Source organism: Puntigrus tetrazona, unplaced genomic scaffold (assembly GCF_018831695.1).
Source record: "Puntigrus tetrazona isolate hp1 unplaced genomic scaffold, ASM1883169v1 S000000904, whole genome shotgun sequence".
Lineage (NCBI taxonomy): Eukaryota > Metazoa > Chordata > Actinopteri > Cypriniformes > Cyprinidae > Puntigrus > Puntigrus tetrazona.
In genome coordinates, this window is record NW_025048504.1 from 257,519 (window position 1) to 329,607 (window position 72,089).

The 72,089-nt window shown below is 38.9% G+C and overlaps 2 protein-coding genes and 1 pseudogene across 4 annotated transcripts; all 3 read left to right on the plus strand.

Moving 5' to 3' along the window:
- The first annotated feature begins 257 nt into the window (after positions 1–257).
- Positions 258–18,081, plus strand: mxi1 (max interactor 1, dimerization protein). 3 transcript variants are annotated; one of them, XM_043233638.1, is made up of 6 exons: positions 258–567; positions 2,786–2,888; positions 5,850–5,879; positions 14,061–14,175; positions 15,109–15,298; positions 15,521–18,081. In XM_043233638.1, exons 1-6 carry the CDS (start codon positions 348–350, stop codon positions 15,679–15,681), a joined length of 819 nt encoding a protein of 272 aa, XP_043089573.1. In that variant the 5' UTR covers positions 258–347; the 3' UTR covers positions 15,682–18,081. The 3 variants fall into 3 exon arrangements, with proteins under 3 accessions (XP_043089573.1, XP_043089572.1, XP_043089575.1); XM_043233637.1 differs by having other exon boundaries at positions 262–567; positions 15,518–18,081; XM_043233640.1 differs by lacking the exon at positions 258–567 and adding an exon at positions 2,221–2,644 and having other exon boundaries at positions 15,518–18,081.
- A 565-nt stretch (positions 18,082–18,646) lies between these two features.
- On the plus strand, positions 18,647–49,887 carry LOC122335825 (annotated as a pseudogene).
- Positions 49,888–50,571: 684 nt separating this feature from the next.
- Positions 50,572–56,121, plus strand: LOC122335823 (zinc finger protein 239-like). Its single transcript, XM_043233636.1, has 3 exons — positions 50,572–53,734; positions 55,051–55,389; positions 55,674–56,121. Exons 1-2 carry the CDS (start codon positions 52,705–52,707, stop codon positions 55,095–55,097), a joined length of 1,077 nt encoding a protein of 358 aa, XP_043089571.1. The 5' UTR covers positions 50,572–52,704; the 3' UTR covers positions 55,098–55,389; positions 55,674–56,121.
- Positions 56,122–72,089: the final 15,968 nt, after the last annotated feature.

Here is a 72,089-nt window from a genome sequence, read left to right on the forward strand (position 1 = left end):
TGTAAATAAACTTTGGAAGGTTAATTGGTTATATGGGTTACATTTTATTAGATTGAGAGAAAGTTAACTGTGAATGTTTCTCTCAGTGTTCATTTTCATAGTACAGACAAATCATGTTTACGAAGTCTCGCAGACTGGTGGCGTCATAGCTTTTTTGGGGGGGGGGGGCACACTGTAGACGTGACAGGGGAGCGCCCGGCGGGCGCTAGGACCCGGCAAAACCGGAGTTTTTTATCTCCTCATCCATTACATTCCCCTCATTTATTCAGTAGATCCAGAGAGGGAAGCGCAGCACAATAACTCACATACACTTCCAATTCCGACAATATTCATAGCACGGGAACAAAATGGTGAGGACTGAGAGGCAACGAGGAGAGGTGAAGGCCGAAGACTTGTTTCTGGAGTCCGAAACATCTTTGGATCAGCAAGATTTTGAGATGTCTACTTGTCCTTTCAATGACGTCTTCAACTCCAGAGACTCTTCCATGATAAACACTTTCCTGAAAAATGTACAGGTTTTATTGGAGGCTGCGCGTTATATTGAGAGCTCCGAGAGGAAAGATGGAAGTAAGTGATATTATAGTGCACTTAAGGGTCATTTCGAGTCATTTGCGTAATGCAGACAAACTGTTTCATTGTCAATAGACTCAGACAACAAAGGATCGAGTTCAACGAACAATCAGCCAAGTAGACGAGGAACATGTGCAATGTGCCCCGATATGCGATGCACAGACACGATGCTTTTAAAGGATCAAGTTTCCAATTGTTCCAAGGAGACATTTTTATATTTTAGCAGTTTTATAATACACATAATGCAGAAACTTAAATTGCTTTAGGGCTATTCTTCACTTGCACAAAGTCGTATAACGCCAAATTTCACATATCTGTATTTTATTGCATGGATCAGAGACACAAAAACAGGCGAATAATTTCTCCTGCAGCGCACTTGATGTCCCAAATCGCAGGCTGGCTGTCCCAACCTGGCATGCACTGTCATATGGGGCAGCCAATTCTGGCATTGTTCGGAAAAGAGACATGCCAGGCTGTTTGCCATCTCTTTCTCTCGAGGAACATAAACAAGTATATAAATAAATAAACAACATTTGCTGGCACGATACACACACTGACGTCACCCCTTACTGTGCTAGATTGTCATTTGCACCCCATAACTCTCCATTACGCAGGTAGTATAAGAGTGTATGTATGATTAAACATTCATTAAACATTTAACGTATAAATAAAGGCATTTGATCAAACGAAGTTGTTTTTGTTTGAGGGTTATAGTGTGCTTTGTACTGATAAAAACGGTAGGAAAATATATTTGGCGCCTATGTTTTTTAATTTATGATAGTGTTTAAGGTTGAATGCGTCTAAAGGGCAACTATTAAAAAGAAAGAAGCATTTTAGAAACGGCACATTTTGATCACGTTTTCACCATTCGCTCTTATTCGAGTTATTTCATTAGTATTCATTTGCGATTTAAAGCCAACCGACGTTTCAGATAAATCTGAAAATTTTATATGCGGACTGCATATTTCTACTTCAAAAGAGTTCTCCAATTCGCCTTCCTGTTTCCTAGGAGGTGTGTTCACATGACATCCACATGGCGCACTTTTCACTGCTCTGATTGGCCAGAGTGTGTTGCGTTGGCGGACGCTTACTAGGGCCTCTGACCAATAACGGAGCTGCTGTGCTGTGATGTCATATGTTGCCGGGCCTGTCTTAAACGGTGCTCTAATTGTGGGATTCTGGGAGTTGAAGTGCGCATTATCAAATGGCAAAAACGGCATTTTTTTAATGATTAAATGTAACACCTGTTATGCAAATTGCATGGCTTGGTGCAAATTAAATTATAAATAAATGGATGACTAAGTTGAAATTTGTATTAGTAAGAAACCAGTGTATGTTACAGCATTTCCCTCTACAATGGTTGTTTTCAATAAAAATGTCAAATATAAATATAGTAGGTTGAATATTAATGAATATAAAATGCATATTTGTTTATATTATTTTTGTTTTAATCTCATTCGCTAAAATTGCTAGATATTCTTAAGGGAGACTTTGTGTATAAATGTATTTATCATTAAATAAGTGCTAATAAACTAATACTAAACATAGATTTACCTTTTCGCGTTAAAGGGCCATTTGGGTAACGGACTACATTTCCCATAATCCTTCGCACGGAGGTCTCTATCCTCTCAGCTGTTAAAACAGTAGGTAAACAAACTAGGGGAGGAGAAAACAGCGCAAGCACCAGGGACTTCGCAGGCTGGGCTCTCGGGGACTCTTTTGTACCTGTTTCTATTAATTTTTTACACTTTATATTCGACTGTTTTCCTAAAGCACTTTTACTACTTTGATATTTAGGCGTCGGATGTTTTATTTGTGTTTGATTTCCTGTAACTAGCTTGGTAACAGTGTAAGGAAATACCTCGAGTCGACGGTTCAGCAAATAGAAACAAAAACACAAAACAGGTGAATCGTCGGATGATTTTCAATGCTACGCTTTGCGACGCGATAGCTGTCATCGTGATCACATATCAGAAAAAACGACACACATCTAGATTTATTCAAACGATGACTGCTGTGCTGAATATCCAGAGGTTACTGGAAGCAGCCGAATATATAGAAAGGAGAGAAAGAGGTACATGTTATTGATTATTTATAGCATGCAAACTGTCCTGTCAAATAAGCCAACCTATGAATTAACTGTAATTTGAGGTATTTAAAGGGACTTGGCTCGTATCTGGTTAGATGTGACACGTTTCTGCGGTGTCTTTTTCAGAGAGTGAACACGGATATGCCTCGACCTTTCCGTCTATTCAGCACTCCAACTACCAGAGACAAAGGAAATTCCGAAATAAAAAGTGCAGCAACAACCACAACAGGTAAGCACATGATCTGACTAGACTTCCACGAGAGGGGGAAAAACACTGCTGGAGAAAAGCCAGAGAGAGACGTGTGCATAGATCACACTGCTATGACATCTGTCACGACTAGTCACTGCTTATAATACTGTCTTGAATATTTGCTGCTGTAATTTATAAATCATTATCTTTAATTCATAGTTTTTTTTTATGTTAAATAAAACTATAGACTTTTAAATGCCTTTTATAACTATAGCAAAGCATATCAGTTACATATTTTTATTATTATCAGTTATATATTAGTATTATTTTTTCTTCATTTGTTTTGGGGGAGGGGAGCTCTCATCAGCTGATTGTCAAACGGGACTGCTGCAGCGTTGAGGTTAGGGACCGTGCGAAAACTCACGTCCTGTTTTCGCCTCTTTGCGCTATTGGGTTTCGTTTTGTTTGAACCAAAAGTCTGCATTGTCGACATCTTCGGTTTATTTTGACGCATTTGCGGTAATTTCTGCTAAAGAGTCAGGAGGGAAAAACAAATAGTATTGTATTATTGGTTCTCACGAGAAGAGTACTTTAATTTAGCTCCGGAGCCTTCAACGCACGGCTCTTATTTACAGCAACTGTTGTTTTCAGGCTGCCAAGGTGAACAGCCTGAGGCTTCTTATTAAATACATTTTCCACATTATTCTTCTAAAACATGCTTTGGAAATTTGTTACGGGTCTTTTTCCATTAAATGTTGATTTGATAAAAGAAACTAAACGAAAACATAATAACAGGCGTTTTAATCCGTCTATTGAAAGGCACTTTGTTAAATCACATAAATGATGCGGCGACTGTGATGCCAATAAATGTTACGTTGGTAGACAGTCAGCTCACTAGGTTTTGTGATGGCCAGGAAAATTAACCGTTGGTTTACTACAAATTACACCAGAAAATATGGTTATTATAGTTAAACCATGGTAGCCACTAACCATAGTTTAACCATGGTATTTTAAGTAAAATTGTGGTTATACAATGTCATTTATCTGCCAAAAGCCATGGTGTACTACACATTTACTATAATAAATGTTTAATATTTTTCTGTGTAGGTTTATTCATGTTTAATATTCAATGTCATCTGTGTAGATAGTTCACTAGGTTTTGAGATGACCAGAATGTCTTTCATAAGTAGGCAACTTACCAAGTTTTGTGTTGCTCAAAAAAAATTATGTCCATCTACGGTGCGTCAACTAAAAATCTATAGATTTCAAACTGACCAAAATGCTATTTAGCTACAGGTTTTGAGTTGACCAAAAATACAGTCTAGGTACAAGATTTGAGTTGATCAAAAATAACACCTCTGTTGATAAGTTTCAGTTTGACAGATTTCAAGTTGGAAAAAAATCCATTTAGTTACAGGTTTTGAGTTGAGAAAAGTGGCATCTCTCATCTATAAGTTTAGAGTTAACCAAAATGCAGTCTAGCTGCAGGTTTTGAATTTATCAGAATACTATCTAGCTACAGGTTTTGCATTGACCAAAAGGGCATTTAGTTGAGGGGTTCACAGGGGTTATTTTTCCCCCTCTCGTGTTTAGTGTTGTCAATTCCATCTGTTTTGTTTCACTGAATTTCAAAGTAACAGACATCTTGATAAGTGATCTCAGGTCTGTGTTACTGTACACAAAGCGAGCACTGATGGAGGAAATGTAAAAGAAACGCTATCGGATCATCTGGCATGCCTGTGTGTGTCTCCTGAGAAGAGGTCATTCAGGCTGCTTTAGTTGAAATGAAGATGGTGGAAAGATTGTAAGCAAAAATACTTTTCCACTTTTAAAAAAAATGTGTGGGGCATCCTCTTTTTTTGTATGCTTTTAGCAACAAATTTTTGAGCATTAAAATACAAGACAACACACTTCTGTTGCCAATAGTAAATACAGAATACACCAATGTTAAACTCTTAAGAAAAAGAAGCAAATTAAAATTTACTGGTAAATTTTCTTACCAAGACATTGTCAGTTAAATTTAGGAACACCTAAATACAACACATTGCAAAGCATATTTCAAAACAGGTAAAAACCCATGAAAATGAACACTGTGCTATTTTTATAGTCTTTACCTAGAGTGTATGTCTCTTGACACTACACATCCTATCACACAAAAATAAGAGCTGTGAAAACACAACCGTACTGTTCTGTTTTTCCTCCCTCGCTCTATTCCTCCTCCCCCATGAGCTTGCAAGCATCCTCCTGTGCAAAAGGAGCAATACCATAAGGTCAGCTACAGGATGCCTGAAAACATGATCTTGGTATTAATAGTCACCAATAAAGGGAAGTGGTCACATGACCCATGGAAAAGTAGGCCCTCGCTGCAACCATCTCTTGCTGGCCCGGCTGGTTCGGCTGACCATTTAGAGCTTTGGAAAAGCTTTCATCATGTTGCCACACAAAGAGCCTCTTAGGAGGATGGCTGATTCACTTTACATTATTAACATAACACTGACTCGTGCTCTCAGAGAGGGCGAGAGAGAGAGCGCGTCCATTGGCACTCACTCATTGTACAGAGAGGAGAGCTCTCTCACGTGCTCCCATATAGGCTGAGCATTGTGCTTGCTTTCTCTGTTCTGCACACTTCATTTCTCTGTCTTTACGCTCCAAACAAAGAGTTGCAGTGACATGTGGGTCATTTAGAGAAGCCTTTATAATTCCCTCTGGTGCCACTGGATTGGTTGTGCCTGGTTTAACCCCCCAATAAAGATTAATTAGTAAATCCATTGGAACCTTAAATGACGCATAGTCTTGTTCCTTATGAGTGGCTGGGATTTTTCATGCATACATGTTCTCTGATCTCATGATGAGAGCTGACGATTAATTCTGGAGATAAGCTCATTTCTTGAGCACTTATGCTTATGATGGGGGTTATGTTAAAAACCTTGTACTTAATTCCTCATTGACTCACAAGCAAGTTGATGTTTGCTTATTCATTGCTTCCGTTTTGTTTTACAGGTCCACACACAATGAGCTAGAGAAAAATCGGTAAGTACGATTTAAAAGTTGTTGATGTTATTATTGTTATTATTATTATGTATTTTTTAAATGAGAACACTGGCAATGATAGAAAATATCACAAGCCACTTAAACTTGACTTAACTTTCATGGGCACCACAACTTGAACATGCCATTGATTAAAATAGGTACTACAATTTTAGAGAATAAAATGGGGGAATGGAGGGCACCAATATGAAACCAATGCTTTAGCTTATGGTTGGAAAAACAGTGATGCATTGCAGTCTTTTACTCATAACCAAAATTGGAAATTGGAGCTTTGTGATTTGGTTGCTATATTTTCTGCTTTGCTTTATATGACATTGGCATGTAAGTGGTTCTTGAGTAAATTGATAAAGTAGCCTGAAGAATTGTAGTGCTTTAGGAAAAAAAAAAAAAAAAAAATTATATATGTATATATATATATATATATATATATATATATATATATATATATATATATATATACACGAACAATTAAAATGTCAATACTTAGGGCGAACATGAAGTTTAAAACGTTGTATTGTCCTACAGTTGTCCTCAGCCTGTCCCTGTAGCAACAGGTACCTTAAAGTGAAAGTAAGAGGTGACCCAATTCTGTTAATCTAAGGGCATTCCCTCTCCTCATGGCTCACCCGCCCCTCTGTCCTGTACAAGTACTGCAGCCTCGGTTTCAGATTACTGACCAGAGTCTAGGGAGATGACAGAAACCAGAGAGGCACTCCATGTCCATTCTATGTCCATTCTTTCACAATGTCATTTGCATAATAGGAAGTTCACAAAAGGAAACCAGTTATTACTGTAGGTGTACAGTATTAGGAGAATACAAGTGTGATTTCTTTGAAATGTTCTAACCATATGGGTGGTGTTTTTCTTTGAATTTGGCACCCATGTACACAGTGAGCATAATGCGTGAGTGCTTACAGATGATGGACTGTATGTTCTGGTCTCATGAGTGCTTATCTGATCATTAGACACCGACAGTGCAGGGCCTGCTGTTTAGGCTCTTCGCACGCGAATACTGGAGGCTCCACTTCAAAGACCGAAAATAACTCTAGTCTAGACAAACAGGAACTCCTTTGTGACCCTCTATATGAAGACCTGGAGCTCTATGAAGTTTTCTTAAGTACAGCTTAGTCACAGAGTGTTGTATTTATTTGCTTGCCAGTCATTTTGGAAGGAACATGGATGAGAATGGAAACTTGGACAAAGGTTTTGCTCCCGAATAATTGGTGGACCAACGCAAGTTTTACTTGAGTAATTTAAAATGCACCATATGTATGTGTGCATACAAGTAGACTCATCTCCTCCCATACCAGCTGGGTTTCTTAGATAATGTCTATGCACGTGAAGGGTTGTTAGTGCGCTGGTGTGAGGTTGTATGGGTTTGGTATAGAGGATAGAGCTTGTCGAACAGCCTTTACTGTCAGCACATACAAATATTACACAACACTTTATAATGAAGATCCAGTTGGGCCACTCAGGGCACTCAAGGCTGCTGACTGTAAATTCAAGGGGACAGTTTCTTACTTTTCAATGCCTTACTGCAGTTTGAGGTGGCAAGCAGTGATCATTTTTCATCAGGCATCACATGCACAAGTTTTTGTTTGATGAAGATGTAAGATAACTCAGTGTTTTTGCATGCAAGAAAGGAAGAGGAAGATGAAAGCCTTGTGACCGCATTCCGGCCTCTCGCAGACCACCACACAGATACAGATAACACGTGTGTGTTCATGCGAGCATGCCTTTGTTTGATCTTATGATGCTTTTGAACGTATGCGGTGAGCCTCAACTTCCTAAACTTGGTTTTGGGTGCACAGTTCAGATGTCAGCTGAGGAATATGTAGAATAGAACTGAAATCACTGATTTCATTTCCAATTATGGATATGTAGTTGTTAATTATTGGGTAAATCAAAGCGAGGGTGTTTGGTTGTGTGTTAAGCACTCTGTCGTGGATGTGTGGGCCATGGTGTGTTTGACAGTCAGAATGCAAAGGCTCAGGAATAAAGCTGCCAAGCTGGCTTACTGAAAATAGACCAGCGGCCCTAAGAAAAGATCTTTTCAGAATGTAGAGGCACTCGGGCTGATTGGCTACAAAACACTTCCGCCCACAAAGAGAATCATGTGGAAAGAAGTGTGTTCAGAAGATACAACGCCATTTATAGTTAAAATGTACTCCTCAAGAACTTGCTGCCAATGACCTTACATGTTGTCCTCCCTGTTGTCTATGGCAGAACAGAGGAAGCTGGAACATTCTGCTTCCCCTGGGAATTCTGGAAACCCCTGCAAAGGAAGGTGAGAACTGGCTGTTCTCTCTGACCTGATGCCTTGTAAGCTTTTCCTGGCCTGCAAAAGCAGCTTAGGAAGCGTGATCTTTGGTCAAGTAGGCAATGCAGACTCACACACGTGCCGGGGCATGTTCACAGTGCACACGTAGATGCATGCTCGTGCTATGGAAGTTTGACAAAGCTCTGGGTGTTTTGGGTGAGTCAGGAAGGACACACGCCCCTGTGGCAGTTTTTGGTTTTTGTTGGAGGAGTATAGCAGAGGACATTTGAGATTCTAAGGCAACTAGTGCTCTACCTTGGCCCACATTTATCGTGTTCTGTAAAAGAACTTGGTGTTTCATTGCACATCTCGTGTCAAATGCAGCATGCATGGTCACTAGTGGGTAAGGTTACAGAAACAACACACAAACAGATGCCACCATAAACCTTGCTATACATACACACCCAACATTTTTAGACTCCTCCTTAGTATTACAGACTGAACTCAAGGAAGCAAGTAACATTCCTGAATGACACAGTCAGTTGAATGTCACCTGCAACACCCTTAAAACCTGTTAATGAAATTTGTATGTTTTTTTGTTTCTACATTGAGTCAAAATTTGACAGGTCTGGCAGGGATGTAACAAAACGTTCAAAAAATTGTAGTTTCTTAACAATTGGCCATTTAAAAAAAAATATTGGGCAACTAGTAATCGAAATATTGAGGTGACATGCCCTCTTCAATGTTTGTGGTGGTTACAGCCCTGAAGCCTACCACAGAGTGTCATATATTTGAGTTGTCAAATATTGAGTATGTTGAGCTCGGCCTAAGGAATCATCATGGTGCAACAAAGCTATATTATTAGCATCCAATCAGTGCACCTTTTGAAGGTTGTCCAATCATAATGAACCACATTGATCTGCACCCACGGTCCTTTGCTTTGTGTATCCATGGCCTTTGATCTGATTATGGAAGAGTCCTATGGCTGTTTGCCCTTCCACCACCACTGTGTGTGTATTTTTTGTGTTCGGATTAGGCGTCCTTCCGGGGAAGTAAAATGGATTGAGTTGAATATTCTGAGAGAGAGTGTTGTGATCAAACATCTGGTGACTTTTCTGTTTTCTGATTTCATCACTTTGTTTTTGGGATCACCTCACGTTTATTAGATTATCCAAGGTGTCCACAACTTCTGGCCAAATGAAACCTTCGTAATAGAGAGCAGTACAATAGCGAATCTGTTTTCCATGCACGCAGCCATCTGCAGGAGCTTTAGGGATGGGGGCAGCAATCACATGACCACACACACATATACTCTGTGGGCATGTGAGTGGGGTCTGCTGGTCTGGGCTGTACGGAGCAGATTACAGCTCAGCACGTGTGAACTAATCCATGTGTTACTGATGGGCCAGAGCGGGCCTGGCTCCACCACAGCTGTTAATGTCTGAGTTTGTACGTGCTCCTTTATTTCCCTGTGGATTGAAGCTACCGTGTTATTGTATTTGTGCTTAATCAGGAGTTCAGCAAAGGTATATCCTCGGCCCAATTTAGATCTCGTTCTGTCTAGGGATTTGTTTCAATGTTTGACTAGTTGCACAACAGCTAAAATGACTGGAAGTGAGACTAGTGCATCCACATTTTTTTGTTTGTTTGTAGTTTCCAATATTTTTTTGTGCTGCTTGTTTTATTACATATTTTTTTTTAGCATCCTACCATGAAAATGTGGATGAAGTTATAAAGAGTCTTCTTTAAATCCTTGCTATTACATTACTTCATGCTCTGTTGATGTTGAATGACAACTTGTCCGTCGACTAACTATATGTAGGCAACCGACTCACTATTCGATTTTGAAAATGTGTATTTTTGCACCCCCTTTGTGTGTTGTACAGTAAGCTGTCATTGTCATTGTGCTTTGATGCAACCTGTGTTGTTAAAAGCGCTATATAAATAAAAATGATTGATTGATTGGTTCACCCCATGCATGGCTCAAAGGCTTACATATATTGCTGTCATAGTGTGTCTCTACTCTCTTTCCATTGGTATTTATCTCTTCCTCCTACCTCTTTTATTTATCTCCCTTTCATTCTCTCTATCATGACTACCCCCACCTTCTAACTTTACATCTACAATCTCCCTCGTTGTCTACCCACATTTGAAGGTTTCTTTTATTTTCAGCATTGAGTGTAAATTGCTTTTAGGTTGGTGCATCTCTCTAATGTCATGCTTACATTGCTTTTTGTCCAGTTTTTGGACAGATTACATGAGAATGGAGGACTAGCACCAGAAATGGCCTCCCATCTGTGTGTATTTATGTGGTGGGGGAGGATAACACTCTTGTTTAATCTGAGAGCTGTTTGAGAGCCTGGGACTTCTATTGATATGATGGGTAAACATCTACTTGCTCACCCTTTGTGACATCATAATGCACATGGCCAAACCTTTAAATAAAACAAGGCTGGTAACCCAGATCAAGCTGTCAGTCCTGCTATATTGATCAGATCCAAACTAGGGCTTGAGAACCCAGAGCCTGTTCTCGTTTTGTAATCTGTGCAGTGGTGTGCAATAACCCAGCCATGTGACAGTATTTCAAAGGCATCATGTGAGGAAGTGGAGAAAAATATACTACGGGAGAATCCGTAGGAAAAAAAACCCAACGTTTTTTAGTCGGGACGCACTGCTGTACAGTGATTCAATGCCATCACTATGGCTTGGGGTTTCATCTATATTACATGCACATGATTCTATAAATAGATGGATGGTTGTGAGAGAAGATGCAGTTTGTATTCTCACTTAAAGAAAAATGCTAATATTCAGGAAAAATCTAAATCAAAATTTTATGTGTTTCTGTCAGTAGAGAGCTGTGTATATTTTTGTAAGCAGTAAAACAACAGGAAGATTTCCTTCTGTTGAAGCAAGCTATGATTATACATGTGTATGTATGGTTAGTTGGCAAATAGCCAAGCCAATATGTAATCTGCAAACCTTTTCCACACTCTTGTTTGGGGAAAAATGTGTTCAATTAAAATGTGAATAAATACAAAATATTTAAGAGTCTATTTAAATGGTGTCAACCTCCTCCTGACCTTGACATTACTTATTACCATGCCAGACCATAGCATTATGCCAACTCTATTTATTATTTACCAATAAACAAAGCAGAATCTAGAGCAAGCATATGTTTTCAATTTATAATAAATGTCCCACTAGAGGACAGAAAGGATGGATCTATCTAAAGATAAATAAACTTAACGTAAATGCACTTTATATATTGCTTTCGTTTGATAATAAATGCAATCAAGTGTTTCATGATCGTGACCTCCCTGACTATGAGCATGTGTTTATTTTTATGAGTCATTTAAAGGAAATGTGAAGATGTTTTTTCATAATAAAATTCTTGCTTGGGGTGTAAGAGAGAGCAGGCCTGAACACGCTCAAACGTAAGAGGCACGTTTGATTTGAGTTATTATTAAACCAAGTTGTAGAGTTCTATATATGACTAATGCAGAGGAGTATAAAATTTGGCATCTTCTACCAGTGCCGGATCTTGACCAGAAGAATAGACTTGCAGCTTTGAAGCACAGATTCTACACTCCCATGATTATCAAGGGTCACTATACGACCAAAGAACTACAGAGGCAGAATTTTAAGGCAATATAGCTAACTTGTTTTTAGTCAAATTTGCCTTTTGTGGAGAAGGCAATACCAGAATGCAGTGCAAAAAAGTATCACTAAAAAAGGTAATTTTATGTTTCTGTGTGTGGAATTGTGCTGTTAGCTTAATGGCATGATAATGTTATTGGACTCCACTGGAGTCATTTGTAAGTAGAGTTACCATTGCAGAGGGCTGTATTCTTTTATCTATAAATGTAAAAGGGTTTGAAGGCTGTTCACTATTAAAAATAAAGGTTGTGTTAGTGCCAATACAGCGCTGTTGTGCTACGGTTGTCTTCAGTTCAAATCCTGACTCTTTCCCACTTTGCTTCCTTCAGTTATGAAAAAAAAAATCTTAATAAAAAAATATGGTAGTGCTGTCAAATAATCATGATTAATTGTATCCAAAATAAATGTTTTCGTTTACATACTATATGTATGTGTACTGTTTAATAAGTGAATATACACACACAACATATATTTTTAAAACATTGATAGATTTATACTGTTACATTTTATATTATAAAAATATATTTAATATATAAACATGGCATATTTTCTTATTTTTCTATTGTCTTATGTATACGTGTGTGTGTGTGTGTGTGTGTGTGTATTTATATACATAGTAAGTATACTCAGTACACACTATTATATTATGTAAACAAAAACTTATTTTGAATGCAATTGATCGTTTGACAGCACTAAAGTAAATAAAAAAAATAAAGGTTGCCAAGAAATTTTCTTAATGTGTAGAACATTAGAATTTAATGCTTATAAAGAACCATTTTCCATTTATAAAGAACCCTTGATTTTAAAACTGTTACATAACTTTACTGTGAATGCATTGTTGTTCGCAATGTAAGTTATTCATAGCGACTGAAACACACCTACCTTTACCTAGACCACATTACGTCTAGCCTTTGTGTGTGTGTTTTTGTGTTTGTTTCTGTTATGCAACAATCTTTTAAGGTACCACAGAAACTGGTGTTTAATGCATGACGTAATAATTAGGTATTTTTAAAGATGTTGTTTTTCACTTAGCCTGTGAGACGACAGACTTAGTGATTGTTGTTTGGCATGGTCTCTGTCTGCCGACTAGACCGAAGTTATTTATCATGCCACACACAGACGAAAGCAAACACGTGCACATATTTATGGCCTTCCTGACAAGCGCTGTTTGAGTGTGTGACGAGATACTGTCATGTCTGGAGACAGATGATATGTAGATAGCATGAGAAATACTTTAAAAGACATTTGGGTTACATCTGGTTGCCATGGTAAAGGAGTTGTTGGGCGAAATGAGTGTAGATGAAATAGAGGCCTGGTGCAGACATTTGTGTAAGCTACAAGTAAATCTAAAATACCAGTCTGCTCCCTTCAGCCATTAATGCACCAGGTTGATCAGTCAATGTTCACACACACTAAGACAGTGGAGCATCTGCGATGGGTGGGGGTGTGTGTGTGTGATGGGTGTCCTGATAACAGTTCCCTCTTGGTGGTGCTCAGACAGAGTGATAAGGCTTGTGATAAATCTCCCACCATTGTCACAGGCCAGACAGACAGTGTGTGTATGTGAGAGACAGAGAGAGAAAGAAAGAAAGAGAGCAGCCATCTTCATTGCCGATAAGGTGAAATGCAAACAGAATTATAGTTGAAAAGCCTCAATAACACAATTTGAGACTTGTGTGCTGATAGTGATCTCCTGTACACAGGCACACGCATGCTCACGTATGCTTGTAAAATGTAGACAGAGAGAGTGCTTGTTTAAAGGTGTTTTCGCCCTCAGTCTTTTTATTTATTTATTTGATTTATCCATCTTCTATCTGTCAGTCAATCTCTTGATTGTTCTATCATTCTGTTTATAGTTTTATTATAACTACCATTCTTTGGTTTCATCTGTTGTTCTTTATTGTTCTATCATTCTCGATATTTTCCTTTTATTTCAAGTCTTTAAAAATGCTTATTTTTAGTTTAAGACATTAATTACACAGATCACTTTTGCATCAGAAAGGAAATGGTCTCAACCTCAACTTTTCTAGAATGCAATCTTCAGGTAATCAGTGGCATGTATGTGTGGGTGGCTGTGTGTGCATACCTCGTGTTTAAGCCAGGGAATGAGGTGTTGTCTCGTAAAAGCGTTTGGTCAGATCACACAGGTACAGCAAGGTCATTGCGTTTTTTTGTTTTTTTTTCAGGGTGCATGCGTGCGCACGTGTGTGTGTTTGAGGCTGACGTTTCTGTTTGTCATGTTTCAGGAGAGCCCACCTTCGCTTGTGTCTGGAGCGATTGAAGACTCTCATCCCGCTTGGACCAGACTGCAGCCGCCACACCACTTTGGGACTACTCAACAAGGCCAAAACACACATAAAGGTAAACACACTTCAGATGAGCTCCTAAATGGCGCTAGTGATGTTGGAGCTTTGGCCCAGTGGTTTGTGCACTTGCTCTTGACACATTATTTTTTTTTATTTTTTTTGAATTTTTAAAAATTTTATTTGTTTTAATTTTAGTACATCAACTAGCACTTATTTGTGTGTGTGTGTGTATATATATATATATATATATATATATATATATATATATATATATATATATAATATATATATATAAAAAAACATACAAAAAAACCCCACAGCTTCCTGTAAGTATTGTATTTGTCCCTTAATATGACAAATCAGTTTTCGTGCCTTAAGAATTTTTTTTTAAACACGTCAAGCAATACAGACAGATACTTTGTATTGTTGAAAATATGTATCTGATAACAACCCTGTATTTTCAGTTTGGCTTTCATTCTGATGTCCTACTGGTTTTCCCCTAACAACAGGTTAAGCTCTCCTAACCAGTTATGCATGTGTGTGTGAGTGCATTATTGGTTGTAGCTGGAGGTCATGCTGCATTGTTCTAGTGTGATGTATTATAAGGTCACAAGGGTCATGTGTGGAGGGATTATTGATCCAAACTGGATTCAGAACTTTAGTAAACGAATCCATTAGTCACAAGAGCGGAACAGACACCTCTTTAAATCTCCCGTCCTGCTATTTCATGTCATGATGTTAATGAGGTCGTTAAAAATTTTGGTTAGTTATCTTGCAAATCAAAGCAGGTTTGAATCTGGTTCGCAACACTTCCCAGTTCTGAAATTATAAAAAAAAGGAACATAATATAAAGGTCTTGTAGTTCTGAACCTGTCTTTACTCATGCATTAGCTGTAATAACAATTGATTACAGCTTGAATTCTTTTGTGTGTGCCGTTAGTGATTTTCTGTAATTATGCATGAGTCACTGTTCTTTGTCTTCCCACAGAAACTGGAGGAAGCGGAGCGTAAGTCTCAGCATCAGTTGGAGAGTTTGGAGCGAGAGCAGCGGCACCTCCGAAGGCGACTGGACCTGCTGCGGGGCGGCGGGGGTGTGTTGGAGGCCGAGAGGATACGCACTGACAGTGTAGGCTCCACTCTCTGCTCCGAGAGATCCGACCGCTCCGACTCAGACCAAGGTTCGTATATATCTCATATATATATATATATATCTCATTCTGTTTTTCTATAGTCTTTAATGTCAAGCTAGATATAGTTCTCTCCTTTCTATCTTCTATCATTCTGTCTCTAATGCCAAGCTAGATATCCTCCACCACTTCATGTGACATACCTGATGTGATTCACAATGTTATGAACATATTGTCTGATTTTATTTCTCTTTCTCTGTTTAAACACAGAAGAGATGGAGGTGGATGTGGAGAGCACAGAGTTCTCTCACGGAGAGCTGGACAGCGTCAGCACAGCCAGCACCAGCGATCTGGATGACCACAGCAGTCTACAGAGCACTGCCAGCGATGAGGGCTACTCCTCCTGCAGCATCAAACTGGCCTTCAGCTCATAAAACGAGCTCCCTTTTACAAACACACACACACACACACACACACACATTATCCCAGCCCACAAAGTGAGTCCTGCCTCCTAGCCACCTTTCCCTCCTCGACCAATCAGATACTCTTATTGAAGTCAGGCGACCAGAACACCACCGCCCTATAGAATGCCTGATGTTATTTTGAGTTTGTGAATGTATCTGAGCGAATATGAACGAAATGGAAACAATCTGTGATTGTGATTTTAATTGGGTTATTAGATGGTTATATTACTGAATAAGAGACTTTTCTGATAATTGTCATTATCTGAATCCCCTTTTTCCGAAAAGGAAAGCTAAGTTGTATAAAATAGATGTTTAATTTTTAATTCTTAATTCAAGCCCCTGATTGTTAATTCTCTACATGAATGGGTCGTGAACTGGTCACTAGTGAAATATTCAACTAAACCCACCCAAACTGGATTATACATACATAACTCCATATCAACACAAGAAACCCTAAACCTGTTGATTTCCTTCTCATCTGGTCTAATGGTTCTAACGTCACTGCTCAACGGTGGCGAAGACTGTCATTGGTGCTACATGACAAAACCAGTAAAGCAGAAAGAGATCTACTGCATTCATCAAAGACGACGAAAAACCTATGATCCCATGGCTGTGGGATTTTTTGGTGCATTAATCCGTGGAGCTACTTTTCACGCAGCAGCTAAAACCCAGCGATCTTGCACTCGACCGCGTAGAGCCCTCCGTAGAACTGGCGCCAAGTCAGAGAAATATCCACCCACGTGTTTAACTAGATGTCTCTCCTGGCAGAAATAAGCAATAAACTCTTGTAGTCAGATCAACACATTAGCACTCCTACTCCTGAGACACAACGCTTGTGTCCGTCCAAAAGAGCAACGCCAACTTGCTCGTTTTTGTACATAAATACGATAGTTTAATAAATTAAAGTTAAAATAAAAAGTTGAGGAAAAAAAGGTAGTTACCCATGGGTAGAAATTGCCTCTGTTGCTGTACGTCTTGTGTTTTGTGCATTTTAAATTATATTTTTGCAAAGATTGACTATCTTTCTCTTGAGAGTCTTTTGTGGTGGCATGGACAGTATTATTTGTTCATTATGCTGGATGAAACGTAAGTAGTTTCAATTCTGTGGCTGCCCGAGGAATTTTACGACTTTCTTTTTAAAATTAAACAACCAACACTGAAATACTTAAAATCGGACACACAAGAACGAGTGACCGCAGGCAGTGGTCGGTGGGATGCCAAAGTGTGGACCTCTGTTATAGGCATGCTAACTCACTAAGTGGCGCTCTTTATTTAATCGATGTTCAGAACTGTATTCGTTCTCAAGCTGAAAGGCATTCCAATACTAGCGTGCTGTGGGCGTGCTACGAACTTTTGCCTCACGTAAAACTAATTAATTGATTTTGTTTTAAAAGAAGCAGAATTGATTAACTTTTCTCAAGGCGTATTTATTTTCTGCCCTTGATCCGAAATCGGAGGAAAGGGTTAACTTATTTCATTAGTAAAAATCTTTTGATGACATTCCCCTCCCTTTAGTTCCCTAATTCCTTTCTAAAACCGTAAACTCACTCCGTCTGTGATATTTATTATTTAATATTTTCCCCAAATGCAGAGCTGCTTTTTTAGTGCGTTTTAAAGCCGAGTGTAATTTGTAAACGTTCTGCCTGCAATCGAGCAGTGCGGACATCTGTTACGTTAGGTGTCCCGATCCAGCATCAACCAAATGCTTTTGGCTGCTGAACGTCCCGTGTGTGTGGGGTAGCTGTACTCGACCCTGTTATAAGAGTTTTAGACTGTTCTAGTAGGGTGTACATTCATTGTGTTTAGAACAAACTGAGGTGAACGCCACGGAGGCGTTTTCACGTGTGTTGGTGCTTTATCAACACCTGGCCAAACCACAGACAAGAACCTCTGTTGTCGTCCTCACAAGAGGACCTATGTTGCTTTTGTCTTTCCTTTTCAATTAATATTGTTATTTTTCAATCTGCACTATTTAAAGCCAGGGCCCATATTGATATGCCAGTGCTTTTTTTTGTTTTATTTTATTTAACTTTTTTTTACGAGAATGGACCCTGTCCTGATGAGGCCACCGTATATCGATCCAGGCCCGAATTCAACGACACTTCCCAGAGAAGTACTGCTGGTCTGGGATCAGCTCTCCCATGTTTCTGACCGCTCCGGTGGAAAGGAAAATGCTAAACTGATCCTGAAAATCCGTCTGGGTTTTGTCAAGAGACTCGGGGAAAAGGGTCTGTTAAGGGCGATGCTTTTCCACCCGCAAGGAACAGATGCCCTGATGAACTTGTGGCCATTCTTTGTAAACATGCACTCTGATTCTAGCTGTGAGTTAAAATGCAATACTTACAATAAACACCAAGATTGTCAAAAAGATCAGGAAATGCTTAGCGGTTTTCTTCTCTTTTTTAATAAAATTTTTACTTCTTGTGTTTTTAATATTGACACACTCACAATTATTTTGCCTACACATAATAATTAATAATTATATCAATATCCATTATGTCAATAGTGGTATGGTGCCACTTGGAAAGACGTGATATCAGAATTCAAATCAATCACTTTACATTTGGCGCCACCTAGAGGCCATTTTAGCATATTAATATTATTCGCATTCGCTTTAAACTGACGGCGCATGATGACACGAAAACATGGGATAGATTTTAAAATTCCTGAATGGTTTATATTTATTTATTTATTTATTTATTTATTTATTTATTTATGTATTTATACAATTATTTGTGAATTTATTTCTGCATTTGTCTATTTATTTATTTATACTTTATACTATGCCATTTCTTGTCCTATATTGGCACTCCAGTTCAGTTGGTGGCGGTAATGCACCAAAATTGGCTTGCCCACTATCACCAATAAATGTTACAAGAAGAAGGCGGCTAATCCTGAGAAGAGAAGAGCAGTTCATGGTATTTTTCATGTTTACACAACCATCAACCATTTGATGGGCAATGTATATTTGTGTATTGACTGCATTGGGTTCAGCACAGTTTGTGTTTGTCGACTTAAACACTCAGCACAACAGGCAACAATTCAGTTCATGAAGGCTTGAGCACTTTTGTGTTTACGTGTGTTTGATTGTGTCCATGTTTATACTGATAATGTTGCTGTTACTGAGTGCCTCGTGGAGTTAATGCGAACCGATAGGAAGTGTTGCTGCGATATGTTTTATAACTATATCTTTGACATGTATCAAATGTTTTTACTATAAGCGGTTAAAATTAATAACAGTACGAAATCCTTCATAATGAGCCGGTGGGACATTTTAAATCTATACATAATGTAAATGATAAAACACGAAAGGAAACATTAAAATGTTATTTTGTTTTACTCTTTCTGTTTAATGAATATTGTATGATCAGTGACTGCACGTATTAAACTATAATATATTAATATTTGAAGTACTTCATTGCTACGAATGTAGTTATTAAAATAATAAAGACGTAGTGCCGTTAAAATTACAAAAATATTACTGTTATATGCGAGAGTTTATATTTTTCTTTATTTGTATGCAGATACAACAATCGCACAGTCAGTGATTTCACCAATAAATACTGGAATTTTCCCATCGGTTTACAAATGCAGACGAGCATCAAAACAATAAGGAAAAAAATGAATTCTGCAGTGACCAAGGTTATTAAAGTGGAAAGTGAGAGCATGACTGATCCAGAACCCTGCAGAATGAAACACAATGAAGAACAGAGAGGTTGGTGTTTATTCTTTGGTCTTGATTCATGATGCTGAAAAATGTTAATGTTATAAAGCTTTAAGCTGTTTTTCAGATTTATATTAAAAAATGAAGCTATGAAATGGGTATTTTCTAAATAGTATTGTATTTACGTAATTGTAACAATTTTAACAAAATATTGGACACTTTTTAAAATAGTTTAAAATGTGTGATATTATTTTGCTTTTGTTTTTTAGCAATAAACAGTAAACATCAGAATATATCAAGTAAATTAACTTTCTGGAATGGCTGACATATTTTATGGAAAAGCTTATTTATAGTTACTGATAAAGTTGTATTTGTAGTTATTCACAGTTATAGATATTATTTTTCTTACAGTGACTTTGGTAATAGTGTTGTCAACACTGCACATTTTGTGTAAAAATGATTGAGATTACTTTCTTGGCCTCCTATCATGCTGTAGAAAAGAACCTAAAATAATTTTACAAATTTAGGAAATCTGCTGAAAAAATCTTTGAGTAAAATATATAGGACACAGACAATGATAAAAATTCTTAATTTAAAACCAATTTAAGCCACTGTCAATCGCTGCTTTGACCGTGTGAAATTTCAACAGCCATAGAAACACTTCTGGCATCTTTGAAGTGCACTAGTCGATGTTTGGGCTTAATGTCACATGGTTTTACAATGTTTACAATTACCATATAGATTACTTTCTAACATTATTAATCATTAACAAACTATACATAATTTGAAAGGTCTAAAGGGGTTAGAGTCAATACATGTTCTAGAGCAATGAATCTTTGGGTAGACAGTGAATCAATTTGATTCACAATTTATATGTTTTCAACTGGATTCAAAAATGATTTTGGCAAATTTAGAACGATTCGATTCACAGTGAAATTAAATTTGATTCAATTATAATTATTCGATTCTCTATATTTAGGCAGCTGCATCTGAGCAAATTTTGGGTAATTCATGATCATTCAGTTCAATACATTTGTAGCAACTTGATCCAGATCTTTAGTTCAGTAGTTTAACTTTGTCTTAATGAATTATAAGCAATAAAAATAACACTACTACTATATATTCAATGCACAATAGGTTTTATTTTTGTAAATATTGCATACTTGAACATTTAGGAAATACACACTGGTGGCAGGAATGCAAAGATAACTTCTTGCCAGATTTGAAATGATTGGTATTTCTGTCTCATGGGACCAGTCCAGTCGAGTGGATTTCCAGTTAGTGGCGTAGGAGCGATGAATCTGTATTTGAGTACCTCTTTTCTGCTGATTTTTTTTGAAAGACGCATCTCATCTGAAAAAGAAAATTAATTAGACGGATGGAAATGATGATAAAGTTTACATTTGTTTACGTGTCATTACTGGCCATACATTTTGAAATACATAAATTCATCCCAAATCTTTCTACTACAGAATACCTACGCTTTAAACAGATTACGCTTTAAATCAGATCCACCTTACCAGCACACAGCAGAACTTCATTTAGGACCATCATCATATTATAATCCTATAATCCTTAATAAAATACAGTTAATTAGTCAGCATAAAAATACGGGGTGCAAAGCTGCAAACATACATTTTTTAAGCCAAAGCACATGCTAGGGGGGAAAAAAAGGGAAAATTCTTAGTTATTACCAAGTAAACATGAAACTTTGAACAATGTTGTGCTTTTAAAAAATAAATAATAACAAAGAATTTAAAGATTTTGCTATTGTGCATTTGCTATTGACAATTAGAGAGATGGCTTACCTTTCTAGAGAGAACATTGTGGGGGTTTGTGTATCGACATGAAGTCATTTCTCAATTTATGTCTGTATCATCCTAGCAAGGCTCAAGATGTTTCAGTAGTTTAGCCTGGAGAGGCTAAACTGACAATGTGGGTTGTTCTTCACACATCATAGTAGAATCAATCTTAATGGGTGTCATCACTTTCAGAATGTCCTCAGCATTACTGATGTCCATTTCAGAAAGTGCGTGGACTTCCATTCTGCTGATTGTGGTTTGTTGTTCTAAGAAACACTCAAACATTTCCACAAAACTATTCAATCTAGAACAAAAAAAACTGTATTTAGTTACCAATTGTAGCACACTTGAAACCATCTTTCAAACAATAGTATACTCAAGTGTAATACAAGTGGTAAATGCAAAGGTAGTATGCATTTTAGTTCATATTCATGATCTAAAAATAGCAGAGTTGAGTACATTTTAGTTGATCTTAAGAAGTACTAAAGAATCATTTTTATTATATCAAGTATGAAATTAGTGTGCGAAAATAGAGTAAAATAAAATTTTGTTGGAAAAATTTGGATAATCAAGGACAATTTCTCCTTGCCTAACATGGCCTTTTGAGACACCAAGTTAAGCACGTACACAAAGCATGTTATATCCAGGGTAAATCCATCAGCCTTACCTGCAGCAATCATATTGTGGGCGTTGTCTGTAACGAGCAGAACTCTTGTTTGCAATTGTTCACTAAGAGCAGGCATCACACAGCAATTCTCCAATGTTTTTGCCTGAGTGGGCATCTTTTACAATCCTTGTTTGAATCAATCAATCAATCAGTCATTTTTATTTATATAGCGCTTTTAACAACACAGGTTGCATCAAAGCACTGTACAGTATAATGTAGAAGAGTACAATGACAGGGATGTATAATGACAAGAGTGACCAATTTCTTATTAAATGCAGAGACGGTCTCTGTAATCAATTCGACGTTAAATCACTAGAAGTTAAGTGTCCCCAACCAAGCAAGCCAGAGGCGACAGCGGCAAGGAAACAAAACCCCATGCATACAGAATGGAGAAAAAAAAACCTTGGGAGAAACCAGACTCAGTTGGGGTCAGTTCTCCTCTGACCGGACGCCCAGCACTTAAATTCCAGTTCAATTTTAAACACAGCTGTGTCAGATAGTGTAAATGACTTAGTGTGTGCGTGTGTGTGTGTGTGTGTGTGTGTGTGTGTGCAAAACGGTCTGGTGATCTGTCCACGGTGCGCATCTAGGTGTTCTGGTCTCTGATGAAAAGATCATTGGCGTCTCTCTGCCCTCTATTACGGACATGTACACCACACGCTGCATCCGCAAAGCCCACAATATAGTACAGGACCCCACACACCCCTCACACACATTATTCACCCTCCTTCCATCTGGAAAAAGGTACCGGAGCAGTCGGGCCCTCACAACCAGACTGCTGAACAGTTTCTTCCCACAAGCCATCAGACTCCTCAATAACCACACCTGAATGGCCTTCCTGTCCCATAAGCATTCTTGCACGTCATATTTATTGTTGTGAACCTCATATTTATTGTTGTTTGTATTTTGTGTTCTTGCACTAATTATGTCTTTGCCTTGCACTAATTTTGTCTTTGCACTGTTTGCACTAGTTTGCACACTGGGTTTGCACTCTACTCCCTTGCTGTTTGCACTAGTCCGCACACTTTGCACTTTATGTGTCTAAGACACTGTCTTAGCTCAATATGTGAGTTCTTTTGTATTGTGTTGTATGTGTGACTCCATGTAGCACCAGGTCCTGGAGAAACGTTGTCTCATTTCACTATGTACTGCACAGCTATATGTAGTTGAAATGACAATAAAAGCCACTTGACTTGACACTTGACTTGAACATAATCTCTGTGTGCTGATCCACCATCTAGTCTGGATATAAACTGTGAAAACAGAATGAGAAAGAGGCAGGACTAATATTAGAGTAGATGCCATTCTTTTTAAGATGTCACAAGTACATCGTATTTTAGGAGTAGTGTTCCCGGTTCCAGCAAATCTAAGTAATGCAGCCTAAACATCCTTTAACGGATTTGAATAATAAAAATTGTGGTGGTGTGTTATGTGTAGGCTAAGTTAAAAAGATGTGTCTTTAATCTAGATTTAAACTGGCAGAGTGTGTCTGCTTCCCGAACAGAGTTAGGGAGAATGTTTCAGAGTTTAGGTGCTAGATAGGAAAAGGATCTGCCGCCCGCAGTTGATTTTGATATTCTAGGTATTATCAAATGGCCAGAGTTTTGAGAACGCAGCGGACGTGCAGGACTATAATGTGATAAGAGCTCGCTCAAGTATTGAGGAGCTAAACCATTCAGGGCTTTATAGGTAATTAATAAGATTTTAAAATCTATCCGATGTTTGATAGGGAGCCAGTGCAGTGTTGACACAACTGGGCTAATGTGATCATACTTCCTAGTTCTAGTAAAGATTCTGGCTTCTGCGTTTTGGACTAGCTGAAGTTTGTTTATCAAGCGTGCAGAACAACCACCCAATAAAGCATTACAATAATCTAACCTCAAGGTCATAAACGCTTGAATTAATATTTCTGCATTAGAGTTTGAAAGCATAGGTCGTAATTTAGATATATTTTTAAGATGGAAAAACGCAGTTTTACAGATGCTAGAAACATGATTTTCGAAGGAACGATTGCTGTCAAACAGCACACCTAGGTTCCTAACTGATGATGAAGAATTAACAGAGCAGCCATCAAGTGATAGACTGTGTTCTAGATTATTATATGTGGGGTTTTTAGGTCCAATTATTAGCACCTCTGTTTTTTCAGAATTTAGCATTATCACCATGACTCCTGATAATATCTCCCAGAGGTAACATGTACAGGTTGAAAAGTAATGGTCCTAGCACTGAGCCTTGAGGAACTCCATATTTCACTTTTGAGCGATATGATGCCTCCTCATTTAATGCTACAAACTGATAGCGGTCAGATAGATATGATTTAAACCATGCTAAGGCGCTTCCTCTAATGCCAACATAGTTTTCTAGTCTATCCATGAGAATGTTGTGATCGATAGTATCGAATGCTGCGCTAAGATCTAATAGCACTAATAACGAGATAAAACCACGATCCGATGATAAAAGCAGGTCATTAGTAACTCTAATGAGAGCAGTCTCAGTACTATGAGGAAATCCTCACAGACACCATTTTTTTCTAAAAAGGAATACAGTTGTGAGGATACTACCTTTTCTAGTATCTTTGACAGAAAAGGGAGATTAGAGATTGGTCTGTAATTTAAGTCTTTGGGATCAAGATGTGGTTTCTTAATAAGAGGCTTAACTACAGCCAGTTTGAAGGTTTTGGGAACATATCCTAATGACAATGATGAATTAATAATGTTCAAAAGAGGATCTATGACATCTGGAAGCAAATCTTTTAATAGTTTAGATGGAATAGGGTCTAACATACATGTTGCTGGTTTAGATGATTTAGCAAGTTTGTACAAGTCTTCTTCTCCTATAGTGGAGAAAGTGTAATTTTTCCTCAGGGGATCTAAAGCTCACTATCTGATGTGAAACTGTAGTTGACGGCTGCATAGTTACATTTTTATCTCTGATGGTATCAATCTTAGAAGTAAAGAAATTCATGAACTCATTGCAGCTATACTCTTGGGGAATATTAGCACCTGTTGACGTTTTATGTTTTGTTAATTTAGTTACTGTACTGAATAAATACCGGGGGTTGTGTTTGTTTTCTTCTAAAAGGGATGAAAAATAATCAGATCTTGCAATTTTTAATGCTTTTCTGTATGACAGGATACTCTCCCGCCAGGCAATATGAAATACTTCTAATTTAGTTTTTCTCCACCTGCGCTCCATTTTCCGGGCTGGAACTTCCAACGGAGTTCAGAATGTCTAAGAAAGCTGATCCTAATGAGTCTTTTTCATTATCAACATGAATATTAAAATCGCCAACAATTAAGACTTTATCTGCGGCCAGTACTAACTCAGTTAGAAAATCAGCAAATTCTTTAATGAAATCTGTGCTGTGCCCTGGTGGCCTGTATACAGTAGCCAGTACAAACATGACAGAAGATTTATCACTAGCACATGATTCTGTAGATAATGTTATATGTAGCACCAAAACTTCAAATGAGTTATACTTAAAGCCTGCCCTCTGAGAAGTACTAAGAATATTGTTATAAATTGTAGCAACACCTCCCCCTTTACCTTTTAAACGTGGCTCATTTTTATAGCAGTAATTTTGGGGGGTAGATTCATTTAGAGTAATATATTCATCTGGTTTTAGCCAGGTTTCTGTCAAAGCAAATCTAGCTTCTGATCTTTGATCAAATCATATATATAAAGTGCTTTTGTGGAAAGTGATCTAATATTTAGCGAGCCAAGTTTTATTGTTTGCTTATTAGAATTATAGGTAGTTTTAATTTGTTGGACATTAATTAAATTATTGCTTTTGATTTGGTTTCGACGTTCTCTGCATATTCTAATTCGGGGAACAGACACAGTCTCTATAGTGTGATATCTAGGTGAAAGAGTCTCTATGTGCTGAGAATTAACTGCCTTCTGTGACGTGAGGCAGCTAGCAGACGGTCGGTTTAGCCGGTCTGTCTGCTTCCTGACCTGGGCACTAGTTGGTCATGTTGGAGCTATAAGACTATATGCCATATTTCTAGATAGAAGAGCAGCACCACCCCAGGAGGGATGAAGCCCATCTCTTTTTAACAGGTCAGGTCTGCCCCAGAAACTCATCCAGTTGTCTATAAAGCCTATGTTGCTCTGCGGGCACCACTTAGACATCCAGCCATTGAGACCCAGCAGTCTGCTGTAAATCTCATCACCCCGGTAAGCAGGGAGGGGACCAGAGCATATTACATTGTCCAACATCGTGCTTGCAAATTCACACACCTCTTTAATATTATTTATAGGGATCTCCAACTGGCGAAGGCGAACATCATTAACGCCGACATGAATAACAATCTTACGAATTTTATGTTTAGCATTAGTCAGCACTTTTAAATTTGACAAGATGTCAGACGCTCTGGCTCCCGGTAAGCATTGGACTACGGTGGCTGGTGTCTCTATTTTCACGTTCCGTACAATAGAATAGCCAATTACTAGGGCACTTTCTCTAGGGCAGGTTTCTCAGTGGGTGCGTCACTGAGTGGGGAGAACCTGTTTGATGTTCTGATCGGAACGGATGAGCGGTGTTTTGACCCGCGACTAGCCCGCCTCACGGTCACCCAGCTGCCCTGCTGCAGGGGCTCTGAAGCTGGAATCGAACAATGTAAATGATTCACTGTACTAGTCACATCCAAAGCAGTATCTACAGCCCTCGCATTCTTACTGTCCTCAATTAAAGTTTGGATGCGTGTCTCTAATTCTAAAACCTTCTCTGTCAGCCTAGCTATTTCCCTGCATTTATCACACGTGAATCCCTGATCGCTAACAGAGAAGGATAAGCTATACATGTGACTGACGGTGCAAGTGACGATGCAGGGAGAAGCCATTTACTCACCGTAAGGATTCACTTACCACTCTTGTTTTGATGAGCTTGTGAAAACGGGCTTAACGAGCGTGAGGAACAAATGAACAGGAGCGGAAAAAAGCCCACAATAGGCGCGAAAACGCGGGTGGGAGCGAAAGTGAATCGGCTAACGAGTACTAACTCACCGCCGAGTTTTAGATTAAAGCGAACAAACTAACAGCAGTCTAATTAGTTTGATTAATTTGATAGTATCAACTGTATGTAGACAGTTAAATTATATTTGATCGCTAGAGAAGAGGTGATAAATTGAAAAGCGAAGCTACACGCAGCTACAAACAAACCAACCTCTCAGCAGACAGGAGCAATCGACAAGCCGATTGAAGAATGAAGCTCTGCATTTGCCAGTTCATAGAAATAAGATGTGTGGTGATTATTATGTAGGATTCTCTCAAACAGGACGTCAAAATCATCAGCAGTGAGGGCGACGAAGCTCCTTTTTTTTGGACTGATATAATTTCGGAAAATAATTTTCACTGAAAAACTGACGGCTGAGTATTTTGTATCTTGGTTTTAGAGTGATCATCATTTCTCTGAAACCAGCGTTTTCCACTCCGCTATAAGGGCGCATATAAATAAATAAATCTTGCAATAGATGAAGTTATGGCTTTAGCATGAAGGGAGTTCACAGAAAGACTCTAACCAAATAGGTTAAGAGTTTTCAAACCTAACACTGAGATACCAGCTGCAGCTGCAGGTGTTTGTACCCTTAATAGCATGGCGTCTGTGGAGATGCTTGCTATTTTTTGTTGTGTTTCCACAGTACTTAAATAGCACTCAAAGTCAGTATATAGACACATCAAAATAACTTAATGTACAAGCTTCATATGATATGATATTTGGTCATGAGAAATGCAATTACCAGTAACTAATTACTAATTACTGTTTTAAATATTGGGATATTTACAATGATTTTGAACATTATGTTGCAAATGTCTCTCTTTCAAAAAGTTTAGGAGAAATAAACGAAAACTAAACTAACAAAAGTTATGAACTGAAATAAAATAATAATTATCAAAAATAAACTATTGTTTTTTTTTAATCATTACGTTCTTACCCCTTGTCAGAAAAATATGTGCAATGTGTGGTGCTTTGGAGAAATGCCTGTAAATGGCATATCACACACATGAGTGTTTAAAGCCTGCAGTCCTGCATGGGTATTGTTTGGTAAATGTGTTTTATCTAACACTTAGGGATGCACCAAATATTTATGATTTTCGCATGAAAGACTTTTATCACCAAAACAAGATGGCCGAAATGTTGTGATGATGCAAACCGAAACCATGATCTGTGATTTACAAAACATGCTGAAATACCAAGAGGTGGTGCATCTGCAAATACTTTCTCCATGTCAGGTTTAGTTTATCACCTGAAATCCAAACATTCCGATCGCTATGCTGAATATTAGAGGAACACGACACAGTAAATGATCAATGCTGATTTCAAGCTTCAAAAGATTCTGCTCCATTCACAAAAGTTTTGAGGGTCACATACAGCAGCAGCCATTTCTGATGCATTCGCCAATATGTTTGACACCTGGCATATCGACCAATCTAAAGTGCATGTCATTGTCAGTGACAATGCGAAATATGACAAAAGCAATAGAAGACAGCCAGCTGAAGGGAAAACGGTGCATGGCCTACACACTGCATCTGGCTGTGGATGAGGGAGTGTTGTCTCAACGCATCGTAAAAGACGTACTGGCTATAGGCAGAAGAATTATTGGCCACTTTAAACATTCTCAGCTGGCCTATTCCTGCTTGCAGTCTATGCAAGAACAACTTGGAACACCAATAAAACAGTTCCAGCAAGATGCAAGTATGCAGTGGAAAAGCACTTTTTAAATGTTGCAAAGCCTCTTTGCTCAAAATTGAGTCTCGGCTGCATATAGCGCAGATCATGAGCTCCCTCCGACATTCACTTCACACCAGTGGGTGTTAATACAGAACATTCTCTCTCTTTTTGCCCCCTTTGAGTAGCTAACTAAAGAGATCAGTACCTCTGATGCATCTGTAGCAGACATTATTCTTTTAATAGCAAAGAGGTTGAGACAGACCACGTGGCGAAAACGATGAAAAGTACACACTTAGAGTCTGTCAGCACATGTTTCACTGAGATCTCTTCGGATCCTCTAAAGACCATTACTTGAATGCGGAAATAAAGCAACGCATGCTATACTATCTGATATGGTCAGTGAAATCTTGCAAGAAAGTATCTCAAATAATAATAATAGGTAGGCTATTCTGTTCTATTCTGTTAGAGGTGCTGATTCTCATCCCAGCCACTTCACACTCAGCTGCAAACCGCCCAGCGCACACTGTAGGTCTTGACCAGATGCAGCCAACAGAACAACATCATCTGCAAAAAGCAGAGAAGCTATCCTGTGGTCACCAAACCAGACTCCCTCCGGCCCCCGTCCATAAAAATAATGAGCAGGACCAGTGACAAAGGGCAGCCCTGTTGGAGTCCAACATTCACTGGGAACAAGTCTGACTTAATGCTGGCAATGCGAAGTAAGCTCCTGCTCTGATCATACAGGGATCAGACAGCCCTTAACAATGGGCCCCTTACCCCATATTCCCAGAGCACGCCCCACAGGACACCGCAAGGAACCCGGTCGAATGCCTTTTCCAAATCCACAAAACACATGTAGACTGGTTGGGCAAACTCCCAGGAACCCTCCAGTATCCTGAAGAGGGTATAGAGCTGGTTCAGTGTTCCACGTCCAGGACGACACCCGCATTGTTCCTCTTGAAGCTGAGGTTCGACTATCGAACGGATTCTCCTCTGAAGTACCCTGCCATAGACTTTCCCAGGGAGGCTGAGGAGTGTGATTCCCCCTATAGCGTCACAACATCCAGAGATCTGAGGTACTCCAGGCGGATCTCGTCCACCGCCGGTGCCTTGCCACCAAGGAGCTTCTCAACAACCTCAGTGACCTCATCCAGGGTGATGGTCGAGTCCCCCCCCGGGTCCCCGGCCTCTGCTCTCTCAATGGAAGACACCTCAGGAGTTCCACGAGCCAACCTGGCCCGATCGGACTCCTTCTTCAGCTTGACGGCATCCCTTCTGGTGTCCACCATCGGGTTCAGGGGTTGCCGCTACGACATGCACCGGAGACTTTACGGCCACAGCTCCAGGCGGCTGCATCGACCAAGGAAGTAGAGAACATAGTCCACTCGGACTCAATGTCTCCAGCCTCCCTCAGGATCCGGTCAAAGTTCTGCCAGAGGAGGGAGTTGAAGATCTCCCTGACAGGGGTCTCTGTCAAATGTTCCCAACAGGGGGGGGGGCGTTCTTCCCAATCACACCCCTCCAGGTGTCGCTAGCATCACCAACGTGAGTGTTAAAGTCCCCCAACAGGACAATAGAGTCCCCGGTTGGAGCACTTTCCAGCACCCCTCTCAAGAACTCCCAAGACGGCCGGGTACTCTACATTGCTATTCGGCCCATAGGCACAAATGACATATTTATTTAACACACTTATTTATTTAACATACAGATTTGCACATAACACTGCACAAACATAATTCCTGTTACACTTGAATGTTTATAGTATATATTTTTATTTTTATTTTTTCTATTTTTATTTTTGCTGTGTTGCACATTTTATATTTTGTATATTGTACATATTTCTCTTTATATCTGTCTTGTCTTGTTATCGTGTTGCACTGTAGAGTTTTTGTCACTAAAACAAATTCCTCGTATGTGCAATACCTGGCAATAAAGTGATTCTGATTCTGATTCTGACATTGAGAAAGCTCCCCCCAACCCGAAGTCGCAGGGAGGTGACCCTCTCGTCCACCGGGTTAAACTCCCAACACATGGCGGCTAAAATGGGGGGCTATGAGCAAGCCCACACCAGCCCGCCGCCTCTCACTGCGGGCAACACCAGAGTAGTGAAGAGTCCAGCCCTTTTCGAGGAGATGTGTTCCAGAGCCCGACTATTTCTAGCCGGTATCTCTCTACCTCCTGCAACAACTCAGGCTCCTTCCCAAACCACAAGGCACTGGCCCCTTACGGTCCCTCCTGCAGGTGGTGGGCCCACAGGAGGATAGCCCCACGCCGCTGTTTCGGGCTCGCATGCCGGCCCCAGTTCCAGGCCTGGCTCCATGGCGGGGTCCCGGCTGCGCCGTACCAGGCGACGTCGCGACTCCATAATTGTTGTTGTTTTCCATAAGGGGTGAGGTGGAACGCTCTTTGTCTGGCTTGTCACCTAGGACCTGTTTGCCTTGGGAGACCCTACCAGGAGCATATAGCCCCGGACAACCTAGCTCCTAGGGTCATTCAGTCACTAAACCCCTCCACCACGTTAAGGTGGCGATCCGAGGAGGGGAACCCTCTCAAATCTTTCTCAAATTTCAGGCTCAACCGCTCAAGGTAGATGGTTATCTGTCTGAAGTCCCCATCCCCAGAAATGATAACCTGCTTGCCTACTGGAGAATAATCACAGCCAGTTTCCTGACATGGCAAAGATGGCACAAAAGTACTTGTCTGCCTCATGCACAAGCGCTGACAGCAGGAGACTGTTCAGTGCAGCAGCTCATGTTCTCGATGAGAAGAGGAACAGACTTCACTGTGATAAAGCAGAGAAGCTACTCAATTAATCAATCATTTTTATTTATATAGCGCTTTTAACAACACAGATTGTATCAAAGCACTGAACAGTATAAAATAGAAGAATGCAATGATAGGGATGTATAATGACGAGATTGAACAATTTGTTATTAAATGCAGAGATGGTCTCTGTAATCAGTTCAGAGATAATCACTAGAAATTAAGTGTCCCCAACAAAGCAAGCCAGAGGCGACAGAGGCAAGGAACCAAAACTCCTTGGGAGAAAGGCTCAGTTGGGGCCTCTGGCAGGACGCCCAGCACTTAACTTCCAGTTCAATTTTCAACGCAGCTGTCTCAGATAGTGTAAATTACAAAATCTATGATGTTTGACAGGGAGCCAGTGCAGTGTTTACAGAGCTGGACTAATATGGTGATACTTCCTAGTTCTAGTAAGGACTCTAACTGCTGCGTTTTGGACTAGCTGAAGTTTGTTTATCAAGTTTGCAGAACAACCACCCAATAAAGCATTACAATAATCTAACCTAGAGGTCATGAACGCATGAATTAATATTTCTGCATTAGACGTTGAAAGCATAGGTCGTAATTTAGATATATTTTTAAGATGAAAAAACATGGTTTTCGAAGGAAAGATTGCTGTCAAACAGCATACCTAGGTTTCTAACTGATGATGAAGAATTAACAGAGCTGCCATCAAGTGTTAGACTGTGTTCTAGAATATTACATGTGGGGGTTTTTATATTGACTGTGCGTTCTGTTAGATTCTCGATTTGGTGTGTATCACCAAGCTGCAATGAAATATACAGCTGAGTATCATCAGCATAGTAGTGAAAGCATGCTAAGGCGCTTCCACTAATGTCAACATAGTTTTCTAGTCTCTTCAAGAGAATGTTGTGTATCGAACGCTGTGCTAAGATCTAATAGCACTAATAACGAGATAAAACCACGATCAGATGATAGAAGCAGGCCATTAGTAACTCTAATGAGCGCAGTCTCAGTACTATGGTATGGTCTAAATCCTGATTGAAAATCCTTGCAGAAACTATTTTTTGTTTAAAAATGAATACTACCTTTTCTAGTGTCTTTGACAGAAAAGGGAGATTAGAGATTGATCTGTAATTTACTAAGTCTTTGGGGTCAAGATGTGGTTTCTTACAGTGCCTTGTGAAAGTATTCGGCCCCCTTGAACTTTGTGACCTTTTGCCACATTTCAGGCTTCAAACATTAAGCTATAAGACTTTAATTTTTTATGAAGAATCAACAAGTGGGACACAATCATGAAGTGGAACGAAATTTATTGGGTATTTCAAACTTTTTTAACAAATAAAATGAAAAATTGGACGGGCAAAATTATTCAAGTTAATACTTTGTAGCACCACCTTTTGCTGCGATTACAGCTATAAGTCGCTTGGGGTATCAGTTTTGCACATTGAGAGACTGAAATTTTTGCCCATTCCTCCTTACAAAACAGCTCGAGCTCAGTGAGGTTGGATGGAGAGCGTTTGTGAACAGCAGTTTTCAGTTCTTTCCACAGATTCATGATTGGATTCAGGTCTGGACGTTGACTTGGCCATTCTACCACCCTCCTCACCTCTGCTCTTCCTGCTTCCCCTCCTTCTGCCCAAAAGACTTGGTTTAAAGTTCATTAGGAATAAGGTATTATATGTCATGTGTCTTATGAACCTATTGTTCTTCACTCTCATGTTTGGTCTCATTTGAAAGGTCTCAATGCGATTGGTAAATTGGTCTCAATTTCACAGTAATCACTTATATTATGGAAAAGATTGTGTTCTGTTGGGAAGGAGGTGTGTCCTCCTTTTGGGTCTCTGAACGTGTTCCAGCCAGGTGTGACCCTGGAGCACGGGAACCTAAACACCAAAAGGTTTTTACAGTTACATTTGGGATCTCTTTGTCTGGTCTGAGTATATAAGGAAAGTGACAAAACACAACAAGGCGCGATTCTGTAGCCAGATCGGCCCGTAGTGTGGTGTGTGTCCGCATACACCACACTATGTACTTTTTAAAGACCAGGTATAATAACCTTTTAAGTTTGTTTTATTTTGTTTTGTGTTATTTTTGTACTGCTGATCAGTTGTGCAAATGTTTATCAATTATAACAATTTGGAACCTATTCTTGCCTGGCAAAATAATGTTAATCTTGCTTAACTTATAATATTGTCTGAAATAACTTTTCTAGTAGGTTAGTGACTTCTGAGGTTTTCTGCATTGTTGGCGTGCTAGGGTGATTCAGATCAACAATCGATGGATGGAGCCCGGGGCACGTTTTTGAGATCTTGACTTCTGGCCACCAAACTGGCTTAGCATGCTATTACTTAGGGAACGCATAAAAAATGACTCTTTTTGAGTCTATCGAGGAGATGGCTGCATTAAGGTAAGCAATCTACAGGGTAGCCTCTGACTAAGACCTGGACTAGCCCAGATGTGTCGTGAGTCTGTTCTGGCCAAACAAGGTCTCTAAGCGACCCAGACTCCTAACGAACGATAAGTCGAAACTAGGAAATATTATAGTTAATTAATGATCCAAATTTAATCACAACTAGAGGGATCAGCAGTTAAATTTTAATAAATATAAATAAAATCACGAAAGATTGGAATAAAATTATGTATAAGGTCAGTACTATGATTGGAAATACAAAAGATTAATAAATATTAGTGATTTTTAACGAGACGCAAAGAAAAGACCGAACATGCATTGACCTTCGACCAGGGCCTCTGGATTCCGTTCTGCAGGAAAAGGGGGACCCTTACAAAGACAAATCTCCGTCCCAGTCTCAGGTCTTTTGCAGACTCCATCAGGTTTTCTTCCAGAAAGAAAAAAAAGTTTGAAATATCCAATAAATTTCGTTCCACTTCATGATTGTGTCCCACTTGTTGTTGATTCTTCACAAAAAAATTACAGTCTTATAGCTTTATGTTTGAAGCCTGAAATGCAAAAGGTCACAAAGTTCAAGGGGGCCGAATACTTTCACAAGGCACTGTAATATAAGGTTTAACTACAGCTATATATACAACTATATCCTTATGACAGTGATGAATTAATAGTGGTCAAAATAGGATCTATGTCTTCTGGAAGCAAATATTTTAATAGTTTAGATGGAATAAGGTTGGTTTAAATGATTTAACAAGTTTGTACAATTCTTCCTCCTATTGTAATGATTGGTCAAAGACGGTTGGATCCATGTGCGACAGGGTTTAATCGTGGTCAGGCAGGCAGGGTCAAAACAGGAATAAATAGAGCAATACAGGAGATCCAGAAGACAAAACGATAACAGGCAATAGGTCGGTTGGCAGGCAGAGAACAATCACAGAAACGAACACGGTCAGGGTCAGCAACAGATAATCAAAACAAGAGTAAACGCTCGGAATTGCAGTATACACAAGACTTCGCAACGAGTGATCATGGGGAAGCTCATTATAAAGGCTGAGTAAATGGGAGACACCTGGTGGCTCTAATCAGCCCAAGGCACGGGGTTGTGGGAAATTGAGTCCATGGTGATCAGTATTCCGGTGAGAGCTCCCTCCGGTGGTGGTCAGAGAGAGCCACAGAGGTGCCATTCGTGACAGAGCCCCCCCCCTGCGAGCGGCTCCGGAAGCGAGGAGTGATTCGACGCCGAGGTCTTCCACGGGGTATGGGGGCAGGTTTGTCGGGATGGTCATGGTGGAAGGTGGCAGTGAGTGCAGGGTCGAGAATGTCTCGGGCAGGTATCCAAGACCTCTCCTCGGGTCCATAGCCTTCCCAGTCAATGAGGTAGTGTAATTCCCTGCCTCGGCGTCGTGAATCCAGGATTTCTCGAACCTGGTAAGCCTCCTCGCCGTCGATGATTAAGGGAGGGGCGTTGTTGGCGGCGACCTCATCCTGGTCCCTCTCTCCTCCCGGGCCACCGGCGGGTTTGAGCAACGAGACGTGGAAAGTAGAAGCAATGCGGTAGTTAGCAGGGAGATCAAGACGGTAAGAAACTGGAGTGATTTGTGAGATGATTTTGAAGGTACCCACGTACCTTGGACTTAATTTCCTGCAGGGTAGCCGAAGGCGGAGGTCTCGGGTTGATAGCCAAACCCAGTCACCAGGAGAGTACGCCGGTGCATCTCGGCGATGACAATCAGCCTGAGCTTGGAACCTTCCGACTGCTCCTCTGAGATGGACGTGAGCGGAGTTCCAGACCTCCTCACTCCTTTGTAGCCACAAGTTGACTGCAGGTAGTGCGGAGGGTTCCCCAGACCAGGGAAATAATGGAGGCTGAAAGCCCAGCACGCATTGAAAGGGAGTTAGCCCGGTGGATTGTTTCCTTAATGAGTTCTGTGCGTACTCAGCCCAGACTAAATAGCGACTCCAGTCCTGTTGGTTATTGTGGCAGTAATTCCGGAGGAATTGTGACAGTTCTTGGTTCTGACGTTCGGCTTGACCATTGGATTGAGAGTGATACCCTGAGGTTAGACTTATGTTAATGTTGAGTTGTGAACAGAAGGCTTGCCAGACTCGAGAGGTGAACTGTGGGCCGCGATCAGACACAATGTCTTCGGGTAGGCCATAGAAGCGGAATACCTGTTGCAAATGTACTTCGGCGGTCTCCCAGGCTGTGGCTAGTTTAGGCAAAGGTATGAACCTGCATGATTTGGAGAACCGGTCCACAACCGTGAGCACCGTGGTAAAGGAGATGGAGACTGGCAGATCGGTTACAAAATCTATGGCTATGTGAGACCATGGTCTTTCTGGTATGGGTAGTGGTTGAAGGAGTCCTGCTGGGCGTTGATGGGAGGTCTTTGTGATGTTGCATGTCTCACACTGTTGAACAAAGTGGATGGTGTCTGAACGAATGGTTGGCCACCAGAAACGATTGTTGACTAATTGGAGGGTGGCTGTGATGCCTGGATGACCGGCGCTGGGGGAATCATGAACCCAATGCAGAACTCTTTGTCGTAATGTTTGAGGCACGTAAGTTCGATTGGGAGGGCATGCTGGTGGGGCTGGTTCGGAAAGTTGGGCCTCTGTGATCTCGGTCATGATATCCCACTGGACTGGAGCAACAATGTGGGCTGACGGTAGGATGGGTTCGTAAGAGAATTCTTGAGGGATGCTCTCAAACTGCCTGGATAGGGCATCCGCTTTAGTGTTCTTTGACCCTGGGCGATAAGTAACTTTGAAATCAAATCTGGAGAAAAACAGCGACCATCTGGCTTGTCGTGAATTCAGACGTTTAGCAGATTGAATGTACTCCAGGTTTCTGTGATCAAAATGTTGAACGGTACTTTAGCCCCCTCTAGCCAATGCCGCCACTCCTCGAGAGCGGACTTCATAGCGAGGAGTTCCCTGTCCCCCACGTCATAGTTGCGCTCAGCGGAGTTAAGCTTACGGGAGAAGTAGGCGCATGGGAAGAGTTTCGCTGGCTGTCCGTGACGTTGCGATAAAATTGCTCCAATACCAACATTAGATGCATCAACCTCCACAATAAACTCTCGATCAGGGTCTGGGTGATGGAGTATCGGGGCGGACGTGAATTTTCCTTTGAGTAAGTCAAATGCCTGGATACTGTCGGATGACCAAGAGAGGCGATGAGAATTCTTTTTGACTAATGTGGTGAGAGGGGCGGCTACAATACTGAAATTACGAATGAATCTTCGATAAAAGTTAGAGAAGCCCAGAAATCGTTGCAATTCCTTGACTGTGGAGGGGCGCGGCCTCTCCACGACTGCCTTGACCTTGTGCTCGTCCATTGTCACCCCCTCCGAACTGATGATATACCCCAGGTAGGCCACTTGAGTTTTATGAAATTCACATTTCTGGAGCTTGGCGTACAGTTGATTCTCTATCAGGCGCTGGAGAACAGTCCTGACGTGAGAGACATGAGCATCAAGGCTATCAGAGTAGACGAGGATGTCATCCATGTAGACGATTAGAAATTGGTTTAGCATGTCTCTAAACACCTCATTCACGAAGGCCTTCGTGACACCTATAATAGAGAATGAGTGTAAATTTTCCTCAGGGGATCTCTAGTTCACTAATTAATGTAAAACTGTAGCTGACGGTTGCATAGTTACAATTTTATCTCTGATAGTATCAATCTTAGAAGTAAAATAATTTATGAAATCATTACTGCTGTACTTTTGGGGAATTTTACCTGTTGACATTTTATTTTTCCTTAATTTAGTCACTGTATTGAATAAATACTGGGGTTTGTGTTTGCTTCTAAAAGAGATGAAAAATAATTAGATCTAGCAGTTTTTAATGCTTTTCTGTAAAATAGGATACTCTGCCGCCAGGCAATACGAAATACTTCTAATTTTGTTTTTCTCCACCTGCTCTCCATTTTCCAGGCTGCTCTCTTTAGGGTGCGAATGTTTTCATTATACCATGGAGACATCATTTTTAAGCGTAAAGGAGCAACTGTATCTAAAGTGCTAGAAAAAAGAGAGTGCATAGTTTTTTTGTGTTGTATTGGATGTGCTAAGGAATTAAGATTTCAGGGAGGTTACTTAGAAAGCAGTGGAAGTTTTGTAGTGGAAGTGATGGTTCTACAACACTTGTAATAAGGTGCAGAGTTTACAGGTTTAGCTATACAGAGTTCACACAAGACTAGATAGTGTGAAATATATCTGAATATATCTGAAATATCACCACTTTGCTGCAGAATTTCAACTATATTAACATCCATTCCAGTATTAAATCTAGAGTATGATTTCGACAATGAGTAGGTCCTGACACGTGTTGTCTAACCCCGACAGAGTTCAGAATGTCTAAGAACGCTAATCCTAATGCATTTTCCTTATCGACATGGATATTAAAATCGCCAACAATTAAGACTTTATCTGCGGCCAATACTAACTCAATTACAAAATCTGCAAATTCTTTAATGAAATCTGTGCTGTGCCCTGGTGGTCTGTATACAGTAGCCAGTAAGAAACTGACAGGGGATTTATCACTAGCACATGTTTTTCTAGATAATGTTATATGCAGCACCAAAACTTCAAATTAGTTATACTAAAAGCCTGCCCTCTGTGAAGTACCAAGAATATTGTTATAAATTGTAGCAACACCTCTTATCTTTTAAACATGGCTCATTTTTATAGCAGTAATTTTGGGGGGTAGATTCATTTAAGGCAGGGGTGGGCAATTAATTTCTATCAGGGGCCACATGAGAAACTAGAATTGCGTCGAGGGCCACCAACTTTTTTTCATTGTAAAATGCTCTAAATTAAATATTTTGAATAACTGGTACTGATAGTCAGAAGATTAACACACTTTGTAAATATTTAAATTAGGTTATGTGCAATTATGGTGTATAGGTTAAAAAAGAAAACAAAATCATTTTTGAATCAGTGCAATTTATTTTTAACTTGTTAATTTTCGTCCAACAATGCAACAAATTGTGATTTAAAGCCCTTGCTCTGATGAAGTTAACTGTTTTACTGACAGCATCAACTACATGTTTCATTTTTAACAGTCTTACACAACACTTCCTGATGTATGATACAATGCAAAAATGTCAATTTCTGAACAGGGTTAATTTCTGTGACTTTATCCTGCATTCTCTTTAAAAGTCAACCATCTGTTGTCACACCTGCAAGCTTGTCCCATTTCAAACCTAAAATGTTCAAACATGCATTTACCTCTCTAAATAAATCATTACCAGTAGTTGTGCCTTTTATTGACTGCATGGCTGCCAACTCCTCTGTGATTTGAAAGTCTGAAGTTATTCCACGTAAGAAGATGAGTAGCTGGGCGGTGTCACGTACATCGCAGCTCTCGTCCAAAGCCAGAGAAAAAAAGTCAAAGTCAGACGCTCTGTTCCTCAGCTGAAGCTCTAAGTTTCCAGTGATGTCCTCTATCCGCCTCGTTACAGTGAGTCGGGAGAGTGAAACACTCTCAAATGCGCCTTTTCTCCGGGCATATCAGCGCAGCAGAGTCCAATAAACATTCCTTAAAAAACTCTCCATTGGAAAACGACTTACTTTTTTTGGCGATTTTGTAAGAAATGACATAACTTGTCCTGACGGCTGCATCTCTGGCAGCGGGAAGTTTAGTAAAAAAAAATCCTGTTGGGTTTGTAGATTTGCAAGCAATGCATCAGACTCCCTTGCACGCTCTTCATCGGATAGATTTTTGTATTTATCTTCATGCTTGGTCGTGTAATGGCGATTAAAATTATACTCTAAACGCAGCAATCTGTGTACCACAGATTAAGCACACTGCTTTACCTTTAACTTCTGTACAGAAATATTTGACAGTCCATTTTTTGTAAAAAATACGGCATTCTCTTGCGCGGGCCGGAAACCAAAGTACAAAGGGCTGGATGTGGCCCGTGGGCCGTAGTTTGCCCAGGTCTGATTTAAGGTAATGAATTCATCAGCTACTCTTCATCAAGAAAAACCTGCCACCTTACCTTAAGAAATAGAATGGTGTTTAAATATTTAATATCCACTGTGCACATCTGAAATTCTTGTTGCGTTTTTGGTTAAAGTTCAACAGTTACTAAAGTTCAACAGAGAAAAAATTTAAATGCTCTTGACCTAAATGCAATGGCACTAATAATTGGCAAAATTTCTTTTGGTGTTTCTGTTTTTGACCTTGGTCTCCTCTTTATTAATTTTCAGCCAAGAATTTTCATTTTGGTGCATCTCTAAAAACTATTGAACTTTTCATGTAGCACAAGCAATCAGACCAACATTATGAATTCATTATGCAAGTTTATGCTTTGAAGAAAAACACACAACAGTGCAACATGACAACAGAAAAAAATGATGAGAACGCACATCCTGTCACAGTCCTGGACTATTCTGTTGTGTTTTTTCCCCCCATGTGTCCTCCTTGCCCTTATTGGGTCCTTTCAGTTCACTGTCCTCATTATGTGATTATTAGTTTAGCTCCACCTGTGTCTAGTCTTTAGTTCATTCCCCACACGTGTCTGTCCCTTGTTTTCTGCCCTATATTAGCTCCTGATCATTGAGTTTCAATTTGTTGGTTATTGCTTATGTTACCCTGTGTGTGTTTAACTTAATGACCTTTGGATGTTTATTAAATGGAATAATTATTTTCTTCTACCTTCCTCATTGTGAGCCTTATGCTGTGTTCACACCAGACACGACTTGCTCGAATAAATCACACTATTCATGTGTAGTTGGATGCTTGAAAGTTTTGAGTTTACATGCTTCATTCGTGCACAAAACTCGCTTCACAATAGACACTAATTTGCATTATGGGAGTGGCTTGCACCAAAAAGGAAAAAACAGAACTTGGGAGGAGGTTCTGGTGGAGGATGGGCCCCCAGGACGGGGTTGGTAAACCGAATAAAGGGAGGAACAGATGGAGGGAGGAGCCAAGGAAGACACAGGAGGAGTCCGGAGTAGGAGGAGATCTGTAGGACCCAGAGCACAGCCATGAAAATGACCCACGGTGGAGCCAACGGAGGGAGGAGCCATGGAGGAGGAATGGCCATCGGAGCAGCTGAAGAGCCAAGGTGACACCAAAGTCACCAGCAACCGATGCGGAGATGGGGAACCAGAGGACCGAGGTGGAGCCGGGGGAGATGTAGGAGGCTGACAGAGCTGGAGGGATGGAAGGATGAGGTGAAGTCGGAGGAGTGGAATCCCGAGGCGATGGATGGTTGACGACAGACCAAGGCAGAGACGGAGGGACGATGGAGCCTTGCGGAGCTGGTGGACTTGATTGGCCATTGTGGAGAGGAGGGAGCTAGGAGCAAAGGGGGAGCCGGTGGGCTGGGCTCTGACTGTGGCGTCGTCCATAAGCTAAACATTCTCTAACAAATTACATGACACCAGCACCTACTCGATGTAAGCAGCTTCGCTTGTGTGGAGGTGTTAAGTCCGCGAAAGTAAATCAAGCACAAGAAGCTATCAGGGTAATGTATGCAGTTTGCTAGGAACACTAAATCATCTGTGTGGTCCTCAAGATAGCAATCCCCCTGCTCCAGCAGGAGGATGAGGACATTAATTCAATTCAATTCAATTCAAGTTTATTTGTATAGCGCTTTTTACAATGGCTATTGTTCCAAAGCAGCTTCACAAAAGCAAATTATTACATAACAAAAGCAAATCATTCCACAGACAAAAGCAAGTCACCACACAACAGGATGCGTTACAAAACAGCAGGATGAATTACAATGCAGAAAGTTCAAGATAGAATTAGTCCAGACAGAAGGTTGAGTTTTCCTTGACGTCATCGCAGGAAGGTCATCTCCTCACTGGGTCCACTGGAGAGGCTCGGTAACTAGATGCCTCGGGATGTACATCCCGAGGTGGAGACAAAAGGATAATTAGAGTAGCGGCCATTCATACTATTGGGAATCACGATGTACTGTAGCATAGGTTTATGTTAATCTTTACGAGTATGCTTTGCTAAAAGATATGTCTTTAGCCTAGACTTAAACTGAGAGAGTGTGTCTGATCCCGAACATTTGCAGGAAGGTTATTCCAGAGTTTGGGTGCCAAATGTGAAAACGCTCGACCACCTTTAGTAGACTTTGCTATACGAGGAACTACCAGGAGCCCTGAGTTTTGAGATCTTAAAGAGCGTGACGGGTTGTAGCTTGACAGAAGGCTGGTCAGATAAATGGGGGCTAAACCATTTAGAGCCTTGTAGGTCAGTAACAGTACTTTATAATCAATTCTGAAATGAACAGGCAGCCAGTGCAGGGAGGATAAAACTGGGGTTATGTGATCATATTTCCTTGTCCTGGTAAGAACTCGAGCGGCTGCGTTCTGCACTAACTGAAGCTTGTTTATTGAAGATGCTGGACAACCAGCGAGCAGCGCATTACAGTAATCCAGTCTAGATGTCATGAACGCATGAACTAGCTTTTCTGCATCTGAGAGAGAGAGCATGTGTCTGAGTTTAGCAATATTTCTAAGATGAAAGTAGGCAGATTTTGTAACATGAGTGATATGGTGTTCGAAGGACAGGTTGCTGTCCAATATCACACCCAAGTCTTTAACTGTCGGAGTAACGTTTATATCACATCCATCTAGTTGTAGTTTGAGCTCAGAAATTTGCTGTAAACATGAATTTGGTCCGATAAGAAGCACCTCTGTTTTATTAGAGTTTAATAGAAGAAAATTTCTAGTCATCCAGTCTTTTATGTCTTTAACACACTCTGTTAATTTAGACATTTCTGATAACTTATCAGGCTTAGATGAAATGTATAGCTGTGTGTCATCTGCATAACAGTGGAAATTAACCCTGTGCTTTCTAATAATGTTCCCTAGGGGCAGCATGTATATAGAGAACAGTAAGGGGCCTAAAACTGATCCTTGAGGCACACCACACTTTACAGGCATTGTAGTAGAGCGGTCTCCGTTTATATCTACAAATTGATAACGGTCTGATAGGTATGATTTAAACCAATTTAACGCCTGTCCCTGTACACCAGCGGTGTTTTTAAGCGCTCAGGAGAATATTATGATCTATGGTGTCAAATGCAGCAGTGAGATCCAATAAAACGCGTAGCGAGACGCTGCCTCGGTCGGAGGATAAGAGCAGGTCATTAGTGATTTTAACTAATGCGGTTTCTGTGCTATGGTGCGGTCTAAAACCTGACTGAAAGTCCTCATAGACATCATTCATCTTTAAGAAGGAGCATAACTGCGCAGACACAACTTTTTCTAATATTTTTGATATAAATGGGAGATTTGATATCGGTCTGTAATTAGATAGTTCATTAGGATCAAGTTGTGGTTTTTTGATCATAGGCTTAATAATTGCTAATTTGAATGGGTTGGGAACGTGACCTAACGATAGGGAGGAGTTAATAATATTTAGAAGAGGTTCACCAGCTGCTGGTAATATATCTTTCAGAAATTTAGTTGGAATAGGATCTAATACACATGTGGCAGATTTAGACTTAGCGATTAGTTTATTTAACTCTTCCTGTCCTATGGTTGCAAAACACTGTAACTGAATTTGCTGGGTACTGAGTGAGGCTGGACTAAAGGACAAAGTTAAGGCTTGATTTTCTGTTATTTTAAGTCTGATATTATCTATTTTATTAGTGAAGAATTGTATGAAGTCATTTGCTACTTAACTGAGAGGGTGTGCAGCGTTCTGTTGCTGACCGATCATTTGTTAATCTAGCCACTGTGCTAAATAAAAATCTAGGATTGTTTTGGTTGCTTTCAATGAGTTTACTGAGGTGCTCGGCTCTGGCTGCTTTTAGTGACTGTCTATAAGTGCACATAATGTCCTTGTAGGCAATTCTAATAACCTCTAGCTTAGTCTTTCTCCACTTACGTTCTAGTGAACGAGTAGCTGTTTTTAGAGCGTGTGTATGACTATTGTACCATGGTACACTTTTATTCTCTCTAATCTTTTTTAACTTGATGGGAGCGACAGTATCTAATGTGCGAGTGAAGATACTGCACATACTGCTGGTCATTTGCTCAAGATCATCTGCTTTCTCAGGTTTGCGGAGCAGGTCAGATAGATCTGGTAGGTTATTTGTGAATTTATCTACAGTGGTTGGGATAATGGTTCTACCCAGTTGGTAACGAGGTGCGGCTCGGTTAATCTCACTTACAGAGAGTTTATAAGATATAAGGAAATGATCAGTGATATCGTCACTTAGAGGTAAGATATCTAGGTCTAAAACATCGATGCCATGCGAAATAATTAAATCTAATGTATGCTTACAGCAGTGAGTTGGGCCGATTACATTTTGCTTTAGCCCAAAAGATGTTAATAAATTTGTGAAAGTAGCTCCTACTGTATTCTTTGGGTCGTCAACATGAATGTTGAAATCACCGATAATAAGTGCTCTGTCTTTATTAATTATTAAGTCTGAAATAAAATCAGCAAATTCCTTAAGAAAATCTACATAAGGTCCTGGTGGTCTATACACAGAGATAAGAGAAAGAGATAACAGAGATTTCTTTGTAGCATTCATAAGCGTAACATTAAGATCAAGCAGTTCAAAAGAGTTATAGCTAATTCCAGTTCTCTGAGTAACATTTAGCTCCTGACGATATTTTAGCTCCAACACCTCCACCTCGACCTGACCGGCGGGGCTCGTGCTTATATAAGTACCCTGATGGAGTTGACTCATTTAAACTGATGTAATCGTTAGGTTTCAGCCATGTTTCAGTCAGGCAGAGCGCATCAAAACTTTTGTCTGTAATTAATTCATGTACTATGAGAGATTTCGGCGCCAGTGATCGGATGTTTAGGAGACCAAACTTTAAATATTGCTGCTGTTGACCGGTTTTAACTGTTGTTTTGATCGTGACTAGGTTATTTCTAAGGCCTGTGCGGGATTTACTGATATATCTGATTTTTCGCGGGACAGACACAGTTTCTATGTGGGTAATCATACTCTCTTTGTACATCTGGAAAATCTCTTTTTCCTCATGAACGACATTAGGGTAGTATGTACGATACTTGCATTGCTCATTGGTAAGGGTTCAGATGCAGTCTCGATGGATCTAAGGACTTGCGCTCATGTTCTTTCGTTTTGAAGAGTGATGATCTCCAAAGATGTCCTGACTCATGATGATAGAGTTTTTTCCCAGGTAGAAGGTGAAAAGAGCTAAGAGGAATATCTGTTGAGATCCAAGGATCTTTCTTTAAATGGAAAGTCAAGATCATGAGGTCTGACACCAAAACTTAAAGGTTGCAGAGATTTTCATCTCAGTGTCCCTTAGGATGTCAGCCAGAGATGTGGGAGAGAACAAATGGTAGAAGACTACTGAAGCGGGGCATTGGAGCGAGGCCTTTTGAGATCTGTGAAGGTCGCACTTCTTGTGGGTCAAAGAGTCAATGATGTCTCTAACATTTGGATGGAGACTTTTAAGACTCTTTGTCTTGAAGCATGGTCAATTGCATACACGCTGGATTAGGGTTTGATAGGCAACTAGCAAAGATTCTTATAACCTAAAAATGTTGCATAGGTATCAACATGTAATATACACTCTCAATCAGAACGTCTCAAGACGTGTCCATAGATAAGCCAAGAAGAGTTGATATTAGCTAGTATTCTATCACCAACAAGCATAAAAGCGTATACTATATCAAAGACAATACCCAAGAACAACAACAATATGCTCAGTGACCTGAAGGATATGGGTGTTCATTCAAGTCCATGAGGTTTTTGATGAGTGGCCACCTGAGGATTCACAGTTGCTGCTTTTTTTTCTGCAGAAGCTTCCACGTATTCTTTGACACTACTTGGCTGGCTGGCTTTTGTTCCCCTTAGGATACACACCAGTGAAGTGTCTAGAATGTAAAAACAGAGAAACAAAAGATATTAGCTTGCATAAGTAAAGAATAATTGCACTTTAATCAACAAAACCCATTACATTAATAAGACTGTTGTCATTATGGCAGCATCTGCACCATCTTTAGTTCAGCTTCGATCTGAGGGGGCCAAAGAATCTTAGAGTGATGTAGACTACATTACTTTACAATTATCTCAGTATTAATCAGTTATTCTATCATTATTATTATTATTAATGCCAAACCAGTAAAATGTCTTTATTGAACTGAACAGATATTTGGAAAAATGTCAGTACCTAGACAGAGTGCCCACCATTGACTTTCATAATATTGCTTTTTCCTACTATAGTAGTGAATGGTGGACAAGATCTGTCTGGTTACTGACATTCTTCCAAATATCCTCCTGTGTGTTCAGTAGAATAAATACATTTATACAAATTTGGAACTACTTGAAAATTTGTAAATAATGACAGATATTCAACTATCCATTAGATTGATTGAGTATTGTAATACTAAAATCTGCAATATTCTTAATAAAATACCTTTTACAAAGCTATCCTAACTCAGAACTAATATAATGCCAGTCAGTCTTTGAGAGAAAAAATACACTGACAACTTCCAGCGCTAAACGTGGCACACTCTGGCACATAGATACACACATATATATATATAGATAGATATATAGATATATATACATAGATTCCTTGTTAATGTCAGTTTCTATGGGCTGTAATATGTAAGTATTTATGTTTTTCATGTGTCACGCTCTGGATGTTGTGAATGAGTCAGACATTGTGGTATATCAGAGGTAAGAAAATTATATAAATACCAATTTCTTGCACAAAACGTTTGTTTTGTGTCTTAGAACATCGATGTATTGTCATGAGCCACAGGGTTTCATTTGGATTTGTCTGTGCATATTTTTTTTTCTCTCAAAGATTGTGTGCCCATTGACTTGCATTATATGACTGACAGACTGCAATTAGTTTGAAATATTTGCATGTGTTCTACAGAAGACACAAAGTCACATACATCTTGGATGCCGTGGTGGTAAGCAGATAACCATCACATTTTCATTTTTGGGTGAACTATCCCTTTAACACAAACAATTCTAAACAATGCTGATAAGATTGACAAAATGTCCAAACAACATTTACAACCAGAAGCCTTTGAACAAACTCCAAATGTCCAATGTTGCTGTAGTTTTCAGTGCTGATCATCCAGCCTCCATGTGTGACTTTGTCACAAGCAACTGTAAGAGACAACTGTGATGTTTGATGTCCTGAAACAGTATCAAATCTAGGTTGACCATTTCACAGAAAGGCTAAACACAATTTAATTTGTCTAGTTCTAAATAGTTATCATAAAATATGCTGCTGCAAATCAATGCAGTCCATGGATTGGCAAAAAAATTAAGAGCTACATTTAAGGGAGAGACATGAACAAAAAAACAAAACAAAACATAAGAACACTTCTTGTTTTAAAGAAACAGTTCACCCAAAAATTAAAATTATAATAATTATAATAATGTACTCACCCCGAAGCCATTCTAAGTGTATATGACTTTCTTCCTTCAGACCAACTTTCTTTAAACATTTATCCTGGCTCTTCCAAGCTTTTGTAATGCTGGTGGATAGTGGTCATAAATTTGATATATCGGATATATATCCCATTTTTTTTGTAACAAAAATATTTCACATTTTTTTAATTATAAACTCAAATCACTGACTTCCGCTGTGTACATCACATTTTTGGGGCAACAATCCCTTTTAAACTCCATGCCTTGCATATGTGACACCTACCCAGCAGTATCAGTCATGGATATCTGTAAACAATAGTACAAAATAGTATGCAAATAAAGAATGAAATTGTGTGTACAATCATAGCAGGCACAAAGCAAATAACACTACACATCAATCAATCAATTTTATTTATATAGCGCTTTTAACAACACAGGTTGCATCAAAGCACTGTACAGTATAAGGTAGAAGAGTACAATGACAGGGATGTATAATGATGAGAGTGACCAATTTGTTATTAAATGCAGAGACGGTCTCTGTAATCAATTCAAAGTTAAGAAGTTAAGTGTCCCCAACATAGCAAGCCAGAGGCAACAGTGGTAAGAAAACAAAACCCCATCTATACAGAATGGAGAAAAAAAAACCTTGTTAGAAACCAGACTCAGTTGGGGTCAGTTCTCCTCTGACCGGATGCCCAGCACTTAACTTCCAGTTCAGTTTTAAACGCAGCTGTGTCAGATAGTGTAAATGACTTAGTGTGTGTGTGTGTGTGTATGTGTGTGTCAAATTCAAATTCAAATTTTATTTGTCACATACACATACATACATGGTACGACATGCAGTGAAATGTTTTTTACAACCGTGTGTGCATCAGGATCTGGTGATCTGTCCATAGGCGCATCTAGGTTTTCTGGTCTCTGATGAACATAATGTCTGGGTGAGCATAATGTCTCTGATGAACATAATGTCTGGGTGAGATTATATAAACATATATAATAATACTAAATAAAACTTACTTCAGCTCTGAGTAGTAGTCCTTTCATTCTCTCATTAAAGTCTTGAGCAATTTTATCCCAAAGAATCTCAAAGGTTTTGTGACATTTATTTGCTATGTTGGCTTGATTAAGAGGAACAAGGCAGTGGGCTCAAGAGCAAAGAATTGTATCCGTCAAGTCAACTGGCAAGATGTAGAATATTATCAAGTGTGACTTCTGTAATTTCAATAATGTCAATAAAATCAACAAGTGTGAATGTAGACTTTACTGTAAATTTATCAGATTGTTTAAAAGGCAAACAGCAAAATATCATTACCTTACCATCGTAAAACAGACAATATTGAAGCTGCTCTCAAATGGATTGAAGTATTATGTAAACCATGTAGTCTTCAATTCACTTTTCAAAAAACTTTTCTAAAACTATTTTTAAATATAGCTCAGTCTCTCATATAAATTGTATAAAAAATTCAAGATCCTTCACAAGTACATTTAATAAATGCATCGCAATTTACGATATCCAACTGTAAAAATAAAGAACAGTTAATTGTTGTGCAAAATTCTCTGATTGGTTTTGACTACGATATGTGCCTAATGTATGTCTGCTGAATTGCAGGGAGACTTTCAGAGTCACAGAGATTTTTTTTCCCCACTCAAATGGCTGGTCGCACTGGTGCGACCTCAGATTTTTTCTAGTGCCACCATTGGAAAATTAGGCTTAGTAAGGCATGTAAAAAAATGTGAGTCATTGAGTAGACCGTCTGCTTAATAACTTCTAACACTTCAGTTTAGATGGGTCCACAACATACAAAATATTGACTATCAGAAAATTATTCTACTAACCATAAACTTACCCTAATAGTTCAAAGTACAGGAACGTTTCAGGGACATATATTTAATGTATAAAATGGTTTTACATCAAGTGTCCTTTCAATTCAGATCTCAACTTTTTTCTTCCTTTTCAGGAAAGATGGAAGACAATGAGAAGAGTGAAGAACTAAGTGAAGTGGGTGAGATACCTCATGTGAAACCTGAAGAAAAACCTCAGAGAAACTCAAAAACTAAAAAGAAATTTGTAAAGAAAAGACCTGAGAAATCTTTTACCTGCAATCAGTGTGGAACAAGTTTCTCATACAAAAACGCTCTTGAGATTCACATGAGAGTCCACACAGGAGAAAAGCCACACGCATGTGATCAGTGTGGAAAGAGTTTCCCATACAAACAAAGTCTTAAGATTCATATGAGAATTCATACTGGAGAGAGACCGTATGTATGTGATCAGTGTGGAAAGAGTTTCCCATACAGACGAAGTCTTGTGTTTCACATGAGAGTTCATACTGGAGAGAAGCCATTCACATGTGATCAGTGTGGAATGAATTTTGTGCATTCATCAAATTTCAAACGACACATGAGGATCCACACTGGAGACAAACCATTCACATGTGATCAGTGTGGCAAAGCATTTATTAGGGCATCACAACTGAAGACACACCTGACAGTTCATACAAAGGAGAACTCACATTCAAGTTCTTCAAGTGGAAAGAGTTTTTCACAGCTAGAAAGTTTAAAATCCCATGAGAATATACATAACGCTGTAAAAGACTATGTGTGCATTACATGTGGGAAAACTTTTTCTTCAGTGAATGTTTTAAAACGGCACCAAAGGATTCACACTGGAGAGAAACCTTACAAGTGCTCACACTGTGACAAGCGATTTCGTTGGTCAGTGGATCTGCAAAGACATGAGTGGATCCACTCTGGAGAGATGCCACACACATGTGATCAGTGCGGGAAGAGATTTACACGCAAACAAAGTTTTGTAGTCCATATGAGAATCCACACGGGAGAGAAGCCGTACACATGTGATCGATGTGGAAAAAGTTTTACGTGTTTAGCAAACCTGAAAGGACACATGAAAATCCACACCGGAAAAAAGCCACATATATGTGATCAATGCGGCAAAACATTTCTTTTTTCATCAGCCCTAAAAAAACACCTGACAGTTCATGTTAAGGAGAAGCCATATTCATGTTCTTTATGTGGGAAGAATTTTTCATGGCGGCAAAGTTTAAAATCCCATCAGAAATTACATAACGCTGTAAGAGATTATGTGTGCTTTCAGTGTGGGAAGACTTTTGCTTTGCTGAATCTTTTAAAACTGCACCAGAGGATTCACACTGGAGAAAAACCTTACAAGTGTTCACACTGCAACAAAAGATTTCGTTGGTCAGTGGATATGAAAAATCATGAGCAGATCCACACTGGAGAGAAACCTCACACGTGTGATCAGTGCGGAAAGAGCTTCAGACGCAAACAAAGTCTTAAAGCCCATATGAGGTGCACACCGTCAGTGATTTCATCAATAAATGCTGGAAATTTGCCATCAGTTTACAAGTGCAGACATGTATCAAATCTTCAAGAAGAAGTGAAATCTGCAACAACTGAGTTTATTAAAGAGGAAAGTGAGAACATGAGTGATTCAGATCCCTGCAGAATGAAACATACTGAAGATCAGAGAGGTTGGTGTTAATTCTTGAGTCTTCATTCATTCATGATGCTGAAGAACATTAATGTTTTAAAGCTTCAAACTGTTTTTCAGATTTAGATAAATATTTATGTATAATGGGTACAATTTCTATATTTCTAGGTCTCGAACAAATGGTCAAATGAATGGAAACGTTAATTTTGATTTGCAACATGAGTTTAAACATGACATTTGCAATCTGAATGTAACTTTTTAAAATGTATTTCATTGTTGGTTGTATTTATATTTTTGCATCAGTTTGAACAAGTCAATGAACTGATCCTGTCAGCATAACTACTTTTACAGCATAAATACTGGAGAAGAGGCACATACAAAAGTTGAGAGTCTCAGAAACTGTCAGGAACCTCTTGGTACAAACTTTGCTTATGAGAATCATTTGTCTGATCTAAAATGCTTAATACAATGTACTTAACCTTAGTTTTTCATGTAATGCTATGACAGATTATTGTGGTGCATTGTGGGATTGATCGTGGCCTAACGGATTAAGAGGTTTAAGGACTGGTGTGATATGCTCAGTTTTTCTGGTTTTAGTCAGAATGCTGTCCTCGATTACCTGCAGCTGTCTAACGTTATTCTTTGGAAGGTTGGTGAGGAGACCATTACAATAATCCACCCTGTTGGTACAAAGCAGTTTCTCCAAGTCTTGATTGGAAACAAAACATTATTTCATGCAATGTTTTTGAGATGATGGTGTGCTGATTTAGTTACTGATTCTTGACTTGATTTTTAGTTGTCTGACCCGTAGAGTCAATGTATGCATTTACTTTGAGAACTTCATGTTTGTTTCTAAGTGACTTCAGTTTTCTTTTTGTTTAACTGAAGAAAGTTCTGGCACATCCAGCTGTTAAATTCATCAGTGCATTAGCACAGGTAGTCAGTGGGGCTGTAGTCATTTGGAGATAAAGCTAGGTAAATTTGGGTATAATCAGCAGATATGTGATAGGCAATTTTATTCCCTATCTGTCAGTCACTGTGAGTTATGTTGTGATGACAGTCTGGAGTTTTGCTTGAAGCACTGATTCACTCTGATTAATAGAAAATGCTGATGACATTTGGCAAGTGGTTAACTAATCCTGAGTCATACCCCGGCACACGCATAAATAGGTGACAGGTGTCATCAGATTTCATCAGATCATCAATCATCAGATTTTGCTTTGAAGCCGAACATCTGCATTTTGCTATGCAAAGCTCACTGTTGCTACAAATGAGGAAGAAGCTGGAAACAGACGTTGTTCTCGGCCACCGAGAGCACTGCTGATCAGCAATTTCCCTGGGTGTTTCGCTAAAAGAGCAATTTCTGATCACTGTCATTTTACATCTTTTTCTTTTTTCGACCTTGTCCTCTTGAGATCTGCACCGAAAGCAGATCAGATGTCTTGGCAGGGTTGCCTCCCTCGGGATGCTGCTTTCTTAGGGTTGCAGGTGTGCTCATTAGACAGTGGAGTCAGACTCTTGTCTAATATCTTTTTTAAGCGTAAAGAAACAACACAAAAAGAGAGAGTACATTGTTTTTGTTGCATCATGACGTTTTTCTGTGCTATTGGATGCGCTAAGGAATTAAGATAAATCAGGAAGATTACTTACAAAGCAGTCTTTTGTGGTGGAAGTACATAGCAAGTACAGTTTTTAGCTGTAGTTCACACAAGACTAGATAATAATGTGAGATATCATCGCCTTGCTGTCCATAACCCCAATTGAGTTCAGAAATTGAGTTGTGAAAAATGGAGTGAACGAGAAAAATAGAGGACAGGGAAAAAAAAGAAAACAATAGTAGGCGTGAAATAGCCAGTGACAGGCTAACCTAATTTAACTAACCTAATTTAAAATGGGTATCTATGTTCTTTTCGACACACACAGTCAGAGTTTTGTTATTGTTTAAATAAATGTAATAGTTCTAACTACAGAAATACTACAATACATAAGCCTCTAATGCTTTGAAAATAATAATTGGATGATCAATGTACCTAGTTGTATAAAATGCATCAAAATTATTTTATAACAGTTGTCTATTTTCTGCTATTTCATTAGAACTCACTTTTCTGTCCTTTCAATTCAGATTCCTGTTTTTAAATTATTTTGGTTTATATTAACTTTTTCTTTCTTTCCAGACCCTATGGAAGAGAATAAAAATAATGAAGAACTGAGTGACGTGGAGGAGAAATTTCATGTCAATACTGAAGAGAAATCTCTTGAGTTCTCGAAAAATAAAAAAAAAATTGTAAAGAAAAAAAGACCTGAAAAATCTTTTACTTGCAATCAGTGTGGAACGAGTTTCACATGTACAAACGCTCTTGAGATTCACATGAGAAGCCACACTGGAGAAAAGCCACACGCATGTGATCAGTGTGGAAAGAGTTTCTCATACAATCAAAGTCTTAAGATTCATATGAGAATTCATACTGGAGAGAGACCGTATGTATGTGATCAATGTGGAAAGAGTTTCCCATACAGACGAAGTCTTGTGTTTCACATGAGAGTTCATACTGGAGAGAAGCCATTCACATGTGATCAGTGTGGAAAGAGTTTTGTGCATTCATCAAATTTTAAACGACACATGAGGATCCATACTGGAGACAAGCCATTCACGTGTGATCAGTGTGGCAAAACATTTATTAGGGCGTCACAACTGAAGACACACCTGACAGCTCATACGAAGGAAAAGCCACAATCAAGTTCTTCATGTGGAAAGAGTTTTTCACAGCTAAAAAGTTTAAAATCGTATCAGAAATTGCAGAACACTGTGAGAGATCATGTGTGCGTTACATGTGGAAAGACTTTTGCTTCAGTGAATGTTTTAAAACGGCATCAGAGGGTTCACACTGGAGAGAAACCTTACAAGTGTTCACAATGTGACGTGAGATTTCGTTGGTCAGTAGATCTGCAAAGACATGAGTGGATCCACAATGGAGAGAAACCGCACACATGTGATCAGTGTGGGAAGAGCTTCACACGCAAACAAAGTCTTAAAGCCCACATGAGGTGCACACCATCAGTGATTTCATCAATAAATGCTGGAGATATCCCATCAGTTTACAAGTGCAGACATGACTCAAATCATCAGGAAGTGAAATTTATTAAAGAAGAAAGTGACAACATGAGTGATCCAAATCCCTGCAAAATGAAACGCACTGAAGAACAGAGAGGTTGGTGTGTATTTTTTGAGTCTTCGCTTATTCATGATGCATACGAATGTTAATGTTATAATGCTTCAAGCTGTTTTTCAGATGTAGATAAATATTGAATATGAAATTGGTCCAAAAATTTCCTTCATATTTATGTTTCAAACAAATGGTCAATAGGGGAGGTTTGAGAAACGTTCATTTTCAGATTAATCTGAATGTAATTTTGGCTCTTTATTGTTGATTGTATTTATGTTTCTGCATCAATTCGAAAACTTAGAAATGCATCAAGCATTATTATTATAAGAAGTTATTCATAGTTATAGAGATTATTTTTCTTACAGTAACTTTGGTAACAGGGTTGATGAATATAGATTATTGGAGATTATTTTCCTGTCCCCTCTGTCCTCCCACTGGCTAAGTTCTTCTTAGAAATGAATTACTGATTTATTCACATTTATTCACGCAGCGTTATGCTTCTGAACTGTATGAAACATCTACATAGAAATCTGTAACCGAGAAACTTGCATCAGTGCGATTTTGCAGTAAAAGCCATCTCCCACTGATGATGCATTAATTGCATGCGTGCCACTTCTCTTGCATTTTATGATGGCTGAAAACACTGTGTTTCTCAAGAATTATGGGTATTGAGTGTTGTTAAACATTCAGAAGTAAAGACCAGTAGACTCTTGGGTATCTCAAGCAGAGTTCTGCAGTCATTAAAAATCTAACTAAGGCAATGATACATTGCAGTTTATTTACATGTAGGGGGCAGTGCTTAGAAATGGAGACAAAGCACCTGGGTGATGATCTTAAAGCATAGAAATTAGGTGTTCAGGTATAGCATCCTTCCCCCATTATACATGTCCTGATCAAGTCAGCATAACTACTCAAATACTGGGGCAGAGGCATCAAAGAGCCATTACAAACAAAAGGTAAGAGAACAGTAACTGGCAATAACCTCTTGTTACAAAAGGTGTGTGATGTGATGCTATGTCAGAACATAGTTTCAGAATATCTTAAACAGGTTCTTACATTTTTAGTCTACATTTCTGATATATTGAACCTTTCGGGAAAAGAAGGAATCAACTTTATTTTCTTGAACTCAAACTACATTTTAGGGATGCACAATATTGCAGTCCTGTTTTTTGGATTTTCCATATTTTTCAACATTTTGGCAGATTATTTCCAAATAAAAGAAATATATCTTGTGCAGAAATTCGACGTAATTGATGGGTCTTTGTTTTGGAACTCCTTCTTTGATTTGCAATATTTTTTTTATTATTATTATTTATTCATTTTGGCTTTTTTTGGTTCTCTCCTCATTCATCGGAAACCAGACAGGAGAACAATATCCAAAACAACAACACCAAGAAAGCAAAATTAATGCACTGGAGGGTCAAGTAGCAGATGTATCCACATCTGTACGATCACTCGCAGAGAGATTTCAGAGACGTAGAGAAGGCTTTTAACTCCTGGAAAGAAACCTGATGTTGGTGACCCAGAGTTATGCAAGGCAACATGAAATATCCGAGACAAGTTTGCCAAAACAATGAAAAGAATGAAAGGAAAGAGTGGAAATAAAGCTCATCACACCCAGGGTATGTTTGGAGATAGCCTGGCTCAGACCCTTTGTCTGGCATCAACAAACTGTGTCCAACACACCATGTTTTGAAAAGGTATGCTACACGCTATATTCAATTTGTAATATACTTGCACTGCAAATTCATTTTGTAGTTTGCAAATTGTAGTATTTATATGTTGAACAATTTTTATAATACAGTTTACTGATTAATCTGTTATTTGTTAATAAAGCATTGGCAATAACTAGCTAGAGCAGGTGATCAGTCACATGTGCAGCTCATCCAGCTTGGGCTATAAAGCCACATGTGGCAGGACTGCAGTGGAGCTTGGATTCCATTCTGAAAGGAACTAACTCTCTGTCTCTTTCATGCCCATATAGCAGCGTGTGACTGATCGACCCACAGAGCACTCATGGACCCACTTCACCTAGGAGATTGGAAGACTGAGCACTACCCATCACCCTTTCACCTTACCTCGTATTGTTTGCTAATAAATCCACCTTCTGGGGTCTTTATTTTGAGCTCTCCTTGTTGTGTGATTCTTTACAGGGTGTAGAGACAAACTCATCTTTGAGGCTCATCCAAATGGCCTTGTACATCTCCACGACTATATTGCCCACTGTGCATGGTCCAATCTTGAATGTTTCATCCACTCATTGTTATGTGGCCCTACAAGCTAGTACTCGGAGTGTCAAGGCCAGTCTCTCCCGAGTGGAAATGTGAATCTTCACACAAGATTATCAAACCGCGTGGTGCATATCCTAAAGTATAAAAAATGCACTTTATCTGTCCTTTGCATTTGCTAAATAAAAACACCCCATCATTCTTTGTTTTTGTCAAATAATTCTTTGCCATTGAATAGATCGACACTACTGCCAGATGTTTACAAAACTGATCTGTCTGTCTGGCTGTGGCTAGTTCCACATTGAAAGCATGAAGGCTGTTTTTATAGATGCCATAGTGAATTTCGAGTTTTGTCTTCCTCCACATCCAGTCAGCTTTTCACCATTGTTTTTTCATGCTCTGAACTGCTGTTGATTTTCTCCAGGGTGATTTTTGTCTGCCAGTCTTCTTACTGACTTTTACAGGAGAAATATTATCAATACCATTCTGAACCATTCTGTAATGTAAAGGAATCAAGGAGAAGATTAACAGTGTCTGCAGAAATGCTTGGTGTTAAAGATATAGCCGTCATAAATAGCACACTATGCTGAATCAGGTCAAAACGGTTATAATGTCTTTTGTAGTTTTGATTTCTGCATTTTCTATATGAATTTTAAAATCCTCTGCAATAGCAAAATTGTCAAACTCTGAGGAAAAGCTGGAGAGTATTTTGGAGGACTGTAAATGATAAACATAATGCATGGTACACATTTCAGCACAGTAGCTAGATATTTAAAGGACAAGTACTGACTAAATGACGCTTGCATTGATAGACAAATGATATTAAATATAACAGCTACACCCCCAGCTCTGCAGACATTTATTAAATTAAAGTTAGAAGGTTGATGTTTTATTGAGGTCCGTTGCACTGCAGCTGTCTTCTAACCGTCTTTCATTTAGAAACCTAAAATACAGGTTGTTTGTGGTTAATCATTGATCAGAAATTATTTATTGTTTAGTGAATGAATGTTTATAAATGCTATCTTGATGGCACTGTGAGTCTCTACAGCAATCTTAGTTTGAAGCATAATAGGCCGCAGATTATATGGGTCAGATGTTACACCTTAAGAAGGCCTTAGACTTTCTATCACATGTATACTGTCCTCTAATTGGTGTTCTTGACCGAGATAAAACAGCCAGCCAAAGTCCCCATGAATTACATAAAAGTCAAGATATAAGGCTGAGAACTGGGGCTGGATATCTGCAATGGCTGAAGGCTCCAGTGTAGCGGCGAGCTTGTGCAGTGGCTTAGGGCAGGCGGCCATCTTGGGCAGTGGCTCTGGGAAGGCGGCCATCTTGTGCAGTGGCTATAGAAAGGTGGCCATCTTGTGCAAAGCATCAGGTGTGGTGGACATGTAGTTCAGTGTCTCTCGGAAGGCGGCCATCTTGTGCTGGGGTTCAGGCGTGGTAGCCATCTTGGCCAAGAGATCAGGGGTGGTAGCCATCTTGGCTGAGGGATCAGGTGTGGTAGCCATCTTGTGCAGTGGCTCTGGCGTGATAGCCATCTTGGATGAGGGATCAGGTGTGGCGGCCATTTGTACATTTGCACATAATCCACTGTCTGCCTCTACATAACTACTTTTTAACCTGTTTACATTGCACATACATACATATATTTTATATATTATTATATATTTTTTATATTATTTTTTATCATAGTTTATTGTTATTTAATGTATATTTCTGTTGTAATTATTTATTTCTACATTTAAATACATATCTTTTCTCTTTTACGCAGTCTTTGGAATGTACCAGACTAACATTTCACTACATGTACACTACAATGTATGTGACAAATAAAACCTTGAATCAAACAGGAAGTAGTAGCAGAGGAAGCTATCATAGTTCATGCTGAGGTACCAACACTCCTCTCCCTCCTTTAGTGGTGGTGCAGTTTCAGCATGGTCATTCTACAGAATTTTCTTCATGAAGCGACAAACTATTTCTTTCAAACTTTCTATTTGTGGTTTCTTTTTAAATGTACTGTCATGTGGGCCATTCATTTGCTGTCAACCTTGTGCTTATGATGTTTTTCCCCAGTAGGGCATTGGGCATTGGGGTCGAGTTTGGGAATTTGGCATGAAATATACTTCAAATGAGAGTGATTCAAGGCTACACTCAGCGTAGGAATTTCAGATCTGCTGGTGAGTATTTGATTGCACTCCATGAGTGGAGGTTTTACAAAAGAATCCCCTCCTGCTGCTAGTGAGATCCAAAATCCTTTTGCTTTCCTTGCAGATCTGTTCAGAATTACAGCACATGTTCATAGGGAATAAGAAGGTTTAAAAAATCAGACTTAACCAAGGAGTGATTGCTCTGATTTTGACAACCTTCTCTGGCTAATTCATAGTAAACACATGTACTATACATTTTTTTCCCCTGGTTGCCCGTTGCCATTGATCTGAGCACAGTAAGATGTTACCGTGGATGTTGCCAATTCATTGTCATCTCCTTTTGATCTGTGGCTCTCTTGGGGTGTAGGAGACTTAGGCTGGGTACACACCACAAGATTATCATGTTGATTTTTACATTATTTCTCTCCTTCCAACAATCGTAGTATAAATCCAGATTATTTTATCTAATCATATCAGATTTTCCTGTGGTTAATGTGTTTAAAGAGTGACTGAATCTGCTCGGAAGAACATCGGAGGCACCCCGTTTGCAAATCGTAAAATATTCAAAATGTTGAATATTTGTGATTTCCAAACGGGGTGCCTCCGATGCTCTGAAATCAGCGGAAGTCCGGATTTGTGGTAGGAGCGCCAAGAACAAGTGTGCGTAAAATCTGGAGATTATCACATGAAACAAATATCCAAAAAATATCCAATTAGAAAGCAAGCTGACAGAAGACCACAGCATAGTGACAAACACAGTCACGGCACAGCACAAAATGATTTGAAAAGCAGAGACAGAGGGCCGATTTGGTGATTTGTGGCAACAGAGTATTTATACAACATGCTTATTCTCAAGTCTCAAGTGATTTTGTGAGATTTCCTGTGTTCACAGTTGGGATTCTGGATTAAAATATGTTTGTGTGTAGTGTGCCGTCTTTGTCACTAGGAACAAAATGGTGAAAAAAAGATTTTTTTGTCCTAACGTGTTTGTGGTCTCTCACATTTTGAAAATCTTATTAGATTAAAAAAAAAAAATTGGTTGTGTGTACCCAGCCTTAGGCACTTGTGAAGGTGGGCCTGGTTTGCAAAACTGTGACATGAAGTTTACTCTCACAGCTACCTTGAGATCTTTGGCCAAACGAGTAATAGATGTGCAACACTTGTAGCATAGCCCATTTTTATGTATGAATAGGTTTGGCTCTAAAGGCACAGCACCTTCTCAAAGGGTGTGGTCTGTTGTGTGTTAGGCAGTTCTTTTCTAGATTTTCTACTCTTCTGTCCCTGACAATGAAACTTATAATTCTGGAAATTTGTCTTTCCTTTGAATGGATATTGCTGGAATGAATATGGGATCATTCCTGATGTGTGCCTCATAGCAAATGAACTCAGCAAAGACTGAGAAAGGAGGGAAAAGCCTGTTGTTATCTACTATAAACCTGGATCAATGCCACTACCCACTTTTTCTTTTCTATTCAACAAGTGAAACATGTAAAACCATAACTGATATTTAAGTGGTTGCTGCTTCTTTTCATGGATTTAAAACCCATCATCATTAGTCAAGGAGTTTGTTTTACCAGAGAATATCAGTGTACACTCTTAACCTGAATTAGTTGACTTTGCTAGAAAATTGCATGAAAACCTGTTGCACTAAACCATTTTAGTTTTTACACAGGATGAAGAAGGATGAGAAGTTGTAGGAACGTACAATCTAAAGTAGACTAATCAAGTTTACATTAGTAGTCTTTACAAAATTCATTAGTTCACATTATTGATGTTTTTGTGCATACATTTTATAAATTAACTATTAGGTTAAATTATGTAAGTAGAAATAAATGTTCAATTAAAGTAATTTCTTATTTAAATGATATCTTCTAGTATCATTGGATTTTCTAGTAAAGTCAACAAATTTAATTTAAGAGTGTAATTGAACATCTGATGTTGGTACAGTGCTCCTAGAGGTAAACAGTTTGAAGACCCTTAAGTCAGCAGGATTCATCTGTGGTGTATGTATTGTTGGAAACTTTTTCTTAGCTTATTTTTAAGAAGAGACCAGGAGATTCTTGGTTTGTTTGTTTTTATTTCGTTGATGTAGTCATCTGCGAGAAGTCTTCAAGAAAAGCCATAGACATATGTTATTGTGTTTTATATTATATAGAGCATGGACACATCATTGTATCACAAGAAATGTCGTTTTTCCAAAGTACCTTGGTTTATGTATAGGCCTACTTGATGAGAAAACAGAATGCCAATAACAAGAGCAGATATTCTTAAAACAGAAGCTTAGTTACAATCATAAATACAATTATGCTTTGTAAGCCAATACAATACACAGACAATAGGTATAGACACATGGCTATATTTTAAAGCAGAGTATGGGTGTGGTTGCATTATAGTTAATGAAGGGACATGTGAAAGGCTGGACATTGTGTTGGTTTCATATGAATTACTTTATTAAAGAATATTTGTTTGCAACTAGACTTGCTTGGTTTACAAACAGGAATGTCAAGCTTTTTAGAGCTACAACTCACCTCAAGTCAAGTCAAGTGGCTTTTTATTGTCACTTCAACTACATATAGCTGTGCAGTACATAGTGAAATGAGACAACGTTTCTCCAGGTCCTGGTGCTACATAAGTCACAACACAAGACAAAAAACTCACATACGGTGTCTTAGCCACATAAAGTGTGCAGACTAGCGCAAACAGCAAGGGAATAAAGTGCAAAACCCAATGTACAAACAGTGCAAGAACAAAATCAGTGCAAAGAACACAAAATACAAGGCAACAATAAATTCGAAGTGCAAAGAATGCATATGGATGAGAAGTCCATTCAGGTGTGAGTATTGAGGAGTCTAATGGCTTGTGGAAAGAAACTATTCAGCAGTCTGGTTGTGAGGGCCTGAATGCTCCGGTACCTCTTTCCAGATTACAGGAGGGTGAATACTGTGTGTGAAGAGTGTGTGAGGTCATGTGCTATACTGTGGGCTTTGCAGATGCAGCGTGTGGTGTAAATATCCACGATAAAGGGCAGAGAGACTCCAATGATCTTTTCAGCTGTCCTCACTATCCTTTGGAGGGTCTTGCGATCCGATACGGTGCAATTCCCAAACCAGGCAGTGATGCAGCCGCACAGTATGTCTCAACGGTACCTCTATAAAACATAGTCAGGATGGGTGGAGGGAAATCAGTTTTCCTCAGGAAGTAAAGGCACTGCTGGGCTTTCTTGGTGATGGAGCTGATGTTGAGTGACCAGGTTTATCCGCCAGATGAACACCAAGGAATTTAGGAACACCAAGAGATAGATAGATTGTCTCTATACCAAGTTAAAAAAATGCTGCAACTCATCTCTGTATGCTTACTCATCGTTCTTGCTGATGAAACCCACCACAGTCATGTCATCAGCGAACTTGATTATGTGATTGGAGCTGTGCATCACTGCACAGTCGTGAGTCAGCAAAGTGAACAGCAGTGTACTGAGCACACAGACCTGAGGAGCTCAAGTGTTCAGTGTGGTGGTGCTAGAGATCCAGGATCCAGTTACAGAGAGAGGTGTTCAGGCCGAGCAGGCTCAGCTTCTCTATAAGTTGCTGAAGGATGATGGTGTTGAATGCTAAACTGAAGTCAATGAACAGCATTCAGACGTAGTTTCCTTTTGAATCCAGGTGTGAGAGGGCGAGATGGAGGGTTGTGGTGATAGCATTGTCCGTAGAGTGCTTTGGACGATATGCAAACTGTAAGGGGTCAGCTGGGTAAGGGATAGTTGTGACTTGCCTCATGACAAGCCTCTTGAAGCATTTCATCACAATTGCTGTGAGTGCCACAGAACAGTAGTCATTGAGGTAGGAAACCACAGATTTCTTAGGGACCGGGACAATCGTTGTTTTGAGTCAAGTCAGAATGACAGAGCTGCTCAGAGAGATGTTGAAGATATCAGTGAAGACATCAGCTAGCTGCTCTGCACACTCCTTTAGTACTCTGCCTCGAATGTTGTCCGGTCCAGCAGACTTCCGTAGGTTAACTCTATAAAGTGTTTTCCTCACGTCAGCTGTGGTGAAGCAGAGTACCGGGTCGTTAGTATGAGGGGTGGACTTCCTCAACGTTGTCACTGTTTTTAGAGCCGCCCGGTCCTTTGCTCTGAGGGCGAAGTCTCGCTCCTTCAGGAGAGCAAGCACGTTAGCATTCATCCACGGCTTCTTGTTGGAACGTGTAGTGATGGTCTTGGAGACGGTCACATCATCAATGCACTTCTCGATATAGCCAGTCACTGATGATGTGTACTTTTCCAAGTCAATGGAATCGCCATTGGTTGTAGCCTCCCTAAACATTTCCCAGTCAGTATACTCAAAACAGTCCTGAAGAGCAGAGATGGATCCTGCTGGCCATGTTTTAATCTGTTTCATAACCGGTTTAGAGCATCTGATGAGTGGTCTGTATGCTGGAATCAACATGTAAGGGTCCCCCTTTTCCTGCAGAATGGAATCCAGAGGCCCTGGTCGAAGATCAATGCGTGTTCGGTCTTTTCTTTGCGTCTTGTTAAAAATCACTAATATTTATTAATCTTTTGTGCTTCCAATTATAGTACTGACCTTATGCATAATTTTATCTGACGCCAATCTTTCATGATTTTATTTATATTTATTAAAATGTAACTGCTGATCCCTCTAGTTGTGATTAAATTTGGATCATTAATTAACTATAATATTTCCTAGTTTCGATTTATCGTTCGTTAGGAGTCTGGGTTGCTTAGAGACCTTGTTTGACCAGAACAGACTCACGACACATCTGGGCTAGTCCAGGTCTTAGTCAGAGGCTACCCCGTAGATCGCTTACCTTAATGCAGCCATCTCCTCGATAGACTCAAAAAGAGTAATTTTTTATGCGTTCCCTAAGTAATAGCATGCTAAGCCAGTTTGGTGGCCAGAAGTCAAGATCTCAAAATGGCTCCATCCATCAATCGTTGATCTGACTCACCCTAGCACGCCAACAATGCGGAAAACCTCAGAAGTCACTAACCTACTAGAAAAGTTATTTCAGACAATATTAACATTTATTTTGCCAGGCAAGAACAGTTTACCAAATTGGTATAATTGATAAACATTTGCACAACTGATTTGCAGTATAAAAATAACACAAAACAAAATAAAACAAACTTAAAAGGTCAGTATATAAAGTACATAGTGTAGTGTATGAGTACACACACCCCACACTACGGGCCGATCTGGCTACAGAATCGCGCCTTGTTGTGTTTTGTCACTTTCCTTATATACTCAGACCAGACAAAGAGATACCAAATGTAGTTCTAAAAACCTTTTGGTGTTTAGGTTCCCGTGCTCCAGGGTCACACCTGGCTGGAACACGTTCAGAGACCCAAAAGGAGGACATACCTCCTTCTCAGCAGAACACAGTTCTATCAAGTTCTTAATCTTCTCCACAATATAAGTGATTACTGTGAAATTGAGACCAATTTACCAATCTCACTGAGACCTTTCAAATGAGACCAAACATGAAAGTGAAGAACAATAGGTTCATAAGACACATGACATATAATGCCTTATTCCTAATGAACTTTAAACCAAGTCCTTTGGGCAGAAGGAGGGGAAGCAGGAAGAGCAGAGGTGAAGATGTGTCGTTGGTGTCCATACCCTGCAAAATTTCATCTGAAACATGCAAAAAAAACACCATTTTGGTTCCGTAGTGGCTGCTGCGTGCTACTGCTGTGCCGCCATCTTGGAAGTGTCACATGTCTCTGTTTAGTATTTGATGAGTTTCAGTTCATTTTAATTACATGTTTCTAAATAAAAATCACGCACACCAAGGCTGGCAAGACAGCGCACCCTGTTTGTTTTCTTTCTATTATAAATGCACAAAGATTTGTTGTTATGTGTGTATACAAATAAAAGTAGACCCTTTACAGATTTGTTTGACTTATTGCTCCTAACTGTAAGATCAAACATGAAACTGAGTGCTTTTTTACGTTATCAGAATTAGATACCCAAAAACGCACGTCTTAATTCTTCATGAATTTGCATTCATCTGCATTCATCATGAATCTATTGTCAGAAATAGAACAAACGATTATTAGAGCTGGAACAATTTTCACCATGTGCTTATACTCCTTAAATATCTTCGGGGTTCAGGCCGCAATACTATAATTCACCGCTAGAGGTCCTGTTCACTCTAACCAGATAATACCCAAAACAGTACTTGAGCGGAGAGGAGCAGAAACAAATTTCCCTCTGCGCTCCAAGCGTTTAATAATAACTCCGCTTCGGGTTCAGCATTTCCCACTACCCCCTTCACGCTCAGCTGAGAAGACACACTTGCTCCACCTTCGTTCCGCGGCTAAGGTATGTCAGTATTCATTAGCGTATTAAACGAAGTATATCAAATAACAGGAACCTTTACAGAGTGGCTTATTGAAACACCAGTGTACACAAAGTGCATGGAAACCGTGCGCAAGTGAAAACCACAACTACGAATTTTAAAAATTCCGCTCCTCGCTCCATTTAAAAATAAAACTGTCACATACTCTGACGCAAAGGACAGTATAAAACACTATAAAACGAGAAAAAGAGAAAGCTACAGGCACTTTGTTATTGAATTTCCAATGTACTTGTATGCTAGGTGCTAAAGGTCTGCAGATTTAAGTTGACAAATTCCATAGAAAATCAAATATTGTATGATGAACATATTTAATGCTTTTTTTATGGTTTGTTTTGAGTCTGTTGTTTTTTAATCTGTTGAAATTTTAGGTTTTGTATTTTATTCCAGCCTAAATTAGCTTTTTTTTCTTGACAGACTACAGAAACTATAGTTACATATAGATTTTGTCATCTTAAAACTGTGAAAATGTATTATTACCATTAAGATCAACTTAAAGTGATAACTATTAGTTAATATTTAAATTATTTACAAGATTGAATACTTCTGAAATATTTACATAGACATTCAACATGGAAGATTTTAAAGAGAGCACACTGAGCTTAATTGAAGCAGCAACAATTTTTAGTAAATTTCATGTAACGTTTATTAAAATTACAAGATTTTGCTAAATAAATCTATGTCATATATTAAGTATACATTTTATTAGGAACAACTATTATTACCAATATCTATGAAATTATACTTTTTCTTAAGCACAGATTAATATACAGCCAATCAACTAACTATGTTCTTTAGCATCTGTGCTGTGTTACTAAAACTATCTTTTGGATGTAACTGTAATTGTTTCACACATTCAAGTTCCAGGTAATAATTTACAAAAAACTAAACGTTATTATCACAATTTGCAGTAATTAGTGAAACATAACCAAAATAACTTAAACATCTAAAAATAACATCTAAATATTTGCTTTTTAACATTCCTCGAGTTTGTACAGAACTGGGAAAAACTATTTTCAGTTAAGTTATTTTTAAGTTAATAAACTATTTTCCTATTGTGCATTTAAAACTAGACACCTTTCAAAATGGCTGCCAGACAGTAAACACGGATACCTGAATCTGCTTTTAGAAGAACACACTCAGTCTTTTTAAAAATTATCCTAGTTCATCCAAGCTTGGTAATGGTGGTGGATAGTGGCCATTATTTTGAAGTTCCTTAAATTGCGCATATACCATGTACTAAACCATATGCAAACAGGTGTTTAATACATGTCTTCTGTAGTGGATCGACAGCTTTTTGTAACAAGAATATTTCTGTTTATAAAAATGTATTTAAATTATAAACTTCCAGCAACGGCTATTTACCCTAATTGTCATTGATCAAATGTATTTAATAGTTCTAACTACAGAAACACTATATTACATGAGCCTATAATGCGTTAAAATAAATAAAGTTACAGCAAAATTACAGGAACATATAAATTGTTATTAGATCAAAAAGGGGGACTATTTATAATTAATTATAGCTAGTTATAGTACTTAGAATTAACTGCAGCAGAATTAACGTTACAATTATTTCATTTGTTTGTCCACCGAGCAGAAAATATAATTATTTACTGAATTTAGGAAAGGTTATTTTTCTTGCCAAGGAAGAATAGCTTTCCTACTCTGCAGCACTAGCAGTAATTTAGCATGTAGCAAGAACCAGCATTCAGTGACTTCAAATTGTGAGCGGCACACAGAGACAATCAATTGTGCATATAAGAGATTTAATAAATGAGGCTATTGATAACATACAACAAATTAAAACACATATACATAGGATGAAGGAAAGTAAGGAAGCAAAAGGAGGAGAAAAATGGCAGTATTTTACATTAAATAATCACAACATACCAAGAAATTCACATTAAAAGGGGCTCAAACTTAAACACGCATCCAAATAGTTATAAAAGCTACTTGTATTGGTTATTGTTGCTGCAAAAGAATCCTGTTGCGGTTGACAAGAGGTTCTCGATGATTTCTTTAGGTGTGAGCTGGAGGTTTTCCTCTGATTCTTCTTGAAGGTAGGAAAGTCCACAGCGTGATGAAGATATTTGAAGGTAAGAAGGTTGGACTCAAGAGTTGAGTTTGTAGAGTGTTAAAAAAGTATCCATCTTAAAGGAAAATAAATGTTGGGCATTGAATAGTCTGATTTAGGGACTTTTTGTAGTTCCCTGACACACCCACCGTTTGGGTGAAATTGCCAATCAGAGGCATGAATTTTGAGTTTCTTTGTTTGTGTTTATGGCCCTTTGGCGTCTGGAAAGTTGGAGCAGCTTTATTCAAAAGCACAGTGAAAATTGTGTGATGCACTTTATGATTCTATAAGGGAAAATCATCATTTGGGGAATAAAGAGACAATCATTTTGATACCAATTAACAACACTCTAGAAGATATTAAAGTAAAGATACACTCATAGACATGAAGATATAGGCATTTAGAGTCTAACTAAAGCAAATAAAAGTTGTAACTAGGCTAATGAGATAGAGGGACACACATACAGCACAAGTATATATGAGATACATTCATAACTATAATCATGGTCTAAAATAAAGAAAATGTCCTTGTGTATGCAAAATGTGTGTGCGTGATGTATATTCCAATTGTGTGGCCAGACCATCCATATGACTGGCACGGGGTTCTGTTTCTCATCGTTGGAATGTTTTTGGAGCTTTGATGTAGGGACTAGAGAGCCAGTCCTGCTGGTTGCACCTTACTCCAGAACTCATGCTCCTCATGACAGTTCTTGCTTGGCGGATTCCTATGAGGAAGGAACATTGATAGCACTCTCTTCTTCTCCTGCCCCTTCCTATCCTAAAAAAAAAAAAAAAAAAAAGCCTTGTCTCTGCGTTAGGTAAGACAAGACCCCACTCAGAGCACTTATGCACTACTGCCCTTTTGCTGATATTAATCTGCTTCGATATGCCTACCTCATTTATACGTCGCTTTGGATAAAGGCGTCTGCTAAATGACTAAATGTAAATGTAAATGGCTTAAAGTTCATTAGGAATAAGGCATTTTATGTCATGTGTCTTGTGAAGCTATTGTTCTTCACTTTCATGTTTGGTCTCATTTGAAAGGTCTCAGTGCGATTTATAAATTGGTCTCAATTTCACAGTAATCACTTATATTATGTTAAAAGATTAAGAACTTGGTAAAACTGTGTTTTGTGGAAAAGGGGGTGTGTCCTCCTTTTGGGTCTCTGAAAGTGTTCCAGCCAGGTGTGACCCTGGAGCACGGGAACTTAAACACCAAAAGGATTTAACAACTGAATTCGGGAAATCTTTGACTGGTCTGAGTATATAAGGAAAGTGACAAAACACAACAAGGCGGCTCCATACACCATACTATGTACTTCTAAACATAGTCTTCAGTTGTGCAAATGTTTATGAATTATACCAATTTGGAAATTATTCTTGCCTGGCAAAATAAACGTTAATCTTGGTTAACTTATAATATTGTCTGAAATAACTTTTCTAGTAGGTTAGTGACTTCTGAGGTTTTCCGCATTGTTGGCGTGCTAGGGTGAGTCAGATCAACGATCAATGGATGGAGCCGGGGGCACATTTTTGAGATCTTGACTTCTGGCCACCAAACTGGCATAGCATGCAATTACTTAGGCAACACATAAAAAATTACTCTTTTTGAGTCTATTGAGGAAATGGCTGCATTAAGGTAAGCGATCTACGGGGTAGCCTCTGACTAAGACCTGGACTAGCCCAGATGTATCATGAGCCTGTTCTGGCCAAACAAGGTCTTTAAGCAACACAGACTCCTAACGAACAATAAGTCGAAACTAGGAAATATTATAATTTAATTAATGATCCAAATTTAATCACGACTAGAGGGATCAGCAGTTACATTTATATAAATATTACTAAAATCACGAAAGTTTGGAGTCAGATAAAATTATGTGAAGGGTCAGAATTAAAATTGGAATAGCAAAAGATTAATAAATATGAGTGATTTTTAAAGAGATGCAAGGAAAAGACCGAACGTGCATTAACCTTCGACCAGGGCCTCTGGATTCCGTTCTTCAGGAAAAGGGGGACCCTTACAACCCCTAACACATTCGCTAGCTTCTATAGCCTTTATGTGGAACCAGTATCCTCCTGTGTTGTCATTTCAAATGGGTAGAAGCAGTTAGAAGCCCGGTTTTGGTTTGGCTTATTTACTGCTCCAGAGCAAAAACCTTAATATGAGCTTCACCGCTGCTTATTTATACTTGTGCTGCAGCGGCAGCTGGATGCTATTAGCGCATGCCAGTGTTCATTAGCTCGTTTTAATATAATCGAAGTAGTTTGGTCTCTCAAAGCAAGATCCAAATTCATCGGTCATATCCGATGTGACGTATCCGTTCCCTTCTTCAGGGAACGAAGGTTACATACTGTTGAGGAAAACAGGAAGTTTTCCCAATTTTGTAAGTTTGCCTTGTTTATTTGAGTGATACCTTGTATTGTGAACACAGTGTGATGTGTTAGTGATTTATCAAGAAGAAGAGACCACACAGAATATTGTATTCTTTTATTTGATAAGTATTTATAAGATACACAGTACACATGGTATTGTATTCACTTTATTGAATAGTAGAAAGAAAGACCACCATAGCATCATGTGTAAAAGTAGTTTATTGAGAAAAGACATTAGGTATGATATATGTAGCATTTAGTTGAAGTATAGCCAGAGATAAAATATGTATTAGTAAAAACATTAAAGAATAGGAATGTTACCGTTGAGTGCTGAGTTCCCGACGCAGAGAGGAGGACATCTTAGAAAGATCTTTGCAGAAGAGCAGACTGATAAGATGGCTGTGTTTTTATAGTGAGCTTCTTGAAAGGGAGGTCTCCAGCTGTACGGGATTTTCCCAAAAAGTGTCGACTTGCACCTGTAGTCTATACAGCAGGGCTGCACATAGAAGTGAGCCAGAAGATAAAGCTGCAGCTCAGCGACACGTATCTCAGATGCCAGACAGCCTCGCCACGATGCCTCCGAACGACCGAGCTTGCAGATTATACAACTTTGTTTTTATTTCTATTTCATATTAGTATTTTATTTGTAATGTATTTAACCTATATATAATAAAACTATATCTTATTATAACCAATACGCTCGCCTGCCAAAAGACTCTGATTTCAAGACCTGAGCAGAACAGACCACGAAGAAGTCTTCTGTGACCTGTCTTGTGAGTATGATTAAATGCTTATGAGAGATAGGACAGATTCAACTTACTTTACCTAACCTGAGGATAAACAAAATAAGGTAGAATGTGCAGGAGATTTGAGCACCATAAAACAATACGTAACCGAGATGTTTGTTCTGAATACAATATAATCAGACTATTAATATGTTTTAAGATATTAAAAAACACACATTTCTTCGAAACCCAATCCCTCAGACCCAGAGAATTCTATATTACAGTAATGTAAAACAAACCATTTTAAACATTCACCATTTAAGTTAGCTTAAATTATAAATCACATCATTCTCTTCTTTTAGCGATTATAAACATACTGTATAAAATACACATTTACTATAATTTTACATGACAATATAAAAACGGCTTAAACGGCTGAAAATTGATTCCATTCTGCTAATGAAATCTTTACAATAAATAAATGTAAAAATAAAACAAAAATGTTTAAGTTGAGATCTAAACAAAACTCAGATCCTCCCAGGGCAAAACACCAAAGTGAAAAGGACAGAATGCTTCAAGAGGAGACTGTCTCTGGTTGATTTGAACTTCCAAGACCAGAGACAACGTTTTTATTTTAAAACATGATGATGAGTATTAATAAAGCATAACTTTAAGATCTTTAAAAATTAAAAGATTGTTTTGACAAAATACTTAACCATTTGCAAATTTAACCTAAATTGTGATTTTTATTCAACAGTATATGTTCAAATCTTAGTTTATCAATTTAATTGTAAACTTGCACTTGATTGTTTTTTTTTTTTCATATTAGTAATCAGATTAAAATCTTACACAGAGAAACGATAAAGGTTAGGGATTGTGTCTCAGGATTGCTTTGTACACAGGCCAGAAAAAGCTCTAAAGTACATCGCAATCTTGTTTGTAGAAGTATTCTCCTTAACTTATTGTATACTGTATTGTTCACATATTTTGTCAAAGAATTTAACAGCATCCAACGGGGGAATAACGTTTTTGTGATGTATAAAGGCAAGATTGAATGCTCAATTTGTCTAGCTCAGTTTAGTTAAAGTGGTATTTGTACAATCAAATCGACAATAATTGCCAAAAAATTATGCATTAAGTAATTTAAACCAACATTTTGCAAAAATATATAGAAATGATCATGACACACAAAAAGGTTTTTGGCTCGATTGTTCCTGTCTGCTGAGAGGATTGTTTGTTTGCTTCTAAGATTGATACCATCAGAGATAAAATTGTAACTATGCAGCCGTCAACTACAGTTTCACATCAGATAGTGAGCTTTAGATCCCCCGAGGAAAAATTACACTCTTTCTCTATTATAGGAGAGGAAGACTTGTACAAACTTGTTAAATCATCTAAACCAGCAACATGTATGTTAGACCCTATTCCATCTAAACTATTAAAAGATTTGCTTCCAGAAGTCATAGATCCTATTTTGAACATTATTAATTCATCATTGTCATTAGGATATGTTCCCAAAACCTTCAAACTGGCTGTAGTTAAGCCTCTTATTAAGAAACCACATCTTGATCCCAAAGACTTAGTAAATTACAGACCAATCTCTAGTCTCCCTTTTCTGTCAAAGATGCTAGAAAAGGTAGTATCCTCACAACTGTATTCCTTTTTAGAAAAAAATGGTGTCTGTGAGGATTTCCAATGAGGTTTTAGACCGTACCATAGTACTGAGACTGCTCTCATTAGAGTTACTAATGACCTGCTTTTATCATCTGATCATGGTTTTATCTCGTTATTAGTGCTATTAGATCTTAACGCAGCATTCGATACTATCGATCACAATATTCTCTTGGATATACTAGAAAACTATGTTGGCATTAGAGGAAGCGCCTTAGCATGGTTTAAATCATATCTATCTGACCGCTATCAGTTTGTAGCATTAAATGAGGAGGTATCATATCGCTCAAAAGTGAAATATGGAGTTCCTCAAGGCTCAGTGCTAGGACCGTTACTTTTCAACCTGTACATGTTACCTCTGGGAGATATTATCAGGAGTCATGGTGTTAGCTTTCACTGCTATGCTGATGATACTCAGCTCTATATTTCAGCGCAGCCTGGTGAAAAACACCAAATTGAGAATCTAACAGAATGCATAGTCAATATAAAAAACTGGATGATGAGTAACTTCTTAATGCTTCTGAAAAAACTGAGGTGCTAATAATTGGACCTAAAAACCCCACATGTAATAATCTAAAAGACAGTCTAACACTTGATGGCTGCTCTGTTAATTCTTCATCATCAGTTAGGAACCTAGGTGTGCTGCTTGACAGCAATCTTTCCTTCGAAAACCATGTTTCCAGCATCTGTAAAACGCAGCAGATATGCAGGACTATATTTTGATAAGAGCTTGCTCAAGTATTGATGAGCTAAACCATTCAGGGCTTTATAGGTAATTAATAAGATTTTAAAATCT

Coding starts and splice junctions, on each gene's coding strand:
- LOC122335823 (XM_043233636.1), top strand. CDS start 52,705: ATGGAAGAGAATAAAAATAATGAAGAACTGAGTGACGTGGAGGAGAAA. Junction 53,735..55,050: donor ACGCACTGAAGAACAGAGAG/GTTGGTGTGTAT, acceptor ATCGGAAACCAG/ACAGGAGAACAATATCCAAA.
- mxi1 (XM_043233637.1), top strand. CDS start 348: ATGGTGAGGACTGAGAGGCAACGAGGAGAGGTGAAGGCCGAAGACTTG. Junction 568..2,785: donor CTCCGAGAGGAAAGATGGAA/GTAAGTGATATT, acceptor TGTCTTTTTCAG/AGAGTGAACACGGATATGCC. Junction 2,889..5,849: donor TGCAGCAACAACCACAACAG/GTAAGCACATGA, acceptor TTTGTTTTACAG/GTCCACACACAATGAGCTAG.